Here is a 61856-nt window from a genome sequence, read left to right on the forward strand (position 1 = left end):
AAAAAGCAGAAAAAAAAAAACATCAACCTTGGGGCCTCAACACCCTTCCCCCCCACCCTCTCTCTCACCTCTTTCTCATCACCTCCGCCCGGATATGCCCCTTCTCCATGAAGGTGAGAACGCGCCTGCGCAGAGACGCAAACGGGCTGAAAGTCCTCGAGGCTCCTTTTGGGGTGACAGGGGCGGAAGAGGGGGGCTCAGACCTTCCAGGAAACCAGCCGAGGGGGCGGGGCAGCTCCTGGCGCCTTCGGGTGGAGCGAGGCCAGTTCCCGGAGCTGGGGTGTGCCCGCGCTCCTATCTCTCCTTTACCCACCCGAGAGGCAGCGTGCCAAGAGGCCAGAGAGGAAAACTGAGTCTTCTGGCGGGGGGTGGAGGGGGCGGCTGACTCCATCTCAGGGCTGGGGGGGGCACCCGGGGTCTCGAGGTTCTGTTCCTCTGTGACTTGGGGAAGCTCGCTTAGCGGGGGATTCGGGAGTAATTGTGGGTCATGATTTCTCTCCATCTCCTCCTCCTCCACAGGGGACAGACCAGAGCGAGTCCCTCTGCTGAGGTCTCTCGTGGGGGTCTACTACATCTCTCTTAGGGTCCTTCCTTGGCTGAGGACACCCAGGAGTCCTTCCCGGAGGAGGCAGTGCCAGACACGGGGGTACAGGGGAGAGATTCAGGGCAGACAACTGGAATCTCAAGAAGCAACAGAAAGTATTATTCCACCATCACACTTGAATATTTAATATGATTTCATATTAAACCATATTAAGGTTTGGACTGGAGGGATAGCACAGCGGGTAGGGTGTTTGCCTTGCATGCAGTCAACCTGGGTTCGATTCCTCCGTCCCTCTTGGAGAGCCTGGCAAGCTACCGAGAGGATCCCGCCCGCACGGCAGAGCCTGGCAAGCTCCCCGTGGCGTATTCGAGATGCCAAACACAGTCACAACAAGTCTCACCATGGAGACGTGACTGGTGCCCGCTCGAGCAAATCGATGAACAATGGGACGACAGTGCTATAGTGTTATGGTTTCATAGGTAGTCAGTATAAAGAGACTTCATGTGTTATTTGATGCTTGCATGTGATAGATAAGGAAGAGGCTGTATTTTGACAGAGCAGTGTGAATGATACATTACAGTTGTATCATTGCCCAAATTTCCAAAGCTGGGCGTTGTCACGAAGGTCGTCAAAATTACCCCAACTGGGCTGGAGCAATGGTATAGCAGCAGGGAGGGCATTTGCCTTGCATATGATCGAACTAGGTTCAATCCCCAGCATCCCTTAGGGCCTCCCCAAGCACTGCCAGGAGTGATTCCTGAGTGCAGGGCCAGGAGTCAGCCTTGAGCATCTCCGGGTGTGACCAAAAAAACTAAACTAAAATAAAGTAAAACCAAAAAACCCACAAAATCACCCCCAATCAACAGCCACAAGATATCACCTGGGTTATTCCCGTCTGTGTCTGATCTTTTTCTTGGCAGTCCGGCTTGGAAGACTTTTCAACAGAACCTGGATGAACGGGAAGTCTCTGTTTTCCCTGAAAGCGTCTCACAATTTTCCAGACACAAACACCTCAGCCTTCATCCCCTGGTCCTCCCTGATAAGGAAGTGGGGCCGCCTTCCGGCGTTTCAGGGGAGATGTTCTTCCTCCGTACCTGAGTCTCAGCCCACTGAAAAAGTGGCTCAAGGGGGTTGGCGGATGAGTGAACGAAACGTGAGTGCAGGGAGCTGAGAGGATGGCTCGCTGGAGAGCCAGGAAATCTGCTCTTTCATGGACCAGTGATGAAAACCCCATTTTGTTGTTGCTTTATTGTTTGAAGGCATACTCAGCAGTGCTCAGGACTTACTCCTCGCTCTGTGCTCAGCAATAACTCCTGGTGGTACTCAGGGGACTACATGGGACACCTGGGTCCAAACCCAGTTGGCTGCTGCATACAAGGCAAGCGCCCTACTTGCTGTACTATAGATCTTTCCAGCCCCAAGAGAACCCCATTTTTTTTTCTTTTTGGGTCACACCCAGCAACGCTCAGGGGTTCCTCCTGGCTCTGCACTCAGGAGTCACTCCTGGCGGTGCTCTGGGGACCCAGTGGGATTCCAGGGATCGAACCTGGGTCGGCCACATGCAAGGCATGAACCCTATACTATACTCTACAACCTATAATATACTATCGCTCTAGCTCCCAGAACCCCATTTTTATTTTTATTGATTGATTTTTTTTTCTTTTTGGATCCATCTGGCAATGCTCAGGGGTTCCTCCTGGCTCTGCACTCCGGAATTACCTCTGGCGATGCTCAGGGGACCCTATAGGATGCTGGGAATCGAACCCAGGTAGGCCACGTGCAAAGCAAATTCCCTCCCCACTGGACCATCGCTCTAGCCTTAAACCCCGTTTTTAAAACATCTGTTTTGGGCCACTCCTAACAGTGTTCAGAGCTTCCTCCTGTTTCTGAACTCAGGGATCACTCCTGGCTGTGATCAGAAAGCAAACACCTTCCCCACTGTTCAATTTCTCCAGTCCAAGAACCCCATTTATTTATTTATTTTTTGCTTTTTGGGTCACACCGGTGATGCACAGGGGTTCCTCCTGGCTCATGCACCCAGGAATCACTCCTGGCAGTGCTCAGGGGACCATACGGGATGCCAGGAATCGAACCCGGGTCGGCCGCATGCAAGGCAAACGCCCTCCCTGCTGTGCTATCACTCCAGCCCCCAAAGACCTTTTTTTTTTTAATTAGTGAATCACCATGAGGGTACAGTAACAGATTTACACATTTTTATACTTGTGTTTCCCTCATACAATGTTCGGACACCCCTCCCTCTACCAGTGTCCATTCTCTGTGATACCAGTGAACCCAGTATCCCTCCCACCTCCCAATCCCACCCTCCCTCCCCCCCTCCCCCCTCCCCCCTCCCCCCCATGGCAGGGCATTCCCTTTTGATCTCTCTCTCCTTTTGGGTGTTGTGGTCTGTAATAGGGGTATTGAGTGGCCATCGTGTTCAATCTATAGTCTACTTTCAGCACGCCCTATTTTTAGTTCCTTCTACATCCACAAAATCCGGACAACTTCAGAGCCTGAAGCAAGAGCAGACAAACACCCTTTTCATAGTTTTTTAAGGATGAGATAGGGATCAGCATGAAAAAAAAAAAAACCATCACCAGCACTGATCAAAAGAATTCATATACGCTAAGAAGGCACGAGCCAAAAAAAAAAGAGAGAGATGAGTTTGCTGATAGCATTGTCATTTTTCTTTTTATCACTATGGATATTCCCGGGAATCTTTTTCAGCAGCTATTGGGGAATTCCTCTGGGCTGGATTTGGGCATATCCTTCCGTGACTCAGAGGAAGCGGTCCCTATAAAAGGCTTCGAAGGGAGCCGGTTGCATATCCCTGCCTGATCTCTCTCATTCCTACAGGGTTGCTACTAAGAGACCAGACAGCTGAGATTCACAAGGAATTTGGGGCAAAAACACCCACTTGGTGAAAACAGTAAGTATTGGGGTGTACCAAGAGCCGGGAGGCAGAGATCACCAAGGTGGCCAGCATAGAACAAAAACCTCTAGATTATTATGAATGCATGCAAGCTCATTGGGCATTTGGATTAGTCAAAATCTTGGTGTTTCCCTCTGGCCTCTCTGGGAGAACCTTCTAAGACTTTCTACCCAGCTAATGCCTTTGACATGAATTAAGCTGGGAATAGCTCCTAGAGGTAGCCACTAGATAGGAAATAGAGATTTTCTTTTTTTCTCTTTTTGGGTCACACCCAGTGATGCTCAGGGCTGACTCCTGGCTCTGCACTCAGGAATCACTCCTGGCGGTGCTCGGGGGACCCTAGGGGATGCCGGGGATCGAACCTGAGTCAGCCGCTTGCAAGGCAAAACGCCCTCCCCGCTGTCTACCGATCCAGCTCCAAAAATTGAAAATTATGTTTTCTGCTCTAAATAACGTTTTTCTCTCCTCCTCAGAAACACATCTCAAGAGTCTTCCATCGAGAGCAAGAAGTCCAGACGCCATGCTCGCCTCACGCCTTCTCTCTGCTCTTGCGTTGGGTAGGTTGGTGACCCCCGGGGAACCCCAGCGCCTTGGGTACAATTGGCGTTTTATCCTGGTAACTTCTCTGGGTGCATTTGGCGGATGCTCAGAATCACCCCCGCCCCTCAGCCTGTGTGGCACCCTGGCTTGAGGCAGTCACCCCTTTGTGCCTCTGATTAGAAGCTGTATTTTCTCCGAGGCACAGTGAGGGTCTAGTACCCTGATTTGAGTCCAGAGCTCCAGGCAGTACTGGCGTGTGGAAGGGTCCCATAACGCCTGGTTTGGGGCTGGGTGAGTGACCGCACATGCCTTAGAGGTGCGTGTCCTGGACCTTAGTCCCCAGGAAAGGATGCCCCGAGCCCAACACCGCCAGGCTTTCATTGAACTGGCCAGGCCCCTGTTGGCCGAATATGGTGGGGAGTGTCCCCCTGTTACTATAAGGGGACACCCTCGTAGGATATAGTATGCAAGGTGACCCAGTGACCCAATGGCTCATTTTTAAATCTATTTTTTAAAAAAAAATATTTTTGCTTTTTGGGTCACACCTGGCGATGCTCAGGGCTGACTCCTGGCTCTGCACTCAGGAATCACTCCTGGCGGTGCTCGGGGTATGGGATGCCGGGGATCGAACCCGGGTCAGCTGCATGCAAGGCAAATGCCCTCCCGCTACTGTGCTATTTCTCGGGCCCCCAATTTAAAAGGTTTTTTTTGTTGTTGTTTGTTTGTTTTTTTGCTTTTTGAGTCACACCCGACGATACTCAGGGCTGACTCCCGGCTCTGCACTCAGGAATCACTCCTGGCAGTGCTGGGGAACCCTATGGGATGCCGGGGATCGAACCCGGGTCAACTGTGTGCCGTGCCAGGGCAGTACCCTCCCTCCACCCCGATTCTTAGAGGGTTGATCTTAAAAGAGAGTGTGTGAATAGCGTTTTCTCCACCCACATCCCTTCTTACATGGGAAAAGGAGAAAAGAGTTTGAGCCATGCCATGAAAGAGGGGGAAAAGAAAATCAAGGGGCTGGAGCGATAGCATGGCAGGGAGGGCGTTTGCCTTGCACGCGGCTGACCCGGGTTCGATTCCCGCATCCCATAGGGTCCCCTGAGCACTGCCAGGAGTAATTCCTGAGTGCAGAGCCAGGAGGAACCCCTGAGCATCTCCGGGTGCGACCCTAAAAGAAAAACAAAAAACAACAAAAAACCAAAAACAAAATAAAACCCAAAAACCACAAGCCATCAGAACCAAACCCCAACAAGACTCAATGTTCCTTCCCATCTAGTATTCCTCCGGTGGCAGGAGGCCGGCGCCTGGTCCTACAGCGCGTCCAGCCGCAACATGACCTTCGACGAGGCCAGCGCCTACTGCCAGCGGAGGTACACGCACCTGGTGGCCATCCAGAACCAGGCGGAGATCCAGCACCTCAACGCCATCTTCGGCCACTCCCCCACCTACTACTGGATCGGCATCCGCAAGATCAACAACACGTGGACGTGGATCGGGACGCAGAAGGCCCTGACCCCCGAGGCCACCAACTGGGCGCCCGGCGAGCCCAACAACAAGAGGAAGGACGAGGACTGCGTGGAGATCTACATCAAGAGGGACCGAGACGCCGGCATGTGGAACGACGAGCGCTGCTCCAAGAGGAAGCTGGCCCTGTGCTACACGGGTACGACGGACGCCGGGCAGCGGGGCCGCAGGGACGCGGGACGGGCACGAGGAGGCCTCCTGCCTTTCGTTACCTGCTGGAGGGGCGGTCTGCTTAGCACTTGGGCAAAGTGCATTCCCGTGTGTGTGTGTGTGTGTGTGTGAGTGTGTGTGTGTGTCGTGTGTGTCTGCATGTGTCTGTGTGTGCCTGTGTGTCTGTGTGTGTGTCTGTGTGTGCCTGTGTGTGTCTGTGTGTGTCTGTGTGTCTGTGTGTGTCTGTGTGTGTGTCTGCATGTGTCTGTATGTGTGCCTATGTGTGTCTGTGTGTGTGTCTGCATGTGTCTGTGTGTGTGCCTATGTGTGTCTGTGTGTGTGCCTGTGTGTGTCTATGTGTGTTGTGCTGGGAATCTAACCTGGGGTGATCTGCTAAGCATTTGTGAAAAGTGAATTCCCTATTATGTGTGTGTATGTCTGTGTGTGTTTGTGTGTGTCTGTGTGTATGTATGTCTGTGTGTGTGTTTGTGTGTGTCTGTGTGTATGTTTGTGTGTGTCTGTGTGTGTTTGTGTGTGTCTGTGCGTCTGTGTGTATGTATGTCTGTGTGTGTCTGTGTGTATGTCTGTGTGTGTGTCTGTGTGTATATTTGTGTGTGTATGCATGTCTGTGTGTGCCTGTGTGTATGTCTCTGTGTGTGTTTGTGTGCGTCTGTGTGTATGTCTGTGTGTGTTTGTGTGCGTCTGTGTGTATGTCTGTGTGTGTTTGTGTGCGTCTGTGTGTATGTCTGTGTATTTGTGTGTGTCTGTGTGTATATTTGTGTGTGTCTGTGTGCGTCTGTGTGTATGCATGTCTGTGTGTGCCTGTGTGTATGTCTCTGTGTGTGTTTGTGTGTGTCTGTGTGTATGTATGTATGTGTGAGCGTCTGTGTGTGTCTGTCTCTGTGTGTGTTTGTGTGTGTGTGTGTGGTGTGGGAATCGAACCCGTGGCCTCCCACCTGCCAGCCAGATGCTGTCCCTGTGCTGTGCCCCTCCCCACGCCTGGCATCATGCCAGCTCTTCCCTTGCACCCACGCCAATGGCTCATCCTGGGGCGCCCCCTCGGCTGTGGGCACCCGACAGGGGCAGGGGTGGCCGCGAGCCTGCCGCCACGTGGCCGGTCACTCACCTCTGCGTCCCCCCAGCTGCCTGCACCGCGGAGTCCTGCAGCCGCCACGGGGAGTGCGTGGAGACCATCAACAACTACACCTGCCGCTGCTTCCCCGGCTTCAGCGGGCTCACCTGCGAGCAAGGTGCGTCTCCGCTGCGCCGGGCCGGGCCGAGGGCAGGGGTGAGGACCTCGGCCGGGAGAGAGGGTCCCCTTCCTGAGTCCCGACCCACACTCCCCTGCACTCAGGAATCCCTCCTGGCGGTGCTCGGGAGACCCTATGTATGGGATGCCGGGAATCGAACCCGGGTCGGCCGCGAGCCTGCAAACGCCCTCCCCGCTGTGCTGTCGCTCCAGCCTGCAGTTCCCGTTTCTTAGCTCTTGCCCAGGGCCCTAATCGAGTCCGAGATGCTCCCTCTCTAAACCCAGCAAAGGTGCTTCCTGTAAACAGGCGGTGCATACTTACGGCACCGGTCACAGCACTGCAGCCCCGCGCTCCCTGCCTGAGGGACTCCGTGATGCCGACGTCGCGGTTGCTCTGGCTGGCTTGGTTCTATGAACACAGGCCGCAGGACAGCAGGAGCACCGGGGAGTGCTCCCCAGAAAGCCTCCGTCCTGTCCCGGGTTAAGAGGGGGAGCCGGGGGGCGCAGCCTTGCTCTAAGTGGATTTTTTTTTTTTTTTTTTTTTTTGCTTTTTGGGTCACACCCGGCGATGCTCAGGGCTGACTCCTGGCTCTGCACTCAGGAATTAGTCCTGGCGGTGCTCGGGGGACCATATGGGATGCGGGGATTTGAACCCGGGTCGGCCGCGTGCAAGGCAAACGCCCTCCCCGCTGTGCTATCGCTCCAGCCCCTCTAAGTGGATTTTTCACCAGGAGGGAGGACCAGTGTCCCCAGGTTCCATTTGCTCAAGGGCCAACAGCTTGGGACATGGATGGCGTAAACTCAGGCTATAGCGGACTCAGTTTCCCCCTTACCGCATGGTCCCCCGATGACCAGCCCAGCCAGTTCCAAAGTATAAGGCAAAGCCCGCCCCCTCTGAGCTGAGGTCTTCCGGAAGTGCTCTAACTGGCCGTTTGAGCCCTGGGCTCTGTCCCTCCCCCTTCCCCACGGCAGGAAGTGGACCCCGGGTTGACGCTTTGTCCCTTTTCAGTTGTCACTTGCCCGGCCCTGGAAGCCCCCGAGCACGGAAGCCTGGATTGCAGCCACCCCTGGGAGCACTTTAGCTACGAGTCCTCTTGCCGGCTCACCTGTGCCAGGGGCTACCTGCCCAGCACCCCTGAGGCCCAGCGCTGCCTGGCTTCTGGAGAGTGGAGTGCCCCGCGCCCCACCTGCCAGGGTGAGTGGGGACCCCGAGAGATTGCCAGAACATTCTCTCCCCTGTGCTGACCCCCGGGCCTTTGCAGTGGCCGTGCCCACTGTTGGCTCAGAAAGGCCCCACCGAAGAAAAGGGGGAGGGTGCGTGTCCCCGGGATTCAGCCTCGGAGGTGGGGACCTCGCCCTTGGGGACCTGACCCAGAAGGCGGAGCTGCCTTGTCCTCTTATCAACCCCCTCCAGGAAAAAAAAAAATTGAAAAATTCTGAATTTTCACCGTGTCGTTTCTCACCTGCAGTGGTGGATTGCGAGGCGCTGGCCCCACCTCCCCACGGCTCCATGGACTGTTCCCCTGTCCCCGGCCGCTTCTCCTGGAACACCACCTGCTCCTTCGGCTGTGAGGACGGCTTTGAGCTGGTGGGAGACTCGCTCCTACAGTGCTCCTCCTCCGGAACTTGGGAACACGAGCGACCAACGTGCAGAGGTAGAGGCGCTGGCCCCAGGACGGTGGGTGTGTCCGCCCTGCTCAGCGTCTGCCGCCTGGCTAACGCCCCGCGCCCCTGTGTGTGTTCCAGCTGTGACATGCAGTGCCCTGGGCCCGCCTGGCAATGGTTCCGTGAGCTGCACACATGCGCCCGATGGGGATTTCACCCCCCGGACCTCCTGCGTGTTCACCTGTGAGCCCGGCTTCCGGCTGCGGGGGCCCGCCCTGGTGCAGTGCACGACGCTCGGCCACTGGACCCAGCCCGCCCCCGTGTGTGAAGGTGAGGGGGTCCCGCTTGCTCAATGCCAGCGTCCTTCCAGCTCTGCATGCTTCAGCCCCGGGTGGGGGTGGGGGGACCCAGATGGGGTCCCCAAGTCTACATGGAGCCAAAGCCGCTGGCGGTAGGTTGCAGGGTTGGTTTCATCTTCCACCTCTGAGATCTCTGGGGAAGAATCTAGCCCTCGGGGGCCGGAGAGATAGCACAGTGGGTAGGGCGTTTGCCTTGCACGCCGTTGAGCCGGATTTGATTCCCAGCATCCCATAGGGTCCCCCAAGCACCGCCAGGAGCGATTCCTGAGTGCAGAGCCAGGAGGAACCCCTGAGCATCGCTGGGTGTGACCCAAAAAGCAAAACCAAAACAAAACAAGTCTCGGGGCTGGAGCGATAGCACAGCGGGAAGGGCGTTTGCCTTGCACGCGGTTGACCTGGGTTCGATTCCCAGCATCCCATAGGGTCCCCTGAGCACTGCCAGGAGCGATTCCTGAGTGCAGAGCCAGGAGGAACCCCTGAGCATCACTGGGTGTGACCCTAAAAGCAAAATAATAATAATAATAATAATAATCTAGACCTGTCCAGGGGGGGAGTAGGGGTAGGGGTGTGTCAGCCCCCACGGACGCACTGCTGGGTTCTCAGTGTCCAGCGCAGGCCCAGAGCTGGCGGGGGGAAGAAATGACAGCAGGAAAATAATCAAGCAGGAGGGCGAGCACGTGACTCAACTCAGAACTCCCCCTACAGTGCTCCCTGGGGGATGCAGATTTCAGATTCACTTAGACACGCACTCCCAGCTCCTCCATGAGTGCTCAGGTGCAGTTCGCCAGAGCAAGGACAAGAGGCCACGGTTTTTCTACCTGCTCAAAGCATTCCTAGAGCCAGATCTGCATTCCCTGTAGGGAAGAAAAAAAAAAAGAAAGGCCCCAGACCAAGATGCGTCTGCAAAGCGAGAGCATTTTACAATGTGTCTCGTTCCCCGGAGCGGGCGACCTCTGTCAGCCGTGAGCTCTACCTTTTTATTTTATTTTATTTTATTTTATTTTATTTTTGCTTTTTGGGTCACACCTGGAGATGCTCAGGGGTTCCTCCTGGCTCTGCACTCATAAATTACACCTGTTGGTGCTTGGGGGATCATATGGGATGCTGGGAATCGAACCCGGGTCGGCCGTATGCAAGGCAAACGCCCTCCCCGCTGTGCTACCACTCTAGCCCGAGCTCTACTCTTTGACCTTCCTTTCTCTCCCAGGCCAGGATAGAGCCCAGGGACCCCTGGAAACTTAGGAGGGGGCTGGATGCCCCGGAAACCCCAGCGCGAACAATTCTCTGACTTTACTTACCTTTCCCCAAGTGAACCCAGTTCCCTGCCCAAACACGGCCGGCCCTGGCCACTCCCCCACCCCATGCCTCCCCCCCCTCTGTGTTTTCTAACCTCCCCCCTCTCCTGTCTCAGCTCTGCAGTGTCCAGCCCTGTCCAGCCCAGAGCAAGGCTACATGCGGTGTCTCCCGGGGGCTTCTGGAAGTTTCCAAAGTGGCAGCAGCTGTGAGTTCTCCTGCCAGCCGGGCTACACCCTGCGGGGACCCTCCAGGCTGCGGTGTGGCCCCATGGGGCAATGGAACGGACAAGTGCCCACCTGCCAAGGTAGAGTTGGTTGTGCTCTTCTCCGGGAGAGAGTCTCGGGGACCCCCGAAGACCCCAGGGGCAGCAGGATGCAAACAGATCTGCTGCCAACTCTGTAATTCTTGCAGCCGCAAAGTGCAATACCATCCACCTGCCTCTGGGGGGCGCCATCGCCTGCTCCCACCCCGCCACCGGCACATTCACCTACGGGACCCTTTGCACCTTCAGCTGCCAGGAAGGCCTGACGCTTCTCGGCGTCCCCCAGCTGAGCTGCAGTGCCCAGGGCCGGTGGTCTCACGCCGTCCCCTCCTGCCAAGGTAAGCCGGCGAGCCCGCCCCGGTCCTGCCCGGAGCCCCTGCATGCAGATGGACGCCGGGGCGGGCAGGGGTTCACCTCCACCTCCCTCCTCTCTCTTCTCCAGCTGTGCAGTGTCCCCGCCTGGATGCCCCGGGGAAAGTGGATGCCAGCTGCAACGGGGACCCCGTGCCGGGCACTGCCTGCAACTTCACGTGTCCCGAGGGCTGGACGCTTAACGGCTCGGCCGTGCTGACCTGCGGGGCCAGGGGACAGTGGTCAGGGCCGGTCCCCACGTGTGAAGGTAATGAAGTGGCGGGGTGAGGGGAGAGAAGAGAGGAGGGAGGGGTTACTGCACGCAGAGGGGAGCGTCTGCTTTAGGCATTACAGGAACATCTGAGCGCAGGTGCAGGGGACAGTGCCGGGCCCCCGGTGACAGTCCAGAGGGGAGGGCACTGGCCTTGCCCGGCGTCCCTCGGATCCCCAACAGGAGGGAGATCCCGAGCACAGAGCCCTGAGCACTGCCAGATGTGGGCCCCCAAACAAGCAAATGGAAAGTGAAGGGTCAGAATTGGAATTCTGGGGCCCGAGCAATAGCACAGCGGGGAGGGCGTTTGCCTTGCACGTGGCCAACCCGGGTTTGATTCCCAGCATCCCATAGGGTCCCCCCCACAACCCCTCGACACACACACACACACACACACACACACACTCTGAGCACCTCCAGGAGTAATTCCTGGGTGCAGAGCCAGGAGGAACCCTTAAGCATCGCCAGGTGGGACCCAAAAAGGGAAAAGAAAAAAAAAGAATTGGAATTCAGATCACGGTATCACAGGAACCAAGGTGGAAAGACCTGCCTGGCTAGGGAGGAAGAAGAGAGAGCTCTGAGCTCTCTAGGATGAGATTCTCTTGGGGCTGGAGCCATAGCACAGCGGGGAGAGTGTTGGCCTTGCACGCGGCCGATCCAGGTTCGAGTCCCAGCATCCCATAGGGTCCCCCGAGCACCGCCAGGAGTGATTCCTGAGTGCAGAGCTGGGAGTAATCCCTGAGCATCACTGGGTGTGATGCAAAAAGAAAATAATAATAATAAGAAGAAGAGGCTTGGGGCTGGAGCGATAGCACAGCGGGTAGGGCGTTTGCCTTGCACGCGGCCGACCCGGGTTCAAATCCCAGCATCCCATATGGTCCCCTGAGCACGGCCAGGGGTAATTCCTGAGTGCAAAGCCAGGAGTAACCCCTGTGCATCGCCAGGTGTGACCCAAAAAGCAAAAAAAAAAAAAAAAAAAAAAAAAAAAAAAAAGAAGAGGCTTGCCCAGGCTTTCGTGCTTCCGGTGATCCAAAGGCACGGATCAGGGATGGTGGGCAGGACAGGGCGCCCCCAAAGCCCCCCCCCCAAGGCCCCCTAGCCTGACCGTTTCTCTCTGCTCTGCTTCCTCAGCGCCCGAAGTTCCCAGCACGCCCCTGGCTGTGGGACTGTCTGCAGCGGGAACGTCCCTCCTGGGGGGTTCGTCATTCCTCCTGTGGCTGCTGAAGCGTCTCCGCAAGAAAGGTGAGAGAACCCCTAAAGGCACCCAAAACCGTTAAACCAAAACTGTGGGCTCCCCCGACCCCACACACCACCCCGCGCCCAGCACTGCAGGAATGAGCCGGATGGAGTTTCCTGAAACACAAATGGGAATTTTAGTTGGCAGTACCATTCCCCAGCTGCAGGGGGCGCTGGTCGCACCGACGTCCACCTGTGGCCCCTTGCCCGTTGTGGAAGGTTTGGGTTTCAAGGTTTTGGTTTTTTTTTTTCTTTTTGGGTCACACCCTGCGATGCTCAGGGGTTCCTCCTGGCTCATGCACTCAGGAATTACTCCTGGCGGTGCTCGGGGGGACCCTATGGGATGCTGGGGATCGAACCCTGGTCGGCTGTGTGCAAGGCAAACGCCCTCCCCGCTGTGCTGTCGCTCCAGCCCCTGGTTTCAAGTTTTGATAAACTAGAAAAACGTCACAGTGTTTTTGAAAAACACCAAGGCACCCCTGGGGGGCTGACCCTGTTGAGACATGCGCAGGGGTCACTCCTGGCTCTGCACTCAGGAATCACTCCTGGCGGTGCTCGGGGGACCCTATGGGATGCAGGGAATTGAACCCAAGTCGGCCACGTTCAAGGCCAACGCCCTCCCTGCTGTGCTCTCGCTCCAGCCCCAATCTGGCCCATGTTGACGCTTTTTTTTTTTTCTCTTGCAGCCAAGAAATTCGTGCCCTCCAGGTAAGCTGAGTTCTTGTCCAAATTACCCAATGCTCCCTCTGTGCTGTCCCTTTGCTTGGTGTGAGTGACCAGCCCTTGACTTACCCCTTGTCCCATCCTCACAGCAGCTGCCAGAGCCTGGATTCAGATGGATCTTACCAGATGGCCTCGGAGTTGATTTAATCAGGTAGGAATTGAGTGTGACATCATCAGCTTTCAGGGGGAAGGCAGTCTGTCACTCGGGCTCTTGTCCCAGGGACTCTGCCAACGGCAGGTTTGAGGGGGGCAGGGTGTGGTGTAGATCACGCTATGCTTTGTTTTGTTTTTGCATTTTTGGGTCCCACCCGGCGATGCTCAGGGCTGACTCCTGGCTCTGCACTCAGGAATCACTCCTGGCAGTGCTTGGGGGACCCTCTGGGATGCTGGGGATCGAACCCGGGCCGGCCGCATGCAAGGTCAACGCCCTCCCCGCTGTGCTGTCGCTCTGGCCCCATGATGAGTTTTATGGAAAGTGGTTCATTTTGTCATAGAAGGAGAGAGAAGGGGCAAGGACCCAGTTTTGAGTCAGTGACTTAATTTATAATTTAGGTGGATAATGATGGCAGTGGGGGTGGAGTGAGGGCCGTTCCGCTTGATTTGTGGCACCACATATGGTCCCCAACTCCACCGGGAGTGAGCCCTGAGCACCGCTGAGTAGGACATAAAAACAGAAGAATAATATTTTATATATTTTTTGTAATATATATTTTATTTATTTTTTATTTTATTTTATTTTTTGGCTTTTTGGGTCACACCCAAGCGATGCACAGGGCTTAATTCCTGGCTCTGCACTCAGGAATAACTCCTGGCGGTGCTCAGGGGACCATGTAGGATGCTGGGAATTGAACCCGGGTTAGCCATGTGCAAGGCAAACACCCTATCGGCTGTGCTATCGCTCCAACTCCTGTAATATGTATTTTATTTTCATAAAAGTAGTTCACAATTGGGGGCTGGAGCGATAGCACAGTGGGGAGGGCGTTTGCCTTGCATGTGGCCTACCTGGGTTCGATCCCCAGCATCCCATAGGGTCCCCCGAGCACTGCCAGGAGTAATTCCTGAGTGCAGAGCCAGGAGGAACCCCTGAGCATCACCGGGTGGGACCCAAAAAGAAAAAGAAAAAAGTAGTTCACAATAGTTCATTGCAGATAATAGTCACACACTAATCCCACCACTGGACACCTTCCCACCACAATAAGAGGGAAGTGTCTGAAGGTTGTTGTATTTCATTGTGGAACCATTTAAGCCCATTAGATAAGAGAATACAAGCAAGTATGTTAAGCCCAAACAAACGTGTGCTACTCTTGATAAGTACCTTGAGGTAGAATGTAAGAGGTCTATCTCACGCTCCAGGAAATTCTGTGTCATTCTCTTCTGGGGAGCTTTAGTTTATAGTCTCTGGGTCTTGGCTGTTGAGATTACACGGTGCCAGTGGTTGTTTGTGGGTGTGACTGCCAAGCTACTGGAAAGCTGGGGATCTGGGGGGAGGAGGCCCAGTCCCAATTCGAGTGGGCTTGGAAATTTCAGTCACGGCTTCCCACATACTTGGGTTTTTCTGCTGATTCCCTCTTGGGTGAGGCGTCCAAGTGTGTGGAGAGTGGCCTTGAGCATGGCAGTGGTTGGGTTCTGGAGGTTTTTGGCTGCCGGGGTTCTCTTGGGGCAGGGCGGGAAACTCAACCCTTCGAAGTGCCCCAGTGGAGACAGCCTGGCACGGGGGCAGGACATTCAGAAGAATAACGTTTTACTCTGATGACCTGGCCAGCTGGCAGAAGAGTTGGCGTTCTCATGACTTATACTTCCCTCTTGGCAGGACCAGAACCCAAGATGCTCCTGGCCTCCAAGGCAAAGCAGCTGCCCTGCCCAGCAGGACCTTACCGCCAAGGTTGCCCCCGATCAACACCCAGGGGGCCAGCCGGCCACCGCTGAGACCCCAGCACTGCCGTCTCCTTTCCAGTTCCGTGAGAAAGGACCGGAAAGAAAAGCATCTTGTCCAGACAAACAGGAAGAAATGAAGACGGCAATCTCCCAGCTGGGGTCTCTCTCTCTCTCTCTCTCTCTCTCTCTCTCTCTCTCTCTCTCTCTCTCTCTCTCTCTGTCCCCCACCCCCATCCCAGTCTCTCCAGCAGTCATGCTGGGGGGAAGGAAAACGGGACAGCAGTTTCAAGGGAACTGCATGCACCGGGGAGGTATTTGATGGCTCACTTGAAAATGCAGTGACTGGGGCTACATGCTGTGACTCTCAGTTCCACCCACTAGGAGGGTTCTGGCCCTGTCTTCTTTGATCCCTGTGGGATGCTGTGCTTTTCAGGATTCTTCTGAAAAACCTGAAAATCCTGATGGTTCCCTGACTGGCTTGAAAATAGCGTCCACTGCCCTTAGTCCAGTGTGAGGGTTAAAAAGGCTTTACAATAGGTAGAAGGGAGAACGAAGACGGGAGGCGTTATTTGTCTCACATGGGCGCTTCTTTCTTGATGAGCAATTTGCATGCTATATCTGTAGTATAACATGTATGTTATATATGTTATATGTTATATATAACATGTATGTCCCCTCCTCTGCACACACACACACACACACACACACAAATAGGGAAGGGAGGGAACACTGACCTCTATCTAGACCACCGGCCAATAGGAAGTACAAATGTCTTAGGACCATTGATTTCAATATGAGAAGTACCAGGAGTGTCACCCCTGATGATAGGTCCATCTTATTTTTTTCTGAAAGATGGTTTTCAAGATGAAAACTATGGGGCTGGAGCGATAGCACAGTGGGGAGGGCGTTTGCCTGGCACACGGCCGACCCGGGTTCGACTCCCAGCATCCCATAGGGTCCCCTAAGCACCACCAGGAGTAATTCCGGAGTGCAGAGCCAGGAGTCAGCCCTGAGCATTGCTGGGTGTGACCTGAAAAGCAAAAAAAAAAAAAGATGAAAACTATCTATTGCACCAAATGCTCAGGGTTTGACGAGAGTATCAGTGAAGGTACAATTTTATGATTGTCTTTGTTGAAATGTGTGTGAGGGAGGGGGGGTGTTTGTTGTATGTAATGGACCCACATGAAATTCTTGTTTAACAACGTACCAGGGTCACTGAGAGAATGATGCATCCGGTGAATTTTTTTTTTTTAAGTAATCCTGCCTCATAATGAAGTCTTGGGAGTTTTCTTCTGTGTCGGGGTGCTCTTAAAACGAGGGAAACCCCACAAAGCAAATATTTATATTTATTTAGGAGGGAGTTTAAAAATTCTAAGGACTTTCTGGTTCCTGGCTGAGGGATTACCAGAGACAAAGGCTCAGGAAACAGTGGATCAGGCAGCTGTGAATTCCCAGGTGTGAGAATTCAATTTGCGACTTTCCTCTTAACTCAGCATGTGCAAAAGAAGGAACATTCCAAGAAAAATGCTGATAAAATAGCAGCAAAGGCCAAGTTCAGAGCAAACAGAAAAAAAAACAGGGTCATGGGGGGACTTTGAAAGACAAAACAACTCTGGGAAATCACCCCCAGAGGGAAAAAAACAATGAGGGCAATTTTGCTATGTACTATATCCGGGAGAAATATTTCTCTGAGCTGGTTCATCAAAGGTTGTACATATTTATATAGACTGTGTTGGAAATAGCTGCGTGGAATACAAATGTGGTCTGTGTTTGGGTTTGATGATTGTTGTATGGATTGTATAAAATATTTAAAAGCAGAATTTAAAATATTTTATCATTTTTTAAAGTATTTATTTAAGCTCTGTCATCCACTGTATTTGACAGGGCACTATACAGATTTAATAATAAACATGTTTATATTTAGTTCTGGGCGTGAGTGTGATTTTACGCATATCTGGGACCCTATATTGCTAAACTGTGTGTCAAAATCATCTAAGAGATATAAAACATCATTTTTTAAATTTTGGGGTCACACCCGGTGATGCTCAGGGGTTCCTCCTGGCTCTGCACTCAGGAATCACTCCCGGCAGTGCTTGGGGGGCCCTATGGGATGCTGGGAATCGAACCCAGGTCGGCCTTGTGCAAGGCAAATGCCCTGCCCGCTGTGCTATCGCTCCAGCCCCAAACATCATTATTTTTTATTGACTCACCATGAGATACAGTTACAGACTTACAAGTTTTCATGATAACGTTTTAATCATACAATGATCAAACACCCATCCCTCCACCAGTGCCCATTCTCCACCACCAGTGTGCCCCGTATCCCTTCCGCCACCCCTACCCCTGTTGGGTGGAGCAGATCTCTGCCCACGGGAGGCGCGGAGGAACAGGCCGAGACAACTCTTTCTGCAACAGCAAGGGGATTTATTCAGACCAGCATGCTGGGGCTCTCACTCAGCTCTCACTCCTACGCAGAGGAGGGTTAGAGAGAGAGAAAGAGAGCCCCGTATACAGAGATCAGGCTCTTTTTATACACCTTAGTAAATAAGATTACTTTGATCATTATTCTCATTTTTCCAAGGTTATTTTGATCAACATCTTCATTTTTCCCAGGTCACTTAGATCAACATCCTCATTTTTCGGGATCAAGGGGGGTCATCAGTGACATTCTGCTTTGCTAGAGTAAATTTCGCCATATGTCCGTGCCTGTCCTGGACATTACCAGGCGTCTGGGCAGTTTCATTTCCTGAAACAGGTCCTTGTTTTGTGTAGCTCAGATCATACTGCAAGGTATTGTTTTACAGAGATTGATCAAGCAAGTTAGCAAGTTACAGAAAGCAATCAAGCAAGTTAGCAAAACATTAACCCTATCCTTTGCTGCTACATGGCCCAAACCGTTCACTCCATCCCCCCCTCCCTCCTGCCTCTGTGGTCGGCACCTTCCCTCTTACTCTCTCCTCTAAGGGAGTTACGGTTTGCAATACAGATACTAAGAGGACATCGTGTTTGGTCCATCGTCTACTCTCAGCACGAATCTCCCATCTCCCAGAGCGTCCTTGGGGGCTGGAGCGATAGCACAGCGGGGAGGGCGTTTGCCTTGCATGCGGTCGACCCGGGTTCGATTCCCAGCATCCCATAGGGTCCCCTGAGCACCGCCAGGAGTAATTCCTGAGTGCATGAGCCAGGAGGAACTCCTGTGCATCGCTGGGTGTGACCCAAAAAAATAAAATAAAATATGGGGCTGGAGTGATAGCACAGCGGGTAGGGCATTCGCCTTGCATGCGGCCAACCCAGGTTCAATCCCCGGCATCCCATATGGTCCCCTGAGCACCGCCAGGAGTGATTCCTGAGTGCAGAGTCAGGAGTAACCCCTGTGCATCGCCGGGTGTGACCCAAAAAGCAAAAAAAAAAAAAAAAGGCCAGAGCGTCCTTAACGGCCGTGATCCAGAGACACACAAAAGAATCTCTGCTCACTGCAGAAATGCCTCTATACTTGAAGCCAGGCTGACTTCTCCGGGGGGCCTGACCTGCCCCCTAAGCACCCCAGCGGCCCCCAACTCTCAGAACCCAATGAGAAGTGCAGGAGGGCAGGTTCAGAGACAGCAAACTCCAAGCCTCAGGGGATAGGGGATGGGCCAGTCCTTCTCATCCCCCATCCCCATGGGACCCTGGAGGTCACGCCTACAAACTGCCTCTGGCTGCTTCTTTTTTTTTTTTTAAGACATATTTTATTGAATCACCGTGAAAAAAAGAAAGAAAAAAAATACAAAGCTTTCAGGTTTAAGTCACAGTCAAATACTGATTAAACCCCCATCCCTTCACCAGTGCACATGTTCCACCACCAAGAACCCCAATATACCCCCTCCCACCCCACCCCCCATCTAAGTAGCTAATGATATTCCCTTTATTCTCTATATACTTTGAGTACATTTCATATTTCCATACAGAACTCACTATTATTGATTGGAAAATTTCCCTAACAATCAGGCCTGCTGAATAGGCATCATCTAATAATTTCTCTTCATTGCTGAGAGTGAAGACTTTGAGTCCTAATATTTTAGCTCAGTTCACAGTCAAAATGGATGGCTGCAAGAATCCGCTCTGGTGCCAAAATGGGTTAGGAGACCTCAGGATCACAGTCTTTAGGCGCAGAGGGTCTGTTTCTCGTGCCGTGGCTCCGGGTCATCTCTGGGCGGAAGGCGCACCGGGAACGCCCCCCTCCCAGGGCCACCTACGGGCTACGTCACTAAAGAAAGTCCTACCTCCTGGTTGAGGGGTCTTAGAGGGTGGCTCTCACCGCGTGGTTGCTGCTGCTGCCGCCATTTTCGCTCAGAAAAATGGGGTGGATTTATTGCAAACCACAACACCTAATCAGAGAGAGAGAATGAAAGGGAATACCCTGCCATAGTGGCAGTGTGGGGTGGGAGGAGATGGGACTGGGGAGGGTGGAAGGGACGCTGGGTTTACTGGTGGTGGAGAATGGGCACTGGTGAGGGGATGAGTTATCGAACTTTGTATGGGGGAAACATGAGCACAAAAATGCATAAATCTGTAACTGTACCCTCACGTTGACTCACTAATTAAAAATAAACTAATAAAAATTAATTAATTAATTAATATTAATAAAAATGAATCTAAGTGAAAAAAAATGGGGTGGAGAGGGAAAAATCCCTCCCTGGGCTGCACGAGGTTGTAGCTCAGTTCACAGTCAAAATACATGGCTGCAAGAATCCGCTCTAGTGCCAAAATGGGTTAGGAGACCTCAGGATCACAGTCTTTAGGCTCGGAGGGTCTCTCTGGCTGCTTCTTAAGCTCCCTAAGGACCATGATCCAGAGACACACAAAAGAATCTCCAAACGGAGCAGCTCACTGCAGAGATTTCTCCAGACCCTCCCTAATTGTCTAAAATTTTAGGATTCTAGGAGCTTTGTGCAACATCTTGTGCTACTCATAACCAGCAATACAAAAGAGAAGATGGGGAGATTGTCTGCCATAGAGGCAGGGGTGGGGTGGGGTGGGATGGGGGGATACTGGGGACCTTGGTGGTGGAAAATGTGCACTGGTGGAGGGATGGGTGTTCGATCATTGTATGACTGAAATGCAAATATGAAAGTTTTGTATCTGTAATACAAATAACTGTAATACAAAAAACTGTAATAACTATCTCACAGTGATTAAAATAATAATAATAATAATAATAATAATAATAATAAAATCACGATCACGATCACAAAATCCTGTTAATCACCGATTTCTCGAGCAGGCTCAGTAGCCTCTCCATTCGTCCTTTCCCTGAGATCTTAGAAGTCTCTCTCGACTTGGTCCTCCCAATGATGTCGCACTGGAGGCTCTTTCAGGGTCAGGGGAATGGGATCCAGCTTGTTACTGGATCAAATAATGGATAATCAAATAATCAAATAAAATTAACATACTGAATTTTTTAAAAGTCATGTGGAGTTCATGCCCAATTCAATCAGCTTAATCAATGGCTGAATAAGCAGCAGTAGTCCTAAATTAGAAAAAATAATAAAGGGGGGCTGGAGCTATAATACAGCGGGTAAGGTGTTAGCCTTCCATGTGGCCGACCCGGGTTCAATTCCCAGCATCACATATAGGGTCCCCCCAAGCACCGCCAGGAATAATTCCTGAGTGCAGAGTCAGGAGTAATCCCTGTGCATTGCCAAAAAAGCAATACTACTACTACTACTACTAAAGGCCAGAATAATAATGCAGTTGATAGGGCACTTGCTTTGCATGCAGCCAATCAGGTTCGATCCACGGCATCCCATAGGATCCCCTGTGCCTGCCAGGAGTGATCCCTGAGTGCAGAGCCAGGAGTCAGCCCTGAGCATCACCGGCTATACCTCCAAAACACAAAACCTCCAGACACATCATTTATGAGCAATGAAGCCAAGTCCTGTCACAGTCTTTGCCCATCTCAGACCTAGTTGCTCAGACACATCTCTCGTCCCATTGTTCATCGGTTTGCTCGAGCGGGCACCAGTAACGTCTCCATGGTGAAACTTGTGACTGTTTTTGGCATCTCGAATACTCCATGGGGAGCTTGCCAGGCTCTGCCATGCGGGCGGGATCCTCTCGGTCGCTTGCTGGGCTCTCAGAGAGGGATGGAGGAATCGAACCCGGGTCGGCCGCGGGCAAGGCAAACTCCCTCCCTGCTATGCTATTGCTCCAGTCCACTCAGACACATCAATAAATCTTTATGTCTGTTCCCAATGCCAGGATTAGAGAACAATTAGATATTGTCCAAGATTAGAACGAGCGTTCTTTTCCCCTCCCCCGAAGAAGATGCATCTTCCCTGTCCTGAAACTCTGGGACCCAGGCCTGGGGGGAAGGTGGGGGGGGCAAGTTCAGACCCACCTGGACCAAGAGACAAAATCCCTCCCCCCGCCACCCCAACCCACCACCTGGAACACGCACGTCTCCTGTTGACCCCTTCGCTGCTGGGATGAGCTCGGGTTCGAGGACATGGCCCGTTTCCGAGCCCTTAAAACCTGTGCTCCTGGTCCATCCACCTGGGGAGGGGAAGCGAAGGGCGCCAGCGGGGAGGGGTGCGGGGGTGGGAGCCCAGATTTGAAAGCTCACCGGAAGCCACACGCCTCTTGTCATCACAGGTTCCTGTTTCTCTTCTGTCCCCACAGGTTCACTGGAGCTGAAGCATCTGCAGGGACCCAGCGCGGGGAGCGGAGTCTGAGGAAGAGGCAGACATGGTGAGAGCCGCCGGACAGACAGACAGGGGCGGGAGTGGCCGGGAGGGAGCAAGGAGGCCCAGCTCATCAGGAGCTTGATTGATTGATTGATTGATTGGTTGATTGATTGAATTTTTGTTGTTGTTGTTGTTGTTGCTTTTTGGGTCCCACCCAGCAATGCTCAGGGCTGACTCCTGGCTCTGCACCCAGGGATCACTCCTGGCGGTGCTCGGGGGACCCTATGGGATGCCGGGGATCGAACCCGGGTCGTCCCCCGTGCAAGGCAAACGCCCTCCCCGCTGTGCTATGGCTCCGGCCCCTCATCAGGGGCTTTAAAGGAGGCCCAAGGGGGCAGCGGGTCCTGATCTCACCCCAAGGCTGTCTCTGGGGAGACCCCCCAAGAGGGGTCTGCTCAGAGGAGGCCCTTGTGGCCTGCACACCTGGAGCGTTTCAAGAAGAAAACATGTTTCTAAGCCAGGAGAGAGAGCTGTGCTAAGGAAACACACTTGGGGCCAGAGCGAAGGGGAGCAGCGGCAGGGAGAGAATTTGTCTGACATGCAGCTCACTCGGTTTCCATCCCGGCACCCCAGAGGGTCCCCCGAGCACTGCCAGGAAGTGATTCCTGAGTGCAGAGCTAGAAGTAACTCCTGAGCATTGCAAGGCATGGCTCAAAAACAAAAACAACAACAACAACAACAACAACAAAATATTGCAGGGGCCTGAGAAATAGCACAGTGGGGAGGGCGTTTGCTTTGCACGCGCCGACCCAGGTTTGATTCCCAGCATCCCATAGGGTCCCCTGAGCACCGCCAGGAGTAATTCCTGAGTGCAGAGCCAGGAGGAACCCCTGAGCATGGCCAGGTGTGACCCAAAAAGCAAAACAAAACAAACAAACAAACAAACAAAACCAGAACAATAGCACAGCGGGTAGGGCGTTTGATTTGCATGGGGCCGACCTGGGTTTGATTCCCAGCATCCCATATGGTCCCCTGAGCACCGCCAGGAGTGATTCCTGAGTGCAGAGCCTGGAGTAACCCCTGAGCACCTTGAAAAGCCAAAATTTATTTTTAAAAATTGCTCTCTAGTTGAAAACAGACCCTAAACTTCCCCTTTTGGGGAGAGAGAGAGCAAGGACATACCTCCGAGGCTCAGGGGACCATAACCGCCGTGGGAAACCCAAACTGGGACCTCCCACAAGCACCCCGGACTGTCTCTCCAGCCCACTGTCTTACTTGGCTGGTGACTCGCTGTGAGAGGCACGTTGGAACCAAGTGCGAGATTTAGAGGGTAAATGTGGCAGCCGGGGGCTTCAGGCCATGTTTCAATCCGTGCCCACCCCCTCAACAGCCCTGCAGCCCCGTCAGAGCAAATGTCAGAACCACCACGCCTGTAGCTTCAGGCTTAGCGAGGAGCAAGAAAACCCGCGTCTGAGCGGTCAGAGGCACGTCGAAGGCCTCAAATTTCACCCGGGTTTGCAAAAGCAAGAGCGGGGGGCAGTGGGTAGGAGGCAGGCCCCGCTTGGGTTGAATTGGAGGAAGCTGTAGATTGTTCCAGAAGGTTGCCAAGGGCTCTCGGCTGACAGTACAGCAGGTAATGCACTTACCTTGCACGTGGCCGACCTGGGTTCGATCTCCTGCATCCCTTGGAGGCCACTGAGCTCTTCCTTGGGTGATCCCTGGGTGCAGAGCTAGAAGTCAGCCCTGAGCACAGAGCCAGGAGTGAGCCCTGAGCACAGAGCCAGGAGTCAGCCTTGAGCACAGAGCCAGGAGTCAGTCCTGAGCACAGAGCCAGGAGTGAACCCTGAGCACAGAGTCAGGAATCTGCCCTGAGCCCAGAACCAGGAGTCAGCCCTGAGCCCAGAGCCAGGAGTCAGCCCTGAGCACAGAGCCGGGAGTCAGCCCCGAGCACAGAGCCAGGAGTGAGCCCCGAGCACAGAGCCAGGAGTGAGCCCCGAGCACAGAACCAGGAGTGAGCCCCAAGCACAGAGCCAGGAGTGAGCCCCAAGCACAGAGCCAGTAGTCAGCCCTGAGCACAGAGCCAGGAGTCAGCCTTGAGCACAGAGTCAGGAGTCAGCCCTGAGCACAGAACTGGGAGTCAGTCCTGAGCACAGAGCCAGGAGCCAGACCTGATCACTGCTGGGTGTGAGTCAAAAACAAACCAAAATAAAGTCTCAGGGCTGTGGACTGGAGATACAACACAAGGGCTAGCATCTCTCTCTCTGAATAAAATAATGAGTCTAAAGCCCTTGTTTTATATTGCAGCTGTTGCCATGGAGACAACAGGACCTCCAGCGTGTCTTACGGAATGTTTTCAAGTTATGGGCGTGGATGGTGCTCTGTTCTGGTGGGTACCACTCGCCTGCTCGAATGTCTGTGCATGATGAGCGCTTTTTCTTCTTTTTCCTCGGTAAAACTTTACTTGCATAAAGTTGTTCACTGTGTTGCAGTCCAGAGTATCCCCAGGCCTTGCACTGACCCTGTGTCACCAGTGTCGCTGGGCGCTGGGGTCGCTAAAACAAAGCATTTAGGGGTCTAAGAGATAGTTGAGGCGTCAAGGCTTTTGCTTAATCCAACTCAGCCACGTCCAAGGCAAGCACTTACCTGCAATACTATTGCCTTTCCCCCGAATATATTAACTTGTTCTGATATAGCACAGCGGGGAGGGTGTTGGCCTTGCACGCGGCCGACCCGGGTTCGATCCCTGGCATCCCATAGGGTCCCCTGAGCACCGCCAGGAGTGATTCCTGAGTGCAGAGCCAGGAGGAACCCCTGAGCATTACCAGGTGTGACCCAAAGAGCAAAACAAAACAAAACGAAAACCAAAAAAAAATCTCATCCTTTCCTCTTCTACTTAGTATCTGCCTTGCATGCCTAGACTGAGATTTGAGTCCAGCACCATAAAGCAAAAATCCAAATTAAAATCCATTCAGAAAAACAAAATACCCAATTGCTAAATATTATTGGTGCAATGTATCTTGAATGAATTTTTGAAAAAAAAATTTTTTTTCTGAAAATAAATCTTGAAAACCACCAAAGTGAAGAAAGGCGTGTCTGATGTAGATCAAAGGGAGCAACACAGGGTCCAGGTTCCTTAACAGTTGCGCCTAATGACACCTGCACCTGTATGTTCACTGCAGCACTGTTCACAATAGCCAGAATCTGGAAAAAACCCGAGCGCTCAAGAACAGATGACTGGTTAAAGAAACTTTGGTACATCTATACAATGGAATACTATGCAGCTGTGAGGAGAGATGAAGTCATGAAATTGGCTTATAAGTGGATAGACATGGAGAGTATCATGCTGAGTGAAATAAGTCAGAGAGAGAGGGACAGACATAGAAGGACTGCATGCATTTGTGGAGTATAAACTAACATAATATGAGACTGACACCCCAAAACAGTAGAGACAAGGGCCAGGAAGATTGCTCCATGGTTGGGAGCCTGTCTCATGAGCTGGGGGAGAAGGCGGCTGGGATGGAGAAGGGGTCACTGAGTCAGTGATGGTTGGAGGGATGCTCCAGATGGGAGATGTGTGCTGAGAGTAGATTAAGGACCAAAAGTGACGGCCTCTCAGTGTCCGTATTGCAAACCACAATGCCCCAAAGTAGAGAAAGAGTGTGGGGGAGATAGTCTGCCATGGAGGCAGGGGAAGGGTTGAAAAGGGGGGTGTATACTGGGGACATTGGTGGTGGGGAATGTGCACTGGTGGAGGCATGGGGGGGTGTTCGATCATTGTGTGACTGAAACTCAAACGTGAAAGCTTTGCAACTATATCCCATAGTGATTCAAGAAAAAATAAAAAGAAAAAAGAAAACATCTTTGAAAAAAGAACTGCACATAATATCCGGAGTGCTAGTACAGGGGCTAAGGTGGGTGCTTGTCTAGTGTAGGTTGTGGAGTTGGCTGTGTCCCTGCTTTGAATCCTGGCTCAATGCCCCCCATGACCACCGCCAGGAGGGAGCCCCAAACCTGAGTCAGCTATGGCCCAAACAAATAAACAAAGCTGCCAGCACTCAGCGTGAGGTTCTTAAAATCACTGCATCCTCCATGCCTGCAGTTCCCCTTCCGTAAGCGTAGATGCAGGTGCTAGTGGCTGGCACTGCCCGGCTCTGTCAAACGTGCCCTTGTCTTTCAGATGTCCTTGTCCAGCACGGGGCCGAGGGCTGGACTTACCATTATTCTGAGAAGCCCATGGACTGGGCTGAGGCTCGGAAGTTCTGCCAAGAGTACTACACGGACCTCGTGGCCATCCAGAACAAGGAGGAGATCGAGTACTTGAACGAGCGCCTGCCCCGACACAGTAACTACTACTGGATCGGAATCCGGAAGGTGGGGAATGTCTGGATGTGGGTGGGCACCAACAAGTCCCTCACACCGGAAGCCGAGAACTGGGGCCAGGGCGAACCCAATGGCAGGACATTGAATGAGGATTGCGTGGAGATCTACATCCAGAGGGAGAGGGACTCAGGCAAATGGAATGATGACGGCTGTCACAAGAACAAGGTGGCCCTCTGCTACACAGGTGGGCACCCTGGGGATGGGCCCCGAGGGAAGGGAAGGCTGGGGCAAGGGCTATGCTGCTAGAATGTTCTAGGAAAAAAATCTAGTATTTTCCAGAATGTTCTAGAACAATCTAGTCCTTTCCAGAACAGTCTAAATTTCCATGAGTGTAAACCCACATCATGTTGAGTCCCACCATCGTTTCAAAGTCAGACCCTCTGCTCATGGAGTCTGCTTAGATGACTTTTGCTTCTCGTTTGGTTTTGAATTGAATTGATTGATTTTTAGGGGGAGCCAGGAACCTCATGCAGATAAGGCCAGTGCTTAAGTGCTGAGCTTCGTGGCTGAACTTCTTCATTTTCAGGCTTCTGACAAAGAACAGGAGAATTAGACTAGAGGTGTGTCTCGACAGGTAGAATAACACCTCACTGGGTTCTGTCTTAGGGACCAAACGACCCTCTTAGGCACTAACGAATAAGACCATTGCCCTGCCAAGAAAAGCAAGTGTTTGCTGGGGCCCGAGTGATAGCACAGTGGGGAGGGCGTTGGCCTTGCAAGCAGCCGACCCAGGTTCGATTCCCAGCATCCCATAGGGTCCCCTGAGCACTGCCAGGAGTAATTTCTGAGTGCAGAGCCAGGAGTCAGCCCTGAGCATCGCTGGGTGTGATCCAAAAAGCAAAGGAAGGAAGGAAGGAAGGAAGGAAGGAAGGAAGGAAGGAAGGAAGGAAGGAAGGAAGGAAGGAAGGAAGGAAGGAAGGAAGGGAGGGAGGGAGGGAGGGAGGGAGGGAGGGAGGGAGGAAGGAGGGAAGGAGAGAAGGAGGGAAGAAGGGAAGGAAGGAAGAAAGCAGGGAAGGAGGGAAGGAAGAAGGGAAGGAAGGAAGGAGGAAAGGAGGGAAAGAAGGAAGGAAGAAGGAAGGAAGGAAGGAAGGAAGGAAGGAAGGAAGGAAGGAAGGAAGGAAGGGAGGGAGGGAGGAAGGAAGGAAGGAAGGAAGGAAGGAAGGAAGGAAGGAAGGAAGGAAGGAAGGAAGGAAGGAAGGAAGGAAGGAAGGAAGGAAGGAAGGAAGGAAGGAAGGCAGGCAGGCAAGAGTTTGACAAGTCTCTGGTCACCATCTCACCTACTAATTCCACTAAAACTCAGTCCTTTGGTGGGGGGGTGGTTTTGTTTATTTGGCTGCACCCTTGACTCTCCCTTGACCACTGCTGGGTCTTGAGCCTGGGCGAGCCTCGTGCAGGGGCAGGCGTCTCCCCCGCTGTCCTGTCTCTCCGCCGCGTCCTCTTGAGAGTCTTTGGAGTAGGATTTCGCGCCAGAGAAGGGGCGCGGCCGTCCACAACCTTCCCGTGTGTGAACTGAGTCTCAGCCTTGAAGCAGAATCGTCCTTCCGTTAGGAGTTCCCTGCTGCTGATGGTCTTCCTGCCTCTCCCCTCCCAGCGTCTTGCCGGCGGGATTATGCAGCAGCCGCGGAGAATGCGTGGAAGCCATCAACAACTACACGTGCCACTGTGACTCCGGGTTCCACGGCCCCGAGTGTCAGTTTGGTGAGTCACTTCTCCTTCTTCCTTCTTTGCTTCCTCTTTTTTTTCCTTTGCTTTTTGGGTCCCACCCGGCGATGCTCAGGGCTGACTCCTGGCTCTGCACTCAGGAATCACTCCTGCGGTGCTCGGGGACCCTATGGGATGCTGGGAATTGAACCTGGGTCTGCTGCGTGCAAGGCAAACGCCCTCCCCACTGTGCTGTCGCTCCTGCCCCTATTTCCTCTTATAAGCTCCAGGATTTGATTTAGGTGTGTGACGGGGTTCTCCTGGTTTAGGAGGCCAGGCTTGATGACACTTGGGCTGGTGCCTTTGTCCCTGCACTAGCTCTCTGTCCCCAGGTCACTGCATCTTGTGGAGGTGGGGGTTACAGACTCATCTGCCGTTCTGAGAAACGGGAAGTTGCCACAGAAGGCCGAGTTTGCCCAATGCCAAGATTTTCCGTCAAGATTTCCTCATGCTGGAGCCATAGCACAGCGGGGAGGGCGTTTGCCTTGCATGAGGCCGACCCGGGTTCGATTCCCAGCATCCCATAGGGTCCCCTGAGCACCGCCAGGGGTGATTCCTGAGTGCAGAGCAGGAATGACCCCTGTGCATCACCGGATGTGACCCAAAAAGAAAAAAAAAGTTTCCTCATGCACTGGGACATTGCAACTCAGCCCCGCTCAGAACTGGGAAGGAGAGGAAGTTCTGGAGGGGGTTGTAAACTCAGAAGGGTCCAAGTTCTGGGTTAATGTAGAGAGGCTTCCTCAAGCTTCTGTTTTCTGGGGCCAGAGCAATAGCACAGCGGGGAGGGTGTTTGCCTTGCACGCAGCCGACCCGGGTTCGATTCCCAGCATCCCATAGGGTCCCTCGAGCACCGCCAGGAGTGAGTCCTGAGTGCAGAGCCAGGAGTCAGCCCTGAGCATCGCCGGGTGTGACTGAAAAAAATAAAAATAAAAACAAAAGCCTCTACTTTCTCCCCGATGTGGCCAAAATACCTTTCTCCCCTGTGTGTAATTTCATTTCCCGACTCCGGGGAGCTCAGAAGCGTGTGTTGAGTTTATTTCCCAGTAGAGCTGCGTATCCCACGCAAGCCCGGCTAAATTGAAACTCCCTCTCCCCCGACAACACCAGGGAACCTGCACAGGAGGCCGGCCGGGATGTCACGGGGATTCCTGCGAGCCGGGCTCAGTCAATCCACGTCTTGGTGGGAGCGTTTAAAGCCCCCGGCTCCCAACTCGAGCCAGTGGAGACAACACGTATAGGGCTCTCCAGAGAGCTGCTAAAGCGACTTCCCCTGCTCCAAGGAGACCGGGGGGGGGGGGTGTCCCAGCTCCCCACCCCACCCCCAACACCTCTTTTATATTTTATTTATTTATTTTTTATTTATTTATTTATTTTGCTTTTTTGGGTCACACCCAGCGTTGCACAGGAGTTACTCCTGACTCATGCACTCAGGAATTACTCCTGGCAATGCCTTGGGGACCCTATGGGATGCTGGGAATCGAACCCGGGTCGGCTGTGTGCAAGGCAAACGCCCTCCCCGCTGTGCTATCTCGCTTGAGCTCCTTATTTTGGCTTTTTTTGGGGGGTCACATCAGGCGATGCACAGGGGTTCCTCCTGGCTCTGCACTCAGGAATCACTCCTGGTGGTTCTCGGGGGGATCGTATGGGATACTAGGAATCGAACGCGTGCAAGGCCAGTGCCCTCCCCGCTGTGCTATGGCTCCAGCCCCAACTCTCTCTCTCTTTGAAGTGGTGCAGTGCCAGGCCTTGGAGGCGCCGGAGCAAGGGAGTATGACCTGTGTCCACCCCCTGGGCAGCTTCTACTTCCGCTCACACTGCACCTTCAACTGCTCCGAGGGGACCAGAGTCCTGGGGGCCACGGACACCACCTGCGGCCCCTGGGGGGAGTGGTCATCGCAGCCGCCAACCTGTCGGGGTGAGTCTCTGCCTCCGGGCTGGGCTTTGTTTGCCCTGCCAGACCCTGGGCTGCGGGCGGAGAAATTGCAGGAACCGACGGCCAAGGTTTTGGCATGCTTCCCGAGTTCAGGGCGCTGATCGGGCAAGGGGTGGGCTATGGGGGCTCGTTAGTCAAATGGAAGGAAGGAAGGAAGGAAGGAAGGAAGGAAGGAAGGAAGGAAGGAAGGAAGGAAGGAAGGAAGGAAGGAAGGAAGGAAGGAAGGGAGGGAGGGAGGGAGGGAGGGAGGGAGGAGGAAGGGAGGGAGGGAAGGAGGGAGGGAAGGAGGGAGGGAAGGAAGGAAGGAAGAAGGGAAGGAGGGAAGGAGGGAAGGAAGAAAGGATGGAAGGAGGAAGGAAGGAAGGAAGGAAGGAAGGAAGGAAGGAAGGAAGGAAGGAAGGAGGGAGGGAGGGAAGGAGGGAGGGAGGGAAGGAAGGAAGAAGGGAAGGAGGGAAGTAGGTAAGGAAGGAAGGAAGGAGGGAGGGAGGGAGGGAGGGAGGGAGGGAGGGAAGGAAGGAAGGAAGGAAGGAAGGAAGGAAGGAAGGAAGGAAGGAAGGAAGGAAGGAAGGAGGGAGGGAGGGAGGGAGGGAGGGAGGGAAGGAGGGAGGGAGGGAGGGAAGGAAGGAAGGAAGGAAGGAAGGAAGGAAGGAAGGAGGGAGGGAGGGAGGGAGGGAGGGAGGGAGGGAGGAAGGAAGGAAGGAAGGAAGGAAGGAAGGAAGATGCAAGGGGAGAAAGAAGCCCCCCCACCCCGTGCCTCCCAGAGTGTGGAGTTGCCAGCAGCCCGGGGCAGCTGTGCTCCTGATTTCTCCTGTTCCGTTGCGTGTGGGGGTAGCCGCCACACACAGGCCCAGACTCTCACCTCCTTCCACGTGACCCATGTAGCGTCCAAGGTTTTTATTTTTTAATTATTTTTCACTTGTAATGAATCACCGTGAGAGACAGTTACAGACTCACAAACTTGCATACGATGACCAAGCACCCATCCCTCCACCAGTGCCCATTCTCCACCACCAATGTCCCCCGTATCCCTCCCGCCACCCCTACCCCCCTGCCACCTCCCCCCTCCCCCCTGCCTCTGTGGCAGCCACATTCCCTCTTCCTCTCTCTCTCCTTTGGGTGTTGTGGTTTGCACAAAAGGTACTAAGCAGCCATCCTGTTTGGTCATAGTCAATTTTCAGTGCAGTTTCCAAGTTTATACCCAACAATTTCCTCCTATTTCTGGTTCCCTCTTTCTTTCTTCACTAGCACCAGTCACATCTCCATGGTGAGACTAGTTGTGATTATTTTTCGGGCATCTCGAATACGCCACGGGGAGCTTGCCAGGCTCTGCTGTGCGGGCGGGATCCTCTTGGTACGCTTGCCTGGCTCTCCGAGAGGGACGGAGAAATCGAACCCGGGTGGGCTACGTGCAAGGCAAACGCCCTCCCCGCTGTGCTATCGTGATAGCACATCTAGGTCTAAAATCTGAAATTTCCTTCTGACGGTTTTTCCGCCTTCCCCTCCCCCGCTCCATCCCAGTGTCCTGCCAGCCGGGATCATGCAGCGGTCATGGAACATGTGTGGAAACCCTCAGCAATGTCACGTGCCACTGTGATCTGGGGTACCCACGGCCCCCGATGTCAGTTTGGTGAGCCTCTTCTTCCTCTTTCCTCTCTTATAGCCTACAGGAACGATTCCATCTGTGCATGTACATTCAATGCTACACACATATAGTATTTATATATATTTATGTGGCTATACTCACTGCACTGTTGCACTGTCATCCCGTTGTTCATCGATTTGTTCGAGCGGGCACCAGTCACGTCTCCATGGTGAGACTTGTGACTGTGTTTGGCATCTCGAATACGCCATGGGGAGCTTGCCAGGCTCTGCCATGTGGGCGGGATCCTCTGGGTAGCTTGCCGGGCTCTCCGAGAGGGATGGAGGAATCGAACCCTGGTCGGCCGCATGCAAGGCAAACGCCTTACTTGCTGTGCTATCACCCTACTCTGGCTATATATACTATATATAGTATTTTTTTTTTGCGGGGGGAGTCTCAAGCTATTCTCAGGACATCTCTGGGGACCCTCCCAAAATTCAGTCTACCTGGGCCTGTGGTTCAATGTCAAAGCCTCAACCTGGGCTGTTGTTTCTGCCCGGATGTGCTAGGGACTGCCAGGGCCACCCCTACAGTGCTCAAGAGCCTCTAGAACTAAAACTGTGGTTCTCAGGGGACCTCTTGCAGCATCTGGCAGTGCTTGAGGGACCATCCAGTGCCGGGGACTGAATCTGGTTCGCCACATGTAAGGCAACTCCCCGAACCTCGAATTAGCCCTACAGTCAAAGCCAGTTTGCCTATATAAAGTCTCTTCTCCAAAGGATTTTCCTGAAAAAGGTAAGAAAATGGATGGTGAAATCTGTGAAGAGTTCCACCCAGTGTGTTAAAAATCTCTGAAACACTTGGTCTGATTTCGCTGAGTATTTGTGTCCAAGTCTTACGGGATGTGTTTCTGTGGCATCTGAAGTTTAGGTCAATGTGTGCATTCACACATTGCAATTAAAATGGTAATCATGAAAAAAAATAGAAACCAACCTGTCCATCAGGCCCCTCCCCTTCCGGTCAGGCCCACACTCAGGGTGACCTGGCTTCAAGTATCCCGGGTCATTTCTACAAGTGGCAAATGTCCAGGCCCACGTGGACTGTATTGAGTCCTGGAAAGCCGCTTTGGCCAAAGCCCTTTGGTCAAGAGTGAGTTCGTGGGGGCTACAGCAACAGCACAGCGGGGAGGGTGTTGGCCTTGCACGTGGCCGACCCAGATTCGATCCCCGGCATCCCATAGGGTCCCCCGAGCACCACCAGGGGTGATTCCTGAGTGCAGAGCCAGGGGTCAGCCCTGAGCACCAACAAGTGTAGCACTGTAGCACTGTCATCCCATTGTTCACTGATTTGCTCGAGCGGGCACCAGTCACGTCTCCATGGTGAGACTTGTTGTGACTGTGTTTGGCATCTCGAATACGCCATGGGGAGCTTGCCAGGCTCTGCCGTGTGGACGGGATCCTCTTGGTAGCTTGCCGGGATCTCTGAGAGAGACGGAGGAATCGAACCCGGGTCGGCTGAGTGCGGGGCAAACGCCCTACCCACTGTGCTATCGATCCAGCCCACCACCGAGTGTAGACCCCCCCAAAAAAACCCAAGACAGAGCTGGTGGAATAGTACAGTGGGGAGGGCCTTTGCCTAGCACATGGCTGGCCCCGGTTCGATCCCCGGCATCCCATAGGGTTCCCCGAGCACCACCGGGAGTGATTCCTGAGTGCAGAGCCAGGAGGAACCCCTGAGCATCGCTGGGTTAAAAAAAAAAAAAGTGGGTCTCTGCTCAGAAAGTGAGACCTGCTTCTGTTCTTCATTTTTGAGGGGATGGCAGTTGGGGCTAACCCCCGGGGTGCTCAGGGCTTACTCCTGGCTTTGCACTCAGTGATCCTATGGGGGTGATCTGGGGTGGCAGGGATTGAGCCGGGTTGGCTGCATGCAAGGCAAGCACCTTGCCTGCGCTGACTCTCTTCCCGTCTCCCCCCCACCTTCTGTTTCAATGAAGTCACTCAGTGCGAACCCCTAACGGCTCCGGAGCTGGGGTCCATGGCCTGTAGCCACCCCCTGGCCGCCTTCAGCCCCACCTCGGCCTGCACCTTCACGTGCTCCGAGGGAAGCGAACTGATCGGGGAGAACAGAACCGTCTGTGGATCTTCCGGAGACTGGACGCACCCCAGTCCAATCTGCCAAAGTGAGTGTCTTGGCCCAGGACACAGAATATCGGGGCCGGAGCCATAGCACAGCGGGGAGGGCGCTGGCCTTGCACGGGGCCGACCCGGGTTCGATCCCCGGCATCCCATAGGGTCCCTCGAGCACCACTCGGAATGATTCCTAGTGCAGAGCCGGGGGTAACCCCTGAGCATCTCTTGGTGGGACTCAAAAAGCAAAATAATAATAATAATAATAATACACCAATTTGAGATCAGCAGGTGGCAGGCACAGAGATAATGAACCATGTATAGGGTTGAATAATTAATGCATGGATGAACCCCAGGATTCAATGATTGGTGCTCCCACCCACCCAAATATTTTTGCTACCTGTGCACACTCATCTCCTCTAAAACACTCTCTTGTTCTCCCCTCTTCTTCAGTGCATTCTCTCTCTCTTTTTTTTTCTTTTTGGGTCCCACCCGGCGATGCACAGGTGCTACTCCTGGCTCTTTACTCAGAAATTACTCCTGGCAGTGCTCAGGGACCCTGTGGGATGCTGGGAATCGAACCCGGGTCGGCCGCCAGCAAGGCAAATGCCCTCCCCACTGTGCTATCACTCCAGCGCCCTCAATGCATTCTCAACTCTTCCCAACTCAGTTCTTAGGCTCTAACCCCCCGCCCCCCGTCACTGCTGATCTAAATCTTTCCCAAGTCGCTGCCCGACTCCCACCCATTTCTCTGTGAGTTCATTCACAAACCCTACATGGGCCCCCAGAGACCATTTCAGCCCTACGGTGAGCACTTCTCAAGGGGCACTCTGCTGGAGCCTGAAGCACTATGTCTCTTCCTCTCTCTGTCCCATCCCTCAAGCACAATATCTAGGCAGAAGGGTCAAAGGGGTGAATGAAGATCTCCCATAGGGTCCTGTGGAAGGGTCCAGAGAGCCACGTATGCCCTGGGACCTACCACGGAGGGGTTCCTTCATAGAACTTACCAGAAAAGTAGATCCCCATGTGGTCCAGGACCAAGTGTTCCTTTTTATTTTTTTTGGCTTTTTGGATCACACTTGGTGATGCTCAAGGAGTTCCTCCTGGCTCTGCACTCAGGAATCACTCCTGGTGGTGCTCAGGGGACCCTATGGGATGCTGGGAATCGAACCCAGGTCGGCCACGTGCAAGGCCAACACCCTCCCTGCTGTGCTATCGCTCCAGCCCCATATTGTCAATTGATTCTAAAAACAAATCTTCGTGGCTGTGAGACTATTTGGGGGTGTATGTGGAAAGGTAAGACATGGTGTGGGGGTACACACTGGCCTGTCCTGCATATTAAATTCATCTCAGGGGGGCTGGAGCGATAGCACAGCGGGGAGGGTGTTGGCCTTGCATGCAGCCAACCCGGGTTCGATTCCCAGCATCCCATAGGGTCCCCCGATTACCGCCAGGAGTAATTCCTGAGTGCATGAACCAGGAGTGACTCCTGTGCATCACCGGGTGTGACCCCAAAAAGAAAATAAATAAATAAATAAATAAATAAATAAATTCATCTCAGCCACCACATCATCTAGATCTAAAATAATAAGTTTCCTTCTGACGGTTTTTCGCCTTCCCCCTCCCCCGCTCTATCCCAGTGACTTGCCAGCCGGGATCATGCAGCGGTCATGGAACATGTGTGGAAACCCTCAGCAATGTCACGTGCCACTGTGATCTGGGGTACCACGGCCCCCGATGTCAGTTTGGTGAGCCTCTTCTTCCTCTTTCCTTTCTTATAACCTACAGGAATGATTCCATCTGTGCAATGTACATTCAATACTACATACATGTAGTATTTATATATATTTAAGTGGCTATATATGCTGCACTGTCGCACTGTCATCCCGTTGCTCATCGATTTGCTCGAGCGAGCACCAGTCACGTCTCCATGGTGAGAATTGTTGTGACTGTGTTTGGCATATTGAATACGCCACGAGGAGCTTGCTAGGCTCTGCCGTGCGGGTGGGATACTCTGGGTAGCTTGCCGGGCTCTCCGAGAGGGGCAGAGGAATTGAACCTGGATCGGCCTCGTGCAAGGCAAACGCCATCCCCGCTGGGCTATCACTCCAGCCCACCACCGAGTGTAGACCCCAATAAACCCCAACACAGAGCTGGTGCAATAGCATAGTGGGGAAAGCAATTGCCTAGCACATGGTCGGCCCTGGTTCGATCCCCAGCATCCCATAGGGTTCCCCGAGCACCACCAGGAGTGATTCCTGAGTGCAGAGCCACTCAGTGATCCTATGGGGGTAATCTGGGGTGCCAGGGATTGAGCCGGGTTGGCTGCATGCAAGGCAAGCACCTCGCCTGCGCTGACTCTCTTCCCGTCTCCCCCCACCCCTTCCTGTTTCAATGAAGTCACTCAGTGCGAACCCCTAACGGCTCCGGAGCTGGGGTCCATGGCCTGTAGCCACCCCCTGGCCGCCTTCAGCCCCACCTCGGCCTGCACCTTCACGTGCTCCGAGGGAAGCGAACTGATCGGGGAGAACAGAACCGTCTGTGGATCTTCCGGAGACTGGACGCACCCCAGTCCAATCTGCCAAAGTGAGTGTCATGGCCCAGGACACAGAATATCGGGGCCGGAGCCATAGCACAGCGGGGAGGGCGCTGGCCTTGCACGGGGCCGACCCGGGTTCGATTCCCAGCATCCCATATGGAAATTTCTTCTATTTGTTTGGGTCCTGTGGGAACGTGAGCCTGTCCTCGTAATATATTGGGGTGCAGGGATGAGAGTCACTCGAAAGGTCTCAGCATAGGGACATGAAGGACTCAGGAGCCATCCTAGCGTGTGTGAGGAGGATGCTTGCGCACAGCGCCCCCATCTGGCCACTGGCATTAAGGGAGGTGATTATGGGAGAATGTAAGAGAGTCGGGTAGGAGATCGGGGTCTCACTCAGAGGCTGCTCGCCGCCCCCTGGGTCTCTCTGGGGTCTCTTTCAGAACTGGACAGAAGCTTCTCGCAGATTAAGAACGGCGACTACAAGCCCCTCTTCATCCCGCTGGGCGTGCTGGTCACTGCATTTGTTGGCCTGGTGTTTATCGTCTGGCTGGCAAAACGGCTCCGAAAAGGTGAGTCTACACCCGCAAGAGAAGCCAACTCACACAAAAAAAGGTGCCCCAGGAAGATGTGGGAGAGGCAACTGGATTCCAAGCTACATGCTGTGTAGACACCAGTGTCTGGAGAGAGATGCAGGCATGCAAGCCCTCTTTCTTTCTTTTTCTTTTTCTTTCTTTTTATTGAATCACTGTAGCACTGTCGCACTGTCCCGTTGTTCATCGATTTGCTCGAGCGGGCACCAGTCACGTCTCCATGGAGAGACTTGTGTTGACTGTGTTTGGCATCTCGAATACGCCACGGGGAGCTTGCCAGGCTCTGCCCTGCGGGAGGGATCCTCTCGGTAGCTTGCCGGGCTCTCTGAGAGGGACGGAGGAATCAAACCTGGGTCGGCTGCGTGCAAGGCAAACACCCTCCCCGCTGTGCTATTGCTCCAGTTCATTGAATCACTGTAAGATATAGGGGCTGGAGTGATAGCACAGCGGGGAGGGCGTTCGCCTTGCACGCGCCGACCCAGGTTCGATTCCCAGCATCCCATATGGTCCCCCGAGCACCGCCAGGAGTGATTCCTGAGTGCAGAGCCTGGAGTAACCCCTGTGCATCGCCAGGTGTGACCCAAAAAGCAACAAACAAACAAACAAAAAAAGATATAAAATTACACAGAGGCCAGAGCAATAGTACAGTGGCGAGGACGTTTGCCTTGCACGTGGCCGACCCGGGCTCGATCCCCGGCATCCCATGGGGTCCCCCGAGCACCACCAGGATTGATTCCTGAGTGCAGAGCCAGGAGGAACCCCTGGGCATCGCCAGGTGTGGCCCAAAAAGAAAAAAATAAAATAAAAATAAATAAATCTTAAAAAAATAACATAATATGAGGCTGACACCCAAGGACAGTAGAGACAAGGGCCAGGAGGATTGCTCCACAGTTGGCAGCCTGCCTCATGAGCTGGGGGAGAAAGTGGCTGGGATGGAGTAGGGATCACTGAATCAATGATGGTTGGAGGGGTCGTTCGGGATGGGAGATGGATGCTGAAAGTAGATAAAGGGCCAAATGTGATGGCCGCTCAATCCCTTTTTTTTTTGGGAGACAAACCAGTTGAATCTTGCTTTGTCTCTGGCTGATCTTTTTTTTTTTTTCCTTTTTGGGTCACACCCGGTGATGCTCAGGGGTTCCTCCTGGCTCTGCACTCAGGAATCACTCCTGGCAGTGCTCGGGGGACCCTATGGGATGCCGGGGATCGAACCCAGGTCAGCCACGTGCCAGGCAAGGCAAACGTCCTACCTGCTGTGCTATTGCTCTGGCCCTTGTCTCTGGCTAATCATGTAATAAATAAATAAATAAATAAACAAATAAAAGAAATCTTTTCTCTCTTTTAGCCCCTGACCCGACTAATAGGATGTTCCACTGGTCCTTGGGGTTTCTTTAATTCTGTAAAAAAAATAAAAAAAAGATGCATAAACTCTGTCCCCAAGGACAGGATGGGTGTCTGATAAATGTCCATGGGGGATAAGGGAGTGTCCAGGCGCTGGTCCCTCGTACCTTTGCTGAGAGCAGAAGCTTAGCTGGCTCTGATGTACATGGGGGTGCTTCCCAGTCCCTAGCTGCTGCCCCCCAGAGCCTGAGCACCACCTCCACACCTCAGCATGGGGGAGGGTGTGAGAGGTGTGAGGCAGTCACGCCCCCAGCCACCCTGGGTGGGTGGGGGCACACCATGGAGACCCTCTCTCTTGGCAGAAAAATTCAAAACAAGACACTGCCCAGCTTTTAACGACCGGGTTTCACACTCCCACCTCAGCAGCCAGCAAAGAGCCCGCTTCTCCTTCCTGTGGGGAGGTTTCAACTTCTTAATTTCACTTTATCTTTTGTTTTTTAGAACCACACCTTTCTCTCCTCCTCCTCCTCCTTCTTCTCTGGGTTTTTTTATTTTTTAATTTTTTTTTACTTTTTGGGTCACACCTGGTGATGCTCAGGGGTTCCTCGTGGCTCTGCACTCAGGAATTACTCCTGGCAGTGCTCAGGGGACCCTATGGGATGCTGGGAATCGAACCCGGGTTGGGTCACGTGCAAGGCAAACGCCCTCCCCGCTGTGCTATTGCTCCAGCCCTGCTTCTGTTTTTTTTTAAATTTTTTTTAATTGAATCACTGTGGGATACAGTTACAAGGCTTTCCTCTTTGAGTTTCAGTCATACAATGATGGGATGTCCAACCCTCCACCAGTGCACATTCTCCACCACCAAGGTCCCCAGTATCCCCCCCCCCAAAAAAAACCCAACCTTCCCCCTGTCTCCATGGCAGACAATCTCTCCCATACTCTCTTTTGTATTGATTGTTATGAATAGCATAAGAAATTCTAAAATTTTATTTATTTATTTATTTATTTATTTTGCATTTTTTGGGGTCACACTCGGCAATGCACAGAGGTTACTCCTGGCTCTGCACTCAGGAATCACTCCTGGCGGTGCTCAGGGGACCATATGGGATGCTGGGGATCGAACCTGGGTCAGCCGCATGCAAGGCAAATGCCCTCCCTGCTGTGCTATTGCTCCAGCCCTGAAATTCTAAAATTTTAGATAATTACCTCCTTCTCTTCTTTTTCTTTCTCCTCCTTTTCCTCCTCCTCCTCCTCCTTCTCTTCTTTCTTCTTCTTCTCCTCCTCCTTCTCTTCATCTTTCTTCTCCTCCTCCTTCTCCTTCTCTTCTTTTCCTCGTCCTTCTCCTCCTTTTAAAACTTCTTTTTAAAGAAAGGTATTTGCTTTGGCTAATGACACGTTTCTGTTTCTTCTGATTTTAGGCCAAAAGTCTCGGCGAAGGTAAGTGCCCTTTTGAAGAGTTTCCATATTTGTGAATTTTTCTCTCTATCTCTCTGTCTCTCTACCTCTCTGTCTGTCTGTCTGTCTCTCTTTCTTTCTTTCTTTCTTTTTTTTTTTTTTGCTTTTTGGGTCACACCTGGTGATGCACAGGGGTTACTCCTGGCTCTGCACTCAGAATTACTCCTGGTGGTGCTCAGGGGACCATATGGGATGCTGGGAATCGAACCTGGGTCGGCTGCGTGCAAGGCAAACGCCCTCCCCGCTGTGCTATTGCTCCAGCCTCTCTCTGTCTCTCTTTCTGTCTCTCTCTGTCTCTCTCTCCCCCTTTCTTTTCCTGTTCTGTGGTTTGGGGACCACAGCAGGTGACACTCAGGGGCTATGCCCAGCTCTATGCATGGGAGATTCCTTTCCCACCCCCCCACCCCTACCACCCTCTCCCTCCCCCGCCGCCAGCCTCAAGGGAACTGTGAGAATCAGTCTGCAGGGAGGGGGGGAGGAATCTGAATTCATCTGGGTTCAAGTGCATCTATTCAAGTGCCTGTCGGGAGACCCCGGGATGAGGAAGCATCTCGGGGAAACAGGATGATCCAACAAACATGGCGAAGGGTCGGCTGGGAGGGAGAAAGAAGGATGGACGGAGCTTCTGGGCTTTAAAGCAGGAAGCCCGGCCTGATCCTAGAGCCCAAATCAGCACCCAAGGTGGCGCCCACGTGAGCACTGTTTCCAGATCACCTCCTCTCGGCTGAAGCCACAGGAGGTGACCCAGCACGGGGGGACACTAAGGACGAAGTGTTAGTGTGGGGTGGGGGGGTGGAGGGGGTGGAGGTGGGGGGGTGGAGGGGTTGGAGATAAGAGGAGGTGGAAGGGGGTGGGGGGTAGAGATAAGAGGAGGTGGAAGATGGGGCTGGAGCAATAGCACAGCGGGGAGGGTGTTTGCCTTGCATGCAGCCGACCCAGGTTCGATTCCCAGCATCCCATAGGGTCCCCTGAGCATCGCCGGGTGGGACCCAAAAAACAAAAAAAAATAAAAATAAAAAAAGAAGAGGAGGCAGGGAGGGGATGGGGGGGGGTGGGAGGGGACGGGATGGGTCCTGGGTCCTCTGGGTGGCACCACCCAGTCCCCCCCCTTCATGGTGTTTATTCGACGGCCGTGGCTTCCCTTTTTTGGGGCCTGCTCCCTCCCCCACCCCCGGGTCTGTGGTCAGGAAACCACAAGATGTAAAGATTTCTCGCCTGTTCACGTTCAAGGAGTGAAAGTCTCAGCAGTGACGGTCTGCCCCAGAGCTGGTTTCTGGCCGCAGAGGCGGGGCGGGCTGCATCTTGCTCTGTGGGAATGGGTTGTGTCACGTTTTCCACGGCTCCGTGGACTCGGCCCCGTGTTGGAACCAGGCTGAGCCTGAGACGAAGCTGGAGTGAAGTCGGGCGCCCTGAGCAATAGAATCTTTTTTTTTCCTTTTTGGGTCCCACCCGGCGATGCTCAGGGGTTCCTCCTGGCTCTGCACTCAGGAATCCCTCTTGGCAGTGCTCGGGGGACCCTATGGGATGCCGGGGATCGAACCCAGGTCGACCGTGTGCAAAGCAAACGCCCTCCCTGCTGTGCTATCGCTCCAGCCCCATCAATAGATTCTTCTTGCCCTGAAGAGTGAGGACAGAAATCTCGGGAAACGTTTGTTGGGGACATGAGAGGAAGAAGAGGGTGGTGGTCAATGGATTCGGGGTGGAAGAAGAGATTTAGGGACTGGAGCGATAGCACAGCGGGGAGGGCGTTGGCCTTGCATGCGCCGACCCGGGTTCGATTCCCAGCATCCCATAGGGTCCCCCGGGCACCACCAGGAGTGATTCCTGAGTGCAGAGCCAGGAGTGACCCAAAAAAATCCCCCCTAAAAAAAACCACTTTCTAGAAAGATCTAGATAAGAAAAATTTTTGTCCGATGGCTTTGGGACCCATGCCACTCACTGATGGACCACAGTGACTTTAAGTCACAGAACCATAGAATTTGCCGTCTGGATAGGATTTTGGTGATCGGGCATAATGCCCAGATTCCCACGGTATTCCCTGGGCATCGAGTTGATGAGTTGGTAGCAATAACAATGCAAGTTTATTCAACATTCTCCACGCTGTGTTTTACCAGTCTTCTATTAGTCATGATTGCCTGTGGGTTACTGATTGGTTTCCCTATTTTAGGGGTAAAGGAGCAGAGAGAGAGAGAGAGAGAGAGAGAGAGAGAGAGAGAGAGAGAGAGAGAGAGAGAGAGAGAGAGAAGGAGGGAGAGAGAGAAAGAGAGGGGGAGAGAAAGAGAGAGAGACAGGGGAGAGGGAGAGAAAGAGGGGAGAGATTAAGGGAGAGGGAGATAGAGAAAGAGAGAGGGAGAGGAGAAGCGGGTGGGAGAGAGAGGGGGAGAGAGAGACAGGGGAGAGGGAGAGAGGGGGGAGAGATTAAGGGAGAGGGAGAGAGAAAGAGGGAGAAAGAGAGAGAGGGAGGAGAAGAGGGTGGGAGAGAGGGAGAGAGGGAGGGAAGGAGGGAGAGAGAGAAAGAGAGAAAGATGGGGAGAGGGAGAGAGAGGGGAGAGAGAGAAAGAGAGGGAGAAAGAGAGAGAGGGAGAGGAGAAGAGGGTGGGAGAGAGAGATGGGGAGAGGAGAGAGAGATGGGGAGAGGGAGAGAGAGGGGAGAGATTAAGGGAGAGGGAGAGAGAAAGAGAGGGAGAAAGAGAGAGAGGGAGAGGAGAAGAGGGTGGGAGAGAGAGATGGGGAGAGGGAGAGAGAGGGAGAGAGAGATGGTGAGAGGGAGAGAGAGGGGAGATATTAAGGGAGAGGGAGAGAGAGAAAGAGAGGGAGAAAGAGAGGGAGAAGAGGGTGGGAGAGAGAGAGGGAGAGAGAGAGGGAGGCAAGGAGGGAGAGAGAGAAAGAGAGAAAGACGGGGGAGAGGGAGAGAGAGGGGGAGAGATTAAGGGAGAGGGAGAGAGAGAAAGAGAGGGAGAAAGAGAGAGGGAGAGGAGAAGAGGGTGGGAGAGAGAGGGGGAGAGAGAAAGAGAGAGAGAGGGGAGAGGGAGAGAGGGGAGAGATTAAGGGAGAGGGAGAAAGAGAAAGAAAAAGAGAGGGGGAGAGAAAGAGAGACAGATGGGGGAGAGGGAGAGAGAGAGGGGAGAGATTAAGGAAGCGGGAGAGAGAAAGAGAGGGAGAAAGGGAGAGAGGGAGAGAAGAAGATGGGAGAGAGAGAGAGAGAGAGCGAGAGCGAGTGAGAGAGAGCGCCTGAGGTCCCTCCCGGTGCCCAAGGATTTGAACCCAAGACCGGGTTCTTAATCTCGGTTCTTCCGGCACCGAGAACTCCCGATTCTCAGCTTTTGACTCCAATTCCTAGACCTTCTGCTTTTCTAGTAAAGCCCTTCTCACCACACAAAACCACAGCAACACTGCGAGACGGCAAGAGGAAGGGTGGGGAGGGAGGAACAGGGCGTGTCGCCAGAACACGCCCAGGTGCAACACCACCTTGGTTAGTTTTCGGTTATTTCTCAGCCCTTGCGCTAACCCGCTCACGGTCCCTGCTGCCCCTTTTGTACCTTCGGGTTGGCCAATACCGTCTCCTGGGGCACTGGGGGTTTCAATTCTCTCTTTCCGATCTTCTAAATTTTTTTTATCCAAGTCAGCTTGGTTTCTCTGAAGGTCAATGTTTAGAGGCTTCGGGTGTTCAAAGCTGCCACGGCACCCCCCAAAGCATCCGTCCAGCCCATGGCCCCCCTATCCCCCCAACTTTCTCCAGTGTTTTTAGCCTATTAGCATCGCTGGCCACTGGGGCTAGTTCCAGATCTTGGCTGAGGTAAATAGCACTGCAGGCAACAAAGAGGTTGCTTCTCTACGAGCGTTTTGCTTGTATTTTTATTTTTTTTGCTTTTGGGGTCCCACCCGGCGATGCTCAGGGGTTCCTCCTGGCTCTGCACTCAGGAATTACCCCTGGCGGTGCTCGGGGGACCCTATGGAATGCTGGGAATCGAACCCGGGTTGGCCTCATGCAAAGCAAACGCCCTCCCCACTGTGCTATGGCTCCAGCCCCCATTATTGAAATTTTTTTAAAAAAAGAATTCTTTGGTGAGAGATTGAGAAGTGAAATTTCTGTATCATATGACAATTCCGGGCTAGAGCGATAGCACAGCGGGTAGGGCATTTGCCTTGCATGCGGCCGACCCGGGTTCGATTCCTCCGTCCCTCTTGGAGAGCCTGGCAAGCTACCGAGAGGATCCCGCCCGCAGGGCAGAGCCTGGCAAGCTCCCCGTGGCGTATTTGAGATGCCAAACACAGTCACAACAAGTGTCACCATGGAGATGTGACTGGTGCCTGCTCGAGCAAATCGATGAGCAACGGGATGACAGTGCGACAGTGCTACGATGATTCCAGCACCATTTGTGGGAGAAATCTCTCTTTTCTGCCTCCCATGGAAGCTGAGCTGAGTTTTATTTCTACCAACTAAGAGGCAGAATTTCTTTTTCTCCTCAACCATCCCAGCATTTGTGATTTTTTTCTTTTTCTTTTTTTTCTTTTTGGGTCCCACCCAGCGATGCTCAGGGCTGACTCCTGGCTCTGCACTCAGGAATCATTCCTGGCGGTGCTCGGGGGACCCTATGGGATGCTGGGAATCGAACCCAGGTCGGCCTTGTGCAAAGCTTACCCGCTGTTCTCTCGCTCTGTCCCTGTAAACATTTTTTCTAAGTGGGGCCTCACCAGAGGTTCTCAGTGCCCGGGAGGGGGACCATGGAGAGCTGGGGACAGGACTCAAGCTCTCACCCGGGCTAAGAATGTGCTGGAATCATATTCCTGGCCACACCCTCATCCTGTTTGTTCTAGACCATTCTCCTGGTGTGATGCCACCTCTCACTGTCCTTTTGATTCACGGTCTGGCCTAACCCGTGGCCACGAGCACTTTTCTATGAGCCTTTTGGCCGTCTGTGTGTCGTGTTTGGAGAAGCGTCACTCAGCCTTTCTTCCCGTTTCTCACTGAGCACTTTTTCATGAGCCCATTGGCCGTCTGTGTGTCGTCTTTGGAGAAGCGTCACTCAGCCTTTCTTCCCATTTCTCACTGGGGTTGTTAGCGTTCGTTCTTCTCACCTCACTGGGTTTCTCGGGTCTGAATTCAGAGGGGAAAGTGACACCGGGGATGTCGAAGCAGGCACAGTGCCCGCCTCAGAGGACGGCTCCTGCCAAGTCTTGCTTTCACGCAGGCACGTTTGCACCTGCCAAGCTGCTGTGGTAAACACATGCTGGCAGCAGACAGAGAGAGGTCAGCACGGAGTGCTTCCTGTAAGAAGTGGCATCTGTCTAGACAGACAACCTCTAGTTCTCCCCTTCCACTCCGAGAATCAGACTCTCCCCCACGCCAGGACCTTGTCGTCTCGGGAAACCCAGCACGCCCCTCCCCTACGCCACAGCCCCACGAGTGAGTTAGAACCACCTTTATGGAACTTAGGAGTTGGTTTTTTACCCCCTGATTTCTCCTTATTTATTTATCGGGGTCTGGGCCACACCTGGCCGTGCTCAGAAGCTTCTCAGGGTCCGGCTCTGCTCAGGAGTCACTCCTGGCAGTGCTCAGGAGCCCGTGCGTTGGGGCTGGAGCCGAGGTTGGCTGCCGCCCCCTTCCACTCGCCCCTGTCCACACTCTCCCTCAAGCTCCTCACACCCAAAGGCACAGCCGCTGCCTCAGACCTACTACCAGTTGGCTCCGGGACCGGGAGCAAAGGATGTACAAGGGGGGGGCAGGGGCAGTCAGGGACGGAGTGGGGGGCCCCCCTGCAGGCTGGGGCAATCGCGTCTGCTCTGAGCACCAGCCTTGGGGGCGCTGGGGGAGATGCGGGTGCGAGGGTACTCACAGCACGGGCCACGCGTGAAGGGCCTTTCACTCCCTGCCCACGGGTACGGGCTCTCTCCCTGCCTGCCGTGCTCCTTCCTGGTGCTCCTCCTGGGTGCTCCTCCCTAATTCTCCCTTCAGGTTCTCTTTCTTGGTACTCCTTCCTAGTGCTCCTCCCTAGTGCTCCTTTCAGTACTCTTTCTTGGTGCTACTTTCTAGTGCTCTTTATGGGTGCTCCTCCCTAGTGCTCCTTCCTAGTGATCCTCCATAGTGCTCCTTTCAGGTTCTCTTTCCGGGTGCTCCTCCTAGTGCTCCTTCTGGGTGCTCCTCCTAGTGCTCCTTCTGGGTGCTTCTCCTGGGTGCTCCTCCCTAGTGCTCCTTTCAGGTTCTCTTTCCTAGTGCTCCTTCTGGGTGCTCCTTCCGGGTGCTCCTCCTGGGTGCTCCTCCTTAGTGCTCCTTTCAGGTTCTCTTTTCTGATGCTCCTTCCAGTGCTCCTTCCAGGTGCTCCTTCTGGGTGCTCCTCCCTAGTGCTCCTTTCACTCCTTTCAGGTTCTCTTTCCTAGTGCACCTTCCAGGTGCTCCTTCCTGATGCTCCTTTCTAGTGCTCCTTCTGCAGTGCCAGGATCAAAATGGGGTCAGGGGCCAGAGCGACAGCACAGCAGGGAGGGCGTTAGCTTTGCACGCGGCTGACCCGGATTCGATCCCCAGCATCCCATAAGGTCCCCTGAGCACTGCCAGGAGTGATTCCTGAGTGCAGAGCCCGGAGTCAGCCCTGAGCATCGCTGGGTGGGACCCAGAAAGCAAAACAAAACAAAGCGAAGTGGGGTGAGACGCAAGCAGCGCCGGGTGCTCTCTCTCTGGTGCTCGCTGACCTACAGTCCTTGGTGGGGCCCCACTATCCCCCTCCCCAATGGCTGGAAACACAGACTCAACACTGTGAGTTCGTCTGAGGCCACGGAGCACCCTAGTGTCTGATTGACGGGAAAGGGAAGCCGGGGTTTGGGGGGAGGGTCACACCCTCGCTGGTGAGGACCGGGAAGAGCCATGACCAGCTCCTCCCGGTGCTCCTCTCGGTGCTCCTTCCTGGTTCTCCTTCCTGGTGCTCCTCCCGGTGCTCCTTCCTGGTGCTCCTTCCTGGTGCTCCTTCCGGCCGGCTTCAAGTCCCTCCCCTTCCTGTCCCTCTGCCCGTCTCTGCAGCGTGGACGTCCCGTACTAAGGCCATGTCTGCGGGAGCAAGTCCAGCTCCGTCGCCTGAGCTGCTTCTCCAGGAAGACAAAGGAGTCCCGGTACCTCGAGGGTGGAGTTTCCGCAGGACCCCAGAGCCCCCCCCCCACCTGCTTCACTTTGGACTGTTGTTTCCGGGGAGAAACAAGGCAACAGGGGATCAGGACCGACATCGGCCAGAAGATGTCTGTGGTCACCATCTGGCCTTGGTTTGAATGAAGATGCTATGATGTGATTCACGTGCCGTTGATTCACACGCTTTTGTTTTTGTTTTTTTGTTTCTTAATAAAACGGATTTTATTTGGAGGCTTTTAGGAGGGGGAGGAAGGAAGAGAAAGTGAGAGAGAGTAACACGCTCAACAGAGAACGAGTGGGGACTGGAGCAATAGCACAGCAGGGAGGGCATTTGCCTTGCACTCGGCCAACCCAGGTTTGATTCCCAGCATCCCATAGAGTTCCCCGAGCACTGCCAGGAGTGATTCCTGAGTGCAGAGCCAGAAGTAACCCCTGAGCATCGCCGGGTGTGACCCCCTCAAAGAAAAATCAAGAGAGCGTGGGGGGCGGGGCTGGAGCGATAGCATAGCGGGGAGGGCATTTGCCTGGCACGGGGCCGACTCGGGTTCGATTCCCAGCATCCCATAGAGTCCCTGAGCACCACCAGGAGTGATCCCTGAGTGCAGAGCCAGGAGGAACCCCTGAGCATTGCCAGGTGTGACCCAAAAAGCCAAAAAGAAAAGAGAGAACGTGGGTTTCTCCAGAGTTGGGGACACCCCTACACACACCCCAGGATAGGAGGGAAGCATGAAAATTCATCCCCAGGAGGGAGATGTGCATGACACACGTGCTCAGGCACCAATGTGCTCGGCCACATGAGCACAGCAACCACATGGGCTCAGCCAACATACGCTGCCTCTTTTGGTTATTTTGGTTTGGCTTAGGGGCCACATCTTGATGTGGGTGGGGGGGCACGGGTGGTTCAGATGAGGCGGGGAGGAGAGAGATGGTCACTTTCTCCCCATCCGCCTCTGCCCCTCCCCTCGGGACCCAGGGTCACTGGGTTCTTGTCTCACCTCCCAGGAAGGAATTTCAGGAGTGGACGGGCAGTGAAGTGGCACAGATTTTATTTGGAGGGTTTGGAGGGAAGGAGGGAGAGAGAGTGGGAGAGAGAGGAGAGGAACGAGCTCGAGAGAGACCCCGGGCTTCTCCGGGGGCGGAGAGACCCCGACACACACCCCAGCGTTAGACAGAAAAGCGTGAAAGTCCCCATCAGAGAGATAGAGAGACAGAGACAGAGAGACAAAGAAAGAGCGAGAAAGAGAGAGAGAGAAAGAAAGAGAAAGAAAGAGAGAGAGAGAGGAATGTGCTCAAGAGAGACCCTGGGATTCTTAGAGGGCAGAGAGACCCCGACCCACACCCCAGCATCAGACAGGAAAGCGTGAACGTCCCCATCAGAGAGACAGAGACAGAGAGACAGAGACAGAGACAGACAGAGACAGAGAGACAAAGAGACAAAGAAAGAGAGAAAGAGAGGAGAGGAACACGCTCAAGAGAGACCCTGGGCTTCTCCGAGGGTGGAGAGACCCCGACACACACCCCAGCATCAGACAGGAAAGCATGAACGTCCCCATCTCAAGAGGGGAGATGCAGGCGACACGTGTGCTCGAGTACCACATGTGCTCGGCCACATGGACACAGCAGCACACGGGCTGGGGCAGCATCTGTGCCCTTCCTTGGTCCCAGGTGGCCTTTAGAGGGTTTCTCCCACCTGCCCCCATGTGGGGCTTAGACCTAGGTCAGAGTCTACTGCTAAGGGGGTAGAGTTGGGTGCAGCCTTGGAAACCCCTTTTCTTGGCCTTTGGGCCTGCTGAATCCTCTCTGGGCTGAATCGCCAAAATTAATCGGATTAAGGGAGAGGTCTGAGGGCATCCGAGGGATTGACCCTTCATGCTGAGGGGTCCAGTCTCCTTAGGGTCCACTGCTGAAGGCCTTATCTCGGGTTTTGCTTTCTGTCACCACAAGGTGGGTCAGCCTTAGAACTTTCCTTCCTAGAAATTTCATTGCCATCATGTTTCGGTGTTGGGGGGTAGGGGGGCTTCTCTAACCTACCTGCCTGCATCCATTTGACGATGCTGAGACCTGACTCCCAGCTCTGTGCTCAGGGATCACTCCCTCAGCCTCAGGGGGAAGGGGTCCCAGCATCAAAGTGGGGTCAGGAGCCTGAGGGATAGCACAGAGGGGAGGGCGTTGGCCTTGTACGAGGCCGACCCGGGTTCAATCCCCGGCATCCCCTAGGGTCCCCTGAGCACCGCCAAGATTAATTCTGAGTGCAGAGCCAGAAGTCAGCCCTGAGCATCCCTGGGTGTGACCCAAAAAGCAAAACAAAACAAAACAAAGTGGGGCGAGATGTGTGCAGAAGCCTCTCTCTTTCTGGTGCCCTCTGACCTATGGTCCTCACGGGGGGGGGACCCCACTATCTCCCTCCCCAATGGTCGGAAACACAAACTCAAAATTACGAGTTCATCTCAGGCCACGGAGCACCCAAGTGCCTGATTGATGAGCAAGAGGAGACGAGGTTTTCACTGATGAGAACCAGGAAGAACCATGACCTAGCATCCAGCACCCGATTTTATTTCCAGCAGGAATGCTGGGTGGGGGCCCCCGAGGCCGGCCAGCCGTTTCCCAGCGCACACCCTAATCACGCCGAGAACAAGAGCTAGAGAGGAGAGCCGGGAAGGCGCGCCCGCCCTGGGCAGCCTCCCGACTGACCCCGGGCATCCGGAGAACAATCACCACTTCACAGGCTGCAGGGGCGATTCCCTCCCGCAGGAAATGAGAAGCAGAAGTGGGGTGACGGGGTGACAGCTCGCCACGAGCCGGTTTGACATTTGCCAAATGGCTGGCTTGCCAGAAATATCCTCGGGAGGCCAGGGGCTTTGCTGGGGACCCAGCCCAGACCCGTGCTTGGAGATGGACGTTCCGATTTCTCTGCTGACCCCAGGGCCTTGGAGACACCGGAGCCAGGTGGGCCTCTTGGCAAAGGAACTGCAAATTTCTGGCTCGGCGTGAATCCCGGAGGAGGCCTAATTAGAAGCAAAGGGGAAAGGGCTGTACCTAAGATTTAGGGTGGAAGTCAGAGGTGATGGCCTGGTTCTCTTGCCCAGAACGGAAGCAGCACGAGGCCTGGGATGAAGTCAAGTTGGCAAACGCGTATTCTGTCATTTCTGGGAAAAACCTGGGCCCGGCTCGAGAAGCGTCTGGGTGAGACGCCGGTTCTGAGCATTTCCAAGCAGGAAGTCGGGGGCTGAGTCACCTGTGTCACTATTCAGGGTCATTGATTACGGGGTGGGGGACCCAGAAGATTCCGATGTCAAATGGGGCAGGGGGGGGAAAGCTTTGCTCTCTCTGGCTTTCTGGGGTTCCGGGATAGTGGAAGGCGGGTCGGGGGGCAGGGCAAGGGAGGGGGAACCAAGTATTTCAGAAGAGAAAAACCTAGAACAAATGTTCGGGTTAACATGTGGTTTATGCAAATATTCCTCTTGTTCAAGACCACGCAGGAAAGTCCCTCCTTTTGCTTTTTGGGTCACACCTGGCGATGCCCAGGGCTTCCTCCTGGCTCTGCACTCAGGAATCACTCCTGGCGGTGCTCACAGGACTATAAGAGATGCCGGGGATCAAACCAGGATCAACCACACGCTAGGCAAACACCCTCCCCGCTGTGCTGTCACTCTGGGTCCCAAGTCCCTCCTTTCTTAGACTTTATTCTTCAAAGTCAAATGATGCAAATAATTTTAGATTTTTGTGGGGCTGGAGTGATAGCACAGCGGGTAGGGCATTTGTCTTGCACGCGGCCGACCCAGGTTCGATTCCCAGCATCCCATATGGTCCCCTGAGCACCGCCAGGGATAATTCCTGAGTGCAGAGCCAGGAGTAACCCCTGTGCAGAGCCAGGTGTGACCCAAAAAGAAAAAAAAAATTTAGATTTTTGGGGAAAATGAGGGATACTGAGAGTGGAAAATGACCCAAATAAGGATCCCGTATAATTCTGATCGTTTCAATGAAAGCGAGTCAAGATGAACCCCAGACATGCCATTTGGATAGAGCCCCCCCCCCCCGCCTAAAGTGGACAGGTCAATCCTGGCCCAGTGCTCAGGGAACTCTCCAGAAATCTCTCTTCGGGTGAGACATTGGTTGTCTGTGTGTCTCATGGCTGTTCCTGTTTGGGCACACATGTGATTTACATGTCATACCAATGTCCTCCAGAGAGTGTAGGAACTTTCTAGAGAATCAGTATCTCTCTGTGGAGAACACAGGCCCACAAGAATATTTTTCAAGGGAGCTGGAGCGATAGCACAGCAGGGAGGGAGTTTGCCTGGCACACGGCCAACCTGGGTTCAATCCCCGGCATCCCATAGGGTCCCCCGGGCACCAGCAGGAGTGATTCCTGAGTGCAGACGCAGGAGGGACCCCTGAGCATCACTGGGTATGACCCAAAAAGCAAAAAAAGAAAGTTTTCTTTTGGCCACATCTAACAGTGCTCAGGGATGACTCTCAACTCTGTGCTCAGGGATCACTCCTGGCGGTGCTTTGGGAGACCCTGACCACTGCCTCTCAAGTTTTCTACAAAAATATTGATTCAAAATCCAGAGAGAGGGCCGGGGTGGGAGTAGCTAAAGAGCAGGAGAGCACGCCTGGCAGTGCCCAGGATGTAATTTGGGCACCATATGCCCTCCCCACCCTGCGGGTCTGACTAGGACCCAGTGTGGGTCATTTACTTGAATTTTCCACCAGCTCTAGGGAGACGGGCTACAGCCAAGCAATGAGTCCCAGAAACCCACATGCCCCGAGAGCTATTCAGGCCCGGGAGACTCAAGTCCAGATCAAAAGAAAATCCTCCCAGGGCTGGAGCAATGGCACAGTGGGGAGGGTGTTGGTCTTGCACGTGGCTGACCCGGGTTCGATCCCAGACACCCCATAGGGTCTCCCAAAGCACTGCCAGGAGTGATCCCTGAGCACAGAGTTGGGAGTCATCCCTGAGCACTGTTAGATGTGGCCAGAAGAAAATTAAGTGGCAAGTTACCCTAAGCATCAGAATATCTCCTGGGCCCAATCTTTGGATGCTTTTTAAAAATTTTTTTTTGTTTTTTTGGTCACACCCAGTGATGCTCAGGGGTTCCTCCCGGCTCTGCACTCAGGAATCACTCCTGACAGTGCTCGGGAGACCAGATGGGGTCCTGGGCATTGAACCCAGGTCGACTGCATGCAAAACACCCTATATGAGTGCTTTTTTTTTTCTTTTTGGGTCACACCGGCGATGCTCAGGGCTGACTCTTGGCTCTGCACTCAGGAATCACTCCTGGCGGTGCTCGGGTGACCCTATGGGATGCTGGGAATCGAGCCCGGGTCGGCCGCGTGCAAGGCAAATGCCTTCCCTGCTGTGCTGTCACGTCGGTCCCTATGGGTGTACTTCTTAAGCTTAAGCAGGACCTAGGGGTGGCCCTGAGCTATGGCCAGGGGACTGGTCTGCTCTTTGGGCTGTGTGGAGTCTGGGGGTGGGTGAAGTTCAAAGTAAAGTTTCTGAACCTGTCCCCACCCTAGAAATGTAACTCGGGGCGGGGGGCTGGAGCAATAGCACAGTGGGTAGGGCATTTGCTTTGCACCCGGCCAACCTGGGTTCGATTCCCAGCATCCCATAGGGTCCCCTGAGCATTGCCAGGAGTGATTCCTGAGTGCAGAGCCAGGAGGAACCCCTGTGCATCGCTGTGTGTCACCCAAAAAGCAAAAAAATTAAAAAAAAATGTAACTCAGGCGAGTGTTGCCAGGACACCCCCACCCCCCCACACACACACACACAAGACCCGAAATGGGGTTGGGTCTAAGCTGGCGATGGGTCTCTGCCCTTCAGAAATCTTTGAGAGGGTCAGCCTTGGTGTGACCCTGGGTGTGACGGAACCCCACGGGTGGCGGTGAATCCTGGCTTCAGAACCGAGGTTCTAGCCTGAGCCACTCTCTCGGGAGCAAGAGGGCGCGGGTAGGAGGGACCAAGTTTGGCCCCATGGTTGCTATAACTGATTTCCTGTGAAATTCCCCAGAAGCTCACGGGAAATGCCTCTGCACTGTGCCCGGATTAAAACTGGGGCTGGTGACATTGTTTGAATTGGTGTCTGGACACCCCCTTCCCTCCCCCTATTCCTTATCACCCTCTGTCCACTCCCATCCTGTAGGACGGCGTCTGTGAGCTGGACTCTCTCCTCTGGCTATGAGCTCAGCCACCTAGAAGTGATTAAAGTGGGATGGGGCAGTTGCCATGGTTTCTGCATCCTTAGTCCCCTTCAGTGGGAGTCACAGATAGAGCATCTTTCCCGCTCAGGAAACTTTGTACAGAACCGTGTGTTCTTGTCTCAGAGATACTCGGAAATCAGTGTCTCAAGGGGAAGAATATGATCGGGCCAATCTAATGAGACAGACGGAGCCTGGGGGAGAATTCCGCCCCCTTCCCAGGATAAAGAATAATTTGTAATTTCATAAGCAAAGCACTGAATGGGGTCTTGACATCCCTGCCCCCTGCCCTCCTGTGGACTCGGGGGGCGTGGGTGAAAGTTTCTGTGCATAGGGCTGGAGCGATAGCACAGAGGGGAGGGCGTTTGCCTTGCACGCAGCTGACCCAGGTTAGATTCCAAGGATCCCATAAGGGCCCCTGAGCACCGCCAGGAGTGATTCCTGAGTGTAGAGCCAGAAGTAACCCCTGTGCATCGCCAGGTGTGACCCCCCCAAAAAAAATCAAGAGAGAATGTGGGGGGCGGGGCTGGAGTGATAGCACAGCGGGGAGGGCGTTTGCCTGGCACGGGGCCTACTCGGGTTCGATTCCCAGCATCCCATAGGGTCCCCCGAGCACTGCCAGGAGTAATTCATGAGTGCAGAGCCAGGAGGAACCCCTGTGCATCGCCGGGTGGGACTCAAAAAGAAAAAAATAGTTTCTGTGCACATATGCAGGCGTGTGTGTGTGTGTGTGTGTGTGTGTGTGTGTGTGTGTGTAGTCTGTTAAGTGACTCTTGATTGAAGAGTTCCTGTCTGAGTCTGCACAGCCCTGCTGATGGTGAGACAGGGTTTGCGGGACCCTATGGGGTGCAGGAGACAGACCCATGTCAGCCTTACGCAAGGCCTGACCCCTGGACGCTGGACTTTCTCGCTGGACCCAAGACTTCTGTCTGTTCAGGGGAGCATGTTCTGAATATATGGTTGGTCATGAACCAAAACGCAAAAAAATAAGTCTTGAATCTAATTTTGCTGGAAATGCTCATAGAAAGCTGAGCCTGGATACGATCCTTCTGAGCAGTCAGATAATCATGATATTGATTATATTGATATAATATATATCACTTGTATATCACTTGTCATCCCATTGATCTCCGATTTGCTCAAGCGGGCGCCAGTAACATCTCCATTCATCCCTGCCTCGTGCTAGTGTAGCCAGCCCAGTGGTATCTGCTCGCTCCAAGAACACGAAGAGCCTCAAAACGTTCGTTCAGGGTTTTGACGAAGAAGTCTGACTGTCTCGTAGGTGGCAGCCATGCGGTCTTTTGATGTCCTGTGGAATCCAGTCGGTAACAGCTCTAGTCCAGTGATCATCTCTAAATCTAAATATTATATAACATATAATGATGATATTGATTATATCAGGTGATCTTTCTTTCTTCCTTTCTTTCTTTCTTTCTTTCTTTCTTTCTTTCTTTCTTTCTTTCTTTCTTTCTTTCTTTCTTTCTTTCTTTCTTCCTTCCTTTTATTTTGGGGAGCCACCCAGCACCCCACAAGTGCTGTGCTCTGATTCCCAGTCACATTCACACCTCCCATTTCTTCTTTTTGGCTTTTCAGTCTGATTTATCAGAGACTATAGGACTTTCTCGATTCCATTTGGGCAAAAAATTCCCTTGCCACCTCGGGCAAATTTGTTTCTCTGTATCCCATTCACAGATCAGCTGCAACACTTTTATTTTTGCTTGTTTTTCTGTTCTTGGGTCACACCCAGCGATGCACTGGGGTTCCTCCTGGCTCTGCATTCAGGAATTACTCCTGGCGGTGCTCAGGGGACCCTATGGGATGCTGGGAATCGAACCCGGGTTGGCCGCATGCAAGGCAAACGCCCTCCCTGCTGTGCTATTGCTCCACCCCGGCTGCAACATTCTAGTCATATTTTAGGAACAATGAGCAAACACCAAACTGCAGCTCCAGAGAGAGAAGAACGCTGACTTAGCACAATCAAACCATAAACAAAGACCACCCCAAACCGTCTGTTTCCTTTTCCTGGTCTCCCTCCATTGTTGTAGGGAAGCAAATTCTCAGGGGTCTCTCAGGCCTCTTCATAAGACATTTCCCTTTTTTTTTTTTTTCAGGAGCCAAGATCAGAGAATTGTTTGTGAAACAAAACACTGTCACATTCACTGTCATCCCGTTGCTCATCAATTTGCTGGAGCGGGCACCAGTAACGTCTCTCATTGTGAGACTTATTGTTACTGTGTTTGGCATTTCGAATACGCCACGGGGAGCTTGCCAGGCTCTGCCGTGCGGGCGGGATCCTCTCGGTAGCTTGTCGGGCTCTCCGAGAGGGATGGAGGAATCGAACCCGTGTCGGCCCCGTGAAAGGTGAACGCCCTACCCGCTGTGCTATCGCTCCAGCCCAAAACAAAACATTGGATTTGATTTCTTCCAGCAACTGACTTTGTGCATCTGTAATAACTTTAAATGCATCTGTATAAGCTGGATACTTTTGAGCAGTTAGAGAATAATGATATAACGGGTGATCTTTCTTCCTTCCTTTTATATCCGGAACCCACCCAGTTTAATCAACCCTCTAAGTCTTTATAATAACTAATCCCTCGCTTTTTTATTTAATTTTTTAAGTATTTAATTGAATCACTGTGAGACAGACCCTTACAGAGCTGCTCATGGTCGGGTTTCAGTCCTACAGGGTTCCAACACCCGTCCCTCCACCAGGGCACATTTCCCAGCACCCGTGTCCCCAGGGTCCCTCCCGTCACCCCCCCACCCCCTGCCTGCCTCTATGACAGGTGCTTTTCTTCTCTCTCTCTCTCTCTCTCTTTCTCTTTCTCTCTCCCCCCCCTCTCTCTCTCTCTCGCTCGCTCGCTCGCTCTCTCTCTCTCCCCTTTTGGGTATTGTTGTTTGCAGTATTGATACTGGAAGTTTATCAAGATTACCCCTTACCTACTTTCAACCCTCTGATCTTGTCCAGCGTGATCCTTCCCAGCTATTATTGTCACCCTGGTCCCTTCTCTTTCTTACCCACCCTCCGCCCCACACACACACTTGTGGTTGATTCCAGCCATTGACCAGTCCTCCTGGCCCCTGTTTTCCCTGGCCATTATTTCTCTGGATATTATTCTTCTAAAAAATATATGTATATATATACACACACACATGCACATATATATATATATGTAGCACTGTTATCCCATTGTTCATTGATTTGCTCGGGTGGGCACCAGTAACATCTCCATCATGAGACTTGTTGTTACTGTTTTTGGCATATTGAATACACCATGGGTAGCTTGCCAGGCTCTACTGACTATATAGATATAATATAGCACAAATAAATGCAGTCATTCTATATCTGTTCCTCTCCTTCTTTACTCATGACAGTGCTCGGGGGAACATATGGATGCTGGGAATTGAACCCAGGCCGGCCGTGTGCAAGGCAAACGCCCTCTCTGCTGTGCTATTGCTCCAGCCCCTGTCCCTCTCCTTCTGACTCACTTCACCCAGCATGATTCTCTCCATGTCCATCCATTTATAGGCAAATTTCATGACTTCATTTTTTCCTGACGGCTGCATAGTATTCCACTGGGTAGACGTGCCATAGTTTCTTTATCCATTCGTCTGTTCTTAATCTCTTGTTCAATGTCACAGCTGGTGCACGTGCGTGCGTGCGTGCGTCTGTGTGTGTGTGTGTGTGTGTGTGTGTGTGTGTGTAGGGGGAGCCAAGGGTTCTCAAATATTTTTTGATTCTCGACTTTTTCTCAAATGCTACATTGGGTCGTGGCGGGGCGTGCAGCCTCTGAATGGAAGGAGCTTCCTATGGCTGGACAGGCACGCGTGTCCCATGAAGAGAGGGGGGACACAGTGTCTCTGCCACCAGCTGGACAGTGGACATCAGGGACACACACAGAGCCACTGCCCGTATGGCTCAGTGTGGACCTTGTGTCAAGGACACGAACGGTCACCCAAGGTTACTGTGTCCAGGCCCAAGGGACAGAAGTGGTTCTGGTCAGCCCACCAGGCCGTGGCTCCGAACCGAAGGCCAGTGGGCAGCTCCTGCTGTTCCCATGTCCCTGTCTCATGCCTTCGTGTCAGGCTCTACCGGAAATGCCATTCTTCCTCACCAGTGGCCCCTGAGACCCGGAATACCACTCCTGACCCCACGAGGACCCTGCGGGCCCCAACTCTGAAACCCTTTGGCCACTTCCGGAACAAAGTAGATAAAGGTTTTCTTCTTCTTCTTCTTCTTCTTTTTTTTTTTTTTTTTGGTTTTTGGGCCACACCCAGGGATGCTCAGGGCTGACTCCTGGCTCTGCACTCAGGAATCACTCCTGGCAGTGCTTGGGGGACCCTATGGGATGCTGGGAATCGAACCCGAGTCAGCCGCGTGCAAGGCAAACACCCTTCCCGCTGTGCTGTCGCTCCAGCCCCCCCAAGTGTTTTCTTCTGACTCTCAGTGTGGTGCTCAGGCTGGCCCAGGTGCCGAGAAATCTGGGCCTCCCCTTGCTCCCTCCCCCAGGACCCCCTCAGTCCTGGCTGCCTCCCCCAGAGCACGTGGACCCTGAGCGGGCTGTAGCTTTGGGGATTTGCTCCCCTCGAAGGAGGGGGCCTGGGTCTCCCCCTGCCTCTTTTTTTTTGTTTGTTTGGTTTGGGGGCCTCACTCGGTGGTGCTCAGGGCTGGCTCCTGACTCTGTGCTCAGAGATCCCTCTCCGGGTGGTGCTTAAGGGCTGGAGCGATAGCATAGTGGGGAGGGCATTTGCCTTGCACGCAGCCGACCCTGGTTCGATCCCCGGCATCCCATAGGGTCCCCCAAACACCGCCAGGAGTGATTCCTGACTGCAGAGCCAGGAGTCAGCTCTGAGCATTGCCAGGTGTGACCCCAAAACAAACAAACAAACAAAAATCCCATTCCTTCCTTTCTTAGGGGCTGGAGCGATAGCACAGCAGGGAGGGCGTTGGCCTTGCACGCAGCCGACCCCGGTTTGATCCCCAGCATCCCATAGGGTCCCCCGAGCACCGCCAGGAGTAATTCCTGAGTGCAGAGCCAGGAGGAACCCCTGTGCATCGCTGGGTGTGACCCAAAAAGAAAACAAAATCCGGGTGGTGCTTGGGGGAATTTATGAGGTGTCAGAGATTGAATCCAGCTTCACGAGTGCAAAACAAGCTCTGAACCCACCATATCATCTCTCTGGCCCCAGAGACTTTTTTTAATGTTGGGGACCATATGGATGCTGGGGGTCGAACCCAGGTCAGCCGCATGCAGCAAGGCAAACACTTACCTGCTAGACAATTTCTTGGGCCTAGAGACATTTCTGTTTTTCTAGCTACAAACAGAAATGACTTAAGCTCCATCAGTACCACTCCTTGGAGTTGATTTAAGGACGAGGAAAATGCTCATTTGAAAAGTGCTATTGGGCTTCCATATGACCCTGCAATACCACTTCTGGGAATATATCCCGAGGATGCAAAAAAGCACAGTACAAATGACATCTGGACCTATATGTTCATTGCAGCACTGTTCACAATAGCCCAAATCTGGAAACAACCCGAGTGCCCTAAAACAGATGACTGGTTAAAGAAACTCTGGTACATCTACACAGTGGAATACTATGCAGCTGTGAGGAGAGATGAAGTCATGAAATTTGCTTATAAATGGATAGACATGGAGAGTATCATGCTACGTGAAATGAGTCAGAAAGAGAGGGACAGACAGAAGGACTGCACTCATTTATGGAGTATAGAATAACATCACATGAGGCTGACACCCAAGGACGGTAGATACAAGGGCCAGGGGGATTTCCCCATAGCTGGAAGCCTGCTTCATGAGCAGAGTGGAGAAGGCAGATGGAATAGAGAAGGGATCACTAAGAAAATGATGGCTGGAGGAACCAGTTGGGATGGGAGATGCATGCTGAAAGTAGACAATGGACCAAACATGATGACTTCTCAGTGTCTGTGTTGCAAGCCATAATGCCCAAAGTAGAGAGAGAGTCTGGGGAATATTGTCTGCCATGGAGGCAGGGGGAAGGTGGGAAAGGGGGGGTATACCCAGGATATTGGTGGTGGGGAATGTGCACTGGTGGAGGGATGGGTGTTTGACCGTTGTGAGATTGTAACCCAAACATGAAAGCTTGTAACTATCTCACGGTGATTCAATAACATTTTTAAATTTTTTTTTAAAAAGTGCTCATGGATCACAGCAGCAGACACGGATTGGCCTCGGTGCCCTCTGAGGAGGGGCGGATGAAGGCCTGGTGAATTCAGAGGAAAGTCACAAAGTGAGGACAGAGAGGAAATGGTTCTTGAGCAAGAACGTGGCCGGAACTGGACAGGATTAAGTTACGGGAAATAAGTCCAAGATGCAAAGGTCGGATCACAGCAATTGTCCAGCGGGGAGGGCATTTGCCTCTCACTCAACAGACCCGGGTTCGATCCTTGGCATCCCATAGGGTCTCTGAGCCCCACCAGGAGTGCTTCCTGAGTGCAGAGCCAGGAGGAACCCCTGAGCATCACCGGGTGGGACCCAAAGATATGAAGGCCCTGGAGGAATGCTTCCTCCCCTGTGGAAACACAAATCACTGTGTCACTGTATCACTGTCATCCCATTGTTCATCGATTCGCTCGAGTGGGCACCAGTCACGTCTCCATGGTGAGACTTGTTGTGACTGTGTTTGGCATCTCGAATACACCACGGAGAGCTTGCCAGGCTCTGCAGTGTGGGCGGGATCCTCTCGGTAGCTTGCCGGGCTCTCCGAGAGGGACGGAGGGATCGAACCCGGGTCGGCCCTGGCACCACTCCTTAATGCTGTGGGAGTCCATGAGACTAGAGCCCTTGTAACTACAGGCAGCAGAGACCGTGCAATGTTTCTTCCAGTCCACTCCGCCTGAACTGCTCCTTCATTTCTCTTAGTGATGCTCAAGATTTTCCTGGTTTGCGTAAAATATATAATTTTCCAAGTCTAATAATGATGGGCTGGAGAGATAGCACAGCGGGGAGGGTGTTTGCCTTGCACACAGCCGACCTGGGTTCGATTCCTCCATCCCTCTCGGAGAACCCGGCCAGCTACCGAGAGGATCCCACCCGCACGGCAGAGCCTGGCAAGCTCCCCGTGGCGTATTCGAGATGCCGAACACAGTCACAACAAGGCTCACCATGGAGACGTTACTGGTGCCTGCTGGAGCAAATCAATGAACAATGGGACGATAGTGCTACAGTGCTACAGTTTTGCATACAACGTAAGCCTTGGTGAGGTTGATTTTATCTTCACAAATCCTCAGAGCTAAGGCTGTACTTCCAGTTTTGTCCATACGGGGGTTTTCATTTTGAGCTGTGACTGTATATAGCAGTGCATTTCAGAATATTTACCAAACAGAGGCTATGATGCATTGTGACAGGAGAAAAGTGGGACTTCAAAGACAGTGGAGGTGGGGTGGGGGGCATTTCCCCTCCTCTTGTGCTCGTCCAAACTCTCCATTTCATTTCCGGCAAACAGACTCACAATGGGAGGAAAGGATCTACATTTCCTCTCTTTTTACAACCTGGCCTCATCACACAGGGACACGCTGCCTCATTCTCTGGTTTTCCTATTAGACTCCACAACATACTGTTTGGGTTTTTTTCTTGCTTTTTGGGTCCCACCCGGCAATGCTCAGGGGTTCCTCCTAGCTCTGCACTCAGGAATCACTCCTGGCGGTGCTCGGGGGACCCTATGGGATGTTGGGAATCGAACCCAGGTCAGCCGCGTGCAAGGCCAATGCCCTCCCCACTGTGCTATTGCTCCAGCCCTACAGTTTTGCTTTTTGATTGAAGCACCATAAAGTCTTTCTGTTTTATTTATTTATTTATTTATTTAGTTAGTTAGTTAGTTAGTTAGTTATGAGGGGTTGAGGGTCACATCGGCAATGCTCAGGGCTGACTTCTGGCTCTGCACTCAGGAATCAATCCTGGCAATGCTCAGGGAACCCTATGGGATGTTGGGAATCGAACCCGGGTCAGTCACATGCAAGGCCAATGCCCTCCCCACAGTGCTATCGCTCCAGCCCTACAGTTTTGCTTTCTGATTGAAGCACCATAAAGTCCTTCTGTTTTATTTATTTATTTATTTATTTATTTATTTATTTATTTATTGGGGGTTGGGGGTCACATCAGGGATGCTCAGGGCTGACTCCTGGCTCTGCACTCAGGAATCACTCCTGGCGGTGCTCGGGGGACCCTATGGGATGCCGGGGATCGAACCCAGGTCGGCCGCATGCAAGGCAAACGAGCCCCACCCCCGTGCTGTGCTATTGCTCCAGCCCCATAAAGCCCTTCTTCTTGCCCTTAACAATCTAAGTGGGTTTGAGTCATCACTCTCTCTCAAATCACTTCAGGCCCCCTTCCTCTCACCACAGACACCCCTCTTGGCTTTTATTATTTTATTATAATAAAATGGCTTTTATTATTTTTGCTATTTTAATTATTTTTAAATTATTTTTAATTATTTTTTTCATGGCTAATTTTTTCTTCCTTTTTGAGTCCAACCAGGCAGTGCTCAAGGCTTACTCCCGGCTCTGCACGCAAGAATTCCTTCTGGCAGTGCTCGAGGGGGCCCCTTGTAGGATGCCGGGGCTCAAACCCGGGTCGGCCACATGCCAGGCAACACCCTCTCCCTGCTGTGCTATCGCTTCAGCCTCATTTTCACGGCTCTTTTTGCCTATGTGTCTCCAGGAGCAAAAAAGTACAGCCCCTACCCCACCCTTTTTTGCCTGCCGCCTAGTAAGTGTTTATTCAGGGACATTTCACAATGCTGCAAAGGGGTGATTAAGACTCAGCCTGTTTCCAGCGGCTGGACCCCACCGCCCCGGCCTCTTAGCCGACTTGCAGGAAGCCTATCTGCCGCCTGCACATCCTAGAAAGTCCAGAAGTGATTCACCGCCGGGCTCCAGCCCGAGAGTCCCTTGGAAGCCACCGCCCCGCGTCCCCTCGGTGACACAGCTCTGCTCCTCCTCGAGCAGTTTCGTGCCTCGTCCCGGCTTTCTGGGAAGCAGATAGGAAGTGTCCTTTCCAAATACCCCCGACCGCTAAGCTATATAAGAGCCTGGACACCGGCAGAGGCCTCAGGAAGAACCAGCGCGGAGCAGAGATGGTGAGTGTGACTTTGAGTGTGACTTTGAGTGTGACTTTCTCTCTCCTCGGGGAAACGGCAGAGTTGGGGCAGGTGGAGTCTCAGATGCCAGCCAGCCCGGGGTGTCTGTGGGTGACCCTACCCCCAGCTCTGCTGCCATCTCCCCCCACCTCCTTGTGTGCTGAGATCTTTCTCTTGGTTTTGGCAATCCAAAATCTG

The 61856-nt window shown here is 53.2% G+C and overlaps 3 protein-coding genes across 3 annotated transcripts in view; all 3 read left to right on the plus strand.

Annotated features, from left to right (window-relative positions):
* The first annotated feature begins 3996 nt into the window (after positions 1-3996).
* Positions 3997-14975, plus strand: LOC101541535 (E-selectin). The gene is made up of 13 exons (XM_004613849.2): positions 3997-4033; positions 5293-5679; positions 6833-6940; positions 7949-8134; positions 8409-8594; positions 8686-8874; positions 10315-10503; positions 10611-10799; positions 10904-11080; positions 12215-12325; positions 13006-13027; positions 13132-13193; positions 14853-14975. Exons 1-12 carry the CDS (start codon positions 3997-3999, stop codon positions 13187-13189), a joined length of 1839 nt encoding a protein of 612 aa, XP_004613906.1. The 3' UTR covers positions 13190-13193; positions 14853-14975.
* A 6638-nt stretch (positions 14976-21613) lies between these two features.
* Positions 21614-46361, plus strand: SELL (selectin L). Its single transcript, XM_055122314.1, has 11 exons — positions 21614-21646; positions 23887-23968; positions 25760-26150; positions 27554-27660; positions 29393-29578; positions 33169-33354; positions 34942-35049; positions 35702-35887; positions 36284-36412; positions 39190-39208; positions 46239-46361. Exons 1-11 carry the CDS (start codon positions 21644-21646, stop codon positions 46255-46257), a joined length of 1416 nt encoding a protein of 471 aa, XP_054978289.1. The 5' UTR covers positions 21614-21643; the 3' UTR covers positions 46258-46361.
* Positions 46362-61650: 15289 nt separating this feature from the next.
* F5 (coagulation factor V) overlaps positions 61651-61856 on the plus strand; it is a 79836-nt gene continuing 79630 nt past the window's right edge. The window contains exon 1 of the mRNA XM_055121213.1: positions 61651-61658. Coding sequence (XP_054977188.1) covers positions 61656-61658 — 3 coding nt within the window. The 5' untranslated portion in view covers positions 61651-61655. The remainder of the gene's footprint in view (positions 61659-61856) is intronic.

This window comes from Sorex araneus, chromosome X (assembly GCF_027595985.1).
Source record: "Sorex araneus isolate mSorAra2 chromosome X, mSorAra2.pri, whole genome shotgun sequence".
Taxonomy (NCBI): Eukaryota; Metazoa; Chordata; class Mammalia; order Eulipotyphla; family Soricidae; genus Sorex; species Sorex araneus.

What these genes read in the sequence shown, in the direction of transcription:
- LOC101541535 (XM_004613849.2), top strand. Translation starts at nt 3,997, where the DNA reads ATGCTCGCCTCACGCCTTCTCTCTGCTCTTGCGTTGG. An exon ending in TCTCTCTGCTCTTGCGTTGG is followed by an intron (nt 4,034 to 5,292) that starts GTAGGTTGGTGA and finishes CTTCCCATCTAG; the next exon opens with TATTCCTCCGGTGGCAGGAG. An exon ending in GCCGGTCCCCACGTGTGAAG is followed by an intron (nt 11,081 to 12,214) that starts GTAATGAAGTGG and finishes CTGCTTCCTCAG; the next exon opens with CGCCCGAAGTTCCCAGCACG.
- SELL (XM_055122314.1), top strand. An exon ending in GTGGATGGTGCTCTGTTCTG is followed by an intron (nt 23,969 to 25,759) that starts GTGGGTACCACT and finishes CTTGTCTTTCAG; the next exon opens with ATGTCCTTGTCCAGCACGGG. An exon ending in CGGCCCCCGATGTCAGTTTG is followed by an intron (nt 35,050 to 35,701) that starts GTGAGCCTCTTC and finishes GTTTCAATGAAG; the next exon opens with TCACTCAGTGCGAACCCCTA.